General features: G+C 36.6%; 4 protein-coding genes and 2 long non-coding RNA genes across 7 annotated transcripts; all 6 read left to right on the forward strand.

Annotated features, from left to right (window-relative positions):
- Positions 1–3,439: 3,439 nt before the first annotated feature.
- LOC105217873 (uncharacterized) lies at positions 3,440–4,158 on the forward strand. Its single transcript, XR_852020.3, has 2 exons — positions 3,440–3,516; positions 3,645–4,158. It is a non-coding gene; the product is annotated as an uncharacterized LOC105217873 (long non-coding RNA).
- A 3,452-nt stretch (positions 4,159–7,610) lies between these two features.
- On the forward strand, positions 7,611–8,396 carry LOC105217872 (procyclic form-specific polypeptide B1-alpha-like). The gene is made up of 2 exons (XM_011193107.3): positions 7,611–7,762; positions 7,870–8,396. Exons 1-2 carry the CDS (start codon positions 7,723–7,725, stop codon positions 8,205–8,207), a joined length of 378 nt encoding a protein of 125 aa, XP_011191409.1. The 5' UTR covers positions 7,611–7,722; the 3' UTR covers positions 8,208–8,396.
- A 4,490-nt stretch (positions 8,397–12,886) lies between these two features.
- On the forward strand, positions 12,887–13,337 carry LOC128922178 (uncharacterized). The gene is made up of 2 exons (XR_008471442.1): positions 12,887–13,019; positions 13,103–13,337. It is a non-coding gene; the product is annotated as an uncharacterized LOC128922178 (long non-coding RNA).
- Positions 13,338–22,631: 9,294 nt separating this feature from the next.
- On the forward strand, positions 22,632–23,536 carry LOC105217871 (uncharacterized). The gene is made up of 2 exons (XM_011193106.3): positions 22,632–22,794; positions 22,952–23,536. The coding sequence occupies exons 1-2, from the start codon at positions 22,749–22,751 to the stop codon at positions 23,404–23,406; spliced, it is 501 nt and encodes a 166-aa protein (XP_011191408.1). The 5' UTR covers positions 22,632–22,748; the 3' UTR covers positions 23,407–23,536.
- A 1,794-nt stretch (positions 23,537–25,330) lies between these two features.
- LOC105217870 (protein starmaker) lies at positions 25,331–27,044 on the forward strand. The gene is made up of 2 exons (XM_054231311.1): positions 25,331–25,476; positions 25,748–27,044. Exons 1-2 carry the CDS (start codon positions 25,437–25,439, stop codon positions 26,848–26,850), a joined length of 1,143 nt encoding a protein of 380 aa, XP_054087286.1. The 5' UTR covers positions 25,331–25,436; the 3' UTR covers positions 26,851–27,044.
- Positions 27,045–27,688: 644 nt separating this feature from the next.
- LOC105217869 (dentin sialophosphoprotein-like) lies at positions 27,689–57,199 on the forward strand. Of its 2 annotated transcripts, XM_054231310.1 has the most exons (3): positions 27,689–28,041; positions 28,269–28,432; positions 56,879–57,199. In XM_054231310.1, exons 1-3 carry the CDS (start codon positions 28,002–28,004, stop codon positions 56,918–56,920), a joined length of 246 nt encoding a protein of 81 aa, XP_054087285.1. In that variant the 5' UTR covers positions 27,689–28,001; the 3' UTR covers positions 56,921–57,199. The 2 variants fall into 2 exon arrangements, with proteins under 2 accessions (XP_054087285.1, XP_011191404.1); XM_011193102.3 differs by lacking the exon at positions 56,879–57,199 and having other exon boundaries at positions 28,269–30,474.
- Positions 57,200–72,089: the final 14,890 nt, after the last annotated feature.

Below are 72,089 nucleotides of genomic sequence, written 5' to 3' on the forward strand. Positions count from 1 at the left end.
AAAGAAGAATATAATAACGAAAATCATCATATATTGTATATGAGGACCGTGAGAATTCCTGAATCGATTTCACCATCAAACCATAACGGGAATAGGGGCAACTTGGCAGCCTGTTAGTAGGCACACAAACTGTACATTCGGCATTGAAATTACTCCTAAAATGCAAATCAACAAAACACCAGTTTGCAAAATCGCCAAAAATAGCGCTATAGCGAAGATTCTCCAGATATGCAAGTTGATAATTTGGGAAGTACGGCGCATAAAAAATCGCTTATTTATACATACAATAAGATTTTTTTTTTGCAATAAGATCAAACTGCGATTGTAGAAGCAGTTGCTAGATATTGGAATTGGTAAGGTCACAGTTGACACCTCGATGGATTAATAACACTTTAAACATATTTCTGTCTCTTTCCGGACATAAAACAACAATAGTATACCCATAATACGACCAATATTCGCAAAAAAACAAAGATGTCGTCGATGTCAATACGACAATTTAGAATTTCGTTACAGGAGAGCTGACACAGATACAAATTAGGATGACGTAGCCAACTATCCCAAAGAATTTTTATAATCATTGGAATTGCCTGGATTATCACCACTTAATTTTACATTTAAAAGTGGAATCAGTTGTCATCATGCTGTATAACATAAATCAACCTCGACTTTGTAATGAACTTTGTATCGTCATCGAAGCCAAGATTGATTGTATATCTTAATCACAAAACGTGTGGCCGGGTCTGCTAGTTAATTTATATTTCTTCTGTGCGTACGTAGAATGTCACTGAACTCATTCTAAACGGCTGAACCGATTTGTATGTCATTTTTTGTCTGTCATCAGGTGGATTTGAGAATTTGTTTTATTCACAATTCGGCCCAATTTAAGTAGTTTATTTAGTTTGAAAGAATCCGACACCGAATTATCAGTAAATTATGCCTTATGTTTTATAAGCGCGTTCTACTTCCAAATGGTTCATTAACGTCAGGGTTCCCTGAACAATTGAAAGACATTGGGGAAGATAGAGGATGCACAATATTTGAATCCTAATTTCTGAATTTTTGTAACGTGCTGACTACCAAAGATTAATTAATAAAAAGTATCCATCCTGATTTGTGACGTGAACGAGCTATTTTAGCCACTAAGACAAGCAGCTCACGAAGGTTTTAGACCAGTATCCTCTGGGTAGCCAACAAACAGCCGTTTGGAGGCGAGCTAAAATGAGAAGGCGAACCCGCATCTGCGTTTGTGCGTAGGGTTTGGAACCCACATAAATGCGAAGTACCAATGAAAATCCGATTAAAGCCTCGGATGAGAAACCCTCCCTTTGATGACGACCCCGGTAAACGTCCAAGAAGTGCCATGGACAGGACAAGAACGGAAGTAGGTGGGTCCCTGTGTCATCTACTAAAGCGGCCATATAAAGGAGTGCAAATCACCCCGGTGGATAATTGTCTAGCAACAATCCGCATAAAAGCGAGGTTCTTCAACATATTGCTTATTTGCGCCCACTCTCCAATGGAAGAGAAGGACGATGTGACTAAAGATACTTTCTATGAGCGCTTAGAAAGCACATATGTAAGAGCGCTGCCCCGCCACGATATCACAATAGTGCTTGGCGATTTCAACGCTAGGGTAGGTAAAGAAGGTACCTTTGGCACAACAGTCGGAAAATTCAGCATGACGAAACATCGCTAAACGTCCTGAGGCTGATCAACTTTGCTGGGGTCCGAAATATGTTTATCTGTAGTACCAGATTCCGGCACTAGAAAATTTGTCAAGCAACATTGATGTCTCCTGATCGAAACACGCTCAACCAAATCTATCAGTATTTCAACCTAATTGCTCAGTTTTAAGTTGCCAACTTTGTTCAATACTGCTAACGAGTCGACCGTGTCAATTTGGACGTCTACTTCTGAAATTACTAGGATCATAAAAGAGTTAGATCCGAAGAAGGCTTCAGGACATACTATTACTCCAAAAACGTTAATTGAATTACCGAATATTGCTATAATAGTGCTCTCCTTGCTCTTTAATGCAATTGGGTTGCTGGTACTATCCAATTTGGTGGAAAAAGTCGCAGATCATCATGATAGATAAACCTGGGAAACACATAACACAGCCGTATTCTTCCAGACCAATAAGTCTCTTACCCTGTCTTTCCAAAATATTCGAAAAATCTGTCAAAAATTTCTCCTTTCCTCCACGAAAATAATACAATACCAACCCACCAAATCGGGTATCGTGCTGAACATGGCACTGTAGAGCAAGTAAATAGAATTGCTAACGAAATCAGGAAGGCATTCGAGCACAGAGAGTACTGTTCAGCTATTTTTCCAGATGTAGCTCAGGCGTTCGATAAGGTCTGGCATGAAGGCCTTTTATGGAAACTTAAAAACGCTTTACCTTACGAATTGCATACAACTTTGGAGTCATATTTAAGAAACAGGAAGTTTACTGTTAAAGTAGTAGATTTCATATCAGAAGAACGAGCAATAAGAGCTGGTGTACCTCAGGGCAGTGTATAATAGCGTAACCCATCAAAGCATCAAGAGTATTAAAGGAGTACTTCATTTTTTCGAAGAATGGCTAGCCGTATGACGTATAAATATTAATGAACAAAAATGCAATTATGTTACATTTTCGCTAAGATTCTAAATATGTCGGACAGTTAAAACACTTAAAAAAAAATTCTAAGCTTAGCCTAGACAACAAAGTCTTGTTATACAATGCAATCATGAAATCGATTTGGATGTATGGTATTCAACTGTGAGGTAGGACCAACATTGATATAATTCAGAGATTCCAATTCAGACGTCATTCGAAGTTTGCGATATTGTATAATTTTACGCCTTTCAAATTAATACTATAAATAAGTGAAAAGCCGTATAACCCTTATGTGCTTCGACTTAGTTTTTGTGATGCAACGACTCATCGGCTACTAAATGCAACTACACGCTTGCCGCCGTTTAATTCTTCAACAATGCATTTCACTTGCAAAGTACTGTTGAATTGACACTGGTATACAAAGTTTTCGAATGTAGTAAATCGCAATGGGAAGCAAGTCATAGTTAATGAGCAGAGGTTCAGAATACAGACGGTAGCAAACCAACAGCCAAACTTTTATACCGTAATTTTCTCTTCAGACCATTCGATTCCGATTTTATAGCCTTTTTCTTATAAATAAAAATTTGCATTTTTTTTACATTTTACTTTATTACGGTATATCCGTGTTTGGAAAAATAAATATAAAAGACCACACAGTTGGGTTAAGCCTTCGATGTTAAATGGAAATAAATTTTTCCAAGACTGCTCAGTACCAATAATTTATATGAAGTTAAAAAATAAAATAATTGCTCGGATTAAAAATCGAATTAGATTTTGTAGACTAGTTATGCTGAGCAATCTATATAAGGCACTACACATGGCATATCATCTAACAGACATCCTCTGTTCGTTGTAGTGAAGGTTGAATATGAGGCCGAAGTCCATCTATATAACTGTCTTGATTGTGGGTAGGTTGTTAAAGTAGTAGCAGAAATCGATGCTGGAAGTCTACAAATTAGTATTTCTTAAACTGTGGAGTAATTTTTAGGTGAATATTTAATATACATTAAATTTAATTTTTAATTTTTCTTTACAGCGTGTCTGCTTGCCTCTGAAATGCCAAGAGTTGATGGATTTTTTTTGACTCTCGCTTTGACAAGATATGCAATAAGAGGAATCGGGCAAATGATTGAATGTGCAGCAGCAAGCTTTGGTGGCTTTGGTTGTGGGCCAAGGCCTAAACCTCAACCCCGACCCACACCTCAAAAATCACTTTGTGTCCTATTCGGACCACAGATGAGTCTTAATTGTATTTGTAACCCGAAATTAATATGCTAGGCGAAAGAAAAAGAAAACAATAAGTAATAATAGTAATACGGATATCCCGGCGGAAAAAGAGCGATATAACAGATTCCACGAGTAAGGATAAGGAGATGTATAGTTCGGCATCAAATAAGGAACGCAAAAAACCAAACTTCTGCCGACATATATGAATACTTCGACATATATCCATGAAGTAAAGAGGAGAAATAAATGAATTGAAATAATGGGGATTTAAATAAAAGTTTCAGAAAAAAATGTTTTTTTCCCTTTTTCTGTTCAAACCCAAATTCAAATTGACTTGTATCTATATTGTGAGCAGGATATCAAAGATCGAAGTGCTACCAGTACTGTTTAACCAACAATTAAGCCGTTGTGCTGAGTTCTAGATCTTATCTTATCTGAACTTAGAGAAGTATTCTTTCCAGAAGTTAGGAATAAATAGTTGTTAGCCTTTCGCAATTACCTAATATTAATATGGGATGGGTTTTGTTTGTAGTGAAAATATTTCTCTAAAGCGTTGCAATGCGTAGACCTATGGTTCTATTATCCATCTCCACCATAAATTTCTAGATATTTTCTCTTTTTAGTGAATTATTTACATGTGATTTGACGGATATCTTCTGTGTTTTATCTATCTGTAAGGCCTTTTGGTCATTTTCTCCTCTTACTTAAAAGATAAAGATATCGACAGCACTTAACCTTGCTTCGGTATCTGAAATAATGGTTGCATAGACAATCTTCCACCGAATCTACAAAGTAAATAAACTTTTATGGAAGGAATCATGGCATAGTCTTTATGATAATTAACTTCATTAACAAATACTTTGTCTGTGTGCGGAAGTAATGATAGTTCTGTGGAGATAAACACTTCGACAGACGCCACCGATGAAAATAAAGAGACGAGTAATGCAAGCAAAAATCTTTATATCAAAACGATACAAGACATAAATGTTGTAAAAGGAAAACAATAATCTATATCTATACTACTATTATAAAGAGGAAAGATTTGTATGTATGTTTGTAATGAATAAACTCAAAAATTACAGTGCCGATTTCAAAAATTCTTTCACCATTGAAAAGCTACATTCTCTCCGAGTAACATAGGTTATATTTATTGCTGGAATCTCAATTTTCTGGAAATAGCTCCCAGGTGAGGGTATTAAAAAGACTCCGTGATGATCTTGATCTGAACTGAAAATCGTCTTGGAAGTCATTCTCTTCGCATCGTAATCGCGTGCCAAAATTTCGAGTAAAGAGCGCTCGCAGCTGCTGGCTGAACAAAATTTCAAAACCTCCCAAGTACGCGCTTGAGATTGAGTACGGAGCCCGTGCACACGCTTGAAGAACAAAATATTAGAAATATACAAGATCGCACTAGGGCTTCGAACTCTGAGCGTTCCCAACGTCTTCATAATCAGAGAGAAAGACAAAGGACACCAAGACTAGAGGTCGTAATCAAGTTTTAGCTCATTACAAATAAAATATAATTTCATGTTCGAATTTTCCGCATTTTACTTTTTTTAAATGTACCCACGCAAAAAACGGTAAAGTACAAACATATGTATGGGAGAGTGTGTATGTGTATGTAAAAAATTACAACTTTTGGAATGTTCGTTTAAACCCGTGCGAAGCCGGAGTGGTATTTCAATAAAAAAATATTGTATTTTCTTATTATACGCTCGCAATATGTTACGAAGAGATTTTTATAGTTCTGTTCACATATGCATGTGAGTCATAAAACTGAAGGACTGAGATATAGAGTTATATATCAAAATTATCAATATGACGAGACAAGTTGAAATCCAAATGTCTATCTGTCCGTGCGTGGAACGGATAACTTTAGTTAAAATTAAAATATCTTGATGAAACACAGGTTCCTTGGAACTGTGGCCACACAAAATGGCGAAAGCCTATAAAATGCCATAAGTAAGGCATAAATAAAGTTATGAATGTTGGATTTGGTACAGAGATCACACTAGGTAGGGGCATATTTGATTTTAATTTTTTTAATAAGTAGTTTTTTTTTGTATATGCCTCGCAAACCAATAGGATATATGTATAAAACAAACTTTCTAGAAGTAGGACTATAAATTTTCAAGGACCCTGATATCGAACAGGAAGAACTCAGGGCCCAAGAGTAATTTCAGCATCACCCAAAATATCGGTAAATCTCTCAGATATTTTATTGTATTGACTGAAATCGGTTCAAGAATTACCTGTACTGCCAGCTGAATGGAGGTCGATTGAGCGGACATAATGTAACACTGGCAACTTGTTCTGCGAAGATCTACAAGTTGTTTTGATTAAAGTCCAATATTGGTTAATAAAGACGTAAAAGCTGAAATCCTAACTATTTTATAAACGTTTTTTTTTTTTAACTTACAAAAAACTTAATTCATCGTAAGGCCTTTCGATGTACAATAATTTGGGTATATTTCTAACCCTGAAACACACAAAATGTAATTAGTCGAGTGAAAATAATAGATTTACTAAATGTAAGCTACAAAATGTTCTTCTTTGACCTTGAGCCTTATTAATAGTTTGTCAAAAGTATTGGAAATTTGCAAACGTATAGGAACATTAGAAAGAATCACTGGCATCTATAGTAAAGTACAACTTCACCTTTCCACTGAAAATAGTGGCTTCAAGAGTGTTGCACAAATGTTTTACACAATTTCGGGGAACTTTAATTTCGAAGCAAAATTATGCAAGGGTCAACCAATCTTCAGCGCCATCAAATTTAGAAACTCTATAGGATAGTTGACAAATTCATCAGGGTCAACAGCAGTGTCAATCGATTTAAATATAATTTGTATTCGCTCACGTATTCATGCATTATTAGTACAATTATGTCACATATTTGGACGGATACTTTGTATTAATTTATCTTTGGTAGTCGGCATGTTTCACAAATTCCCTGGCAATTCGTTGTGTATCTTCAAATAGTTGTCGCAAAGTTATTCAATTGTTCAGGGAACCCTGACACTAATGAACCATTTTGAAGTTGAACGCACATACAGTTACACAGCTAAAAATACATATATATATCAAACCAGATCTTGATCCTTTATCACCTTAAATTGAATTGTTCAACTGGAAATTTCCTCAACTGAATTGGATCCATATGTCAATATACCAAAAGGCATGAAAAATCTGTCAGGAAAAGATGTCACCGCTACGTCATATAGTAAAGCAGACTGTTGACAATGCTATCTCTAGTTCCCATGAGACACATATCTATGGCTATATTGTAATATGCTTCTGAATATTAAAATTCAGACGTCATTCGAAGTTTGCGGTACTGTATAATTTTACACCTTTTAAATTAATACTATAAAATGGTAAAAAGCCTTATTACGCTTATGTGCTTCGACTTAGTTTTTGTGATGACACGACTCATCGGCTACTAAATGCAACTACACGCTTGACGCCGCTTAATTCTTCAACAAAGCATTTCACTTGCAAATTAATGTTGAATTGACACTGGTACACAAAGTTTGTGAATGTAGAAAACCGCAATGGGAAGCAACTCATAGTTACTGAGCAGAGGGTTCAAAATACAGACGGTAGCAAATCTACTTATTTTCTTTATTATGGTATATCCGTGCTTGGAAAAATAAACATAAAAGACCACACAGTTGGGTTAAGCCTTCGATGTTAAATGGAAATAAATTTTTCCTAGACTGCTCAGTACCAATAATTTATATCAAGTTAAAAAAAATAAAATAATTGCTCGGATTAAAAATCGAATTAGATTTTGTAGACTAGTTATGCTGAGCAATCTATATAAGGCGCTACACATGACATATCATCTAACAGAAATCCTCTGTTCGTTGTAGTGAAGGTTGAATATGAGGCCGAAGTCCATCTATATAACTGTCTTGATTGTGGGTAAGTTGTTAAAGTACTAGCATAAATCGATGCTGGAAGTCTACATAAACTGTGGACTAATTTGAATAGTTGAAAAATAAATTAAATTGGAAATTTTATCTTTACAGTGTTTCTGCTTGCCTCTGAAATGCCAAGAGTTGATGGATTTTTTTTTACTCTCGGTTTGGCAAATTTTGCAATAAGAGGAATTGGGCAATTCATTGAATGTGCAGCAGCAAGCTTTGGTGGCTTTGGTTGCGGGCCAAGGCCTAAACCTCAACCTCGACCTCCACCTCGACCTCCACCTTGTCCTGTACCTATACCTCAACCACCTCCTCAAACTACACCTCGTCCTCCAACTACACCCCAACCTCGACCTCAACCTACACCTCAAAATCCACCTTGTGTCCTATTCGGACCACAGGTGAGCCTTAATTGTATTTGTAACCCGAAATTCCTATGCTAGCCGAAAGAAAAAGAAAACAATAAGTAATAAGTGTAACACGGATATCCTGGCGGAAAAGAGCGATAGTAAGGATAAGGAGATGGATAGTTCGGCATCAAATAAGGAACGCAGAAAACCAAACTTCAGGCAATATGAATACTTCGATATATGTCCATGAGGTAAAGAGGAGAAATAAATGAATTGAAATAATGGGGATTTAAATATAAATCTCAGAAAAAAATGTGTTTTTTTCTTTTTCTGTTCAAACCCAAATTAAAATTGTCATGTATCAATATTGTGAGCAGGATATCAAAGATCGAAGTGCTATCCGCTGAGTAACGCACGAACTGCAAGGAAGCGTCTGTCAAAGACCTACAAGTAAGCCATTGTGTTGGGTCCTATGTTATAGATCCATCTTAGAAGAGTATTCATAACATAAGTTATGAAAAAGAAGTAAGGAAAGGCTAAGTTCGGGTGCAACCGAACATTTTATACTCTCGCAATTTATAGATGGAGTTTTATTAAGATAACACATTTTGACCATATAATCATCATAAATAGTATATTAGGCCAGAAGTAATTCCTGGAATTCAAAATTTCGTTATATGGGAAGTAAGCGTGGTTTCCGCATGTTATTAAAATCGATCTTGTAGTTTCTGGGATATGGTTTTTGACCTATAAGTGGACGAAGCCAGGCCCATTACCCATTTTTTTTTAAATATCTCAGTGCAACTTTCTTCTGCCATATCTTCTGTAAAATTTAATGTTTCTGGTGTTTTCTGTTAGTGAGTTAACGCACTTTTAGTAATTTTCAACATAACCTTTGTATGGTAGGTGGGAGTGGTTATTATCCGATTTCAACTATTTTAATGATGTGTGTGATGGAGTACGTAAAGGAAAAGACTGCATAAAGTTTGGTTTATATAGCTTTATTGGTTTGTGAGATAGGTATGTATAAAAATCTATTTAGGGGCGGGCCCACGCCCACTTCCCCAAAAAAATTACATCCAAATATGCCCCTACCTAGCGCGACCCCTTGTGCCAATTTTGTTTTTGGTTTTCGCCATTTTGTGTGCGTGGTAGTGGCCCGACTTTTATCAAATTTATACCAACCGTCTCATGGTGCCAAGGAATATGTGTATCAAGTTACCGCTTGCACAGGCAGACGGACAGACATCCGGATTTCAAATCTACTCGCCACCCTGATACCTTTGGTATGTATATATAACCCTATATCTAATTTGTTTTGCTTTAGGTCTTGCAAGCAACTGTTATGTGAACAAAACTTCAATACTCTCTCTAGAACCTTTGTTGGGAGAGTATAATAGTTTTTAGCCTTTCGCAATTAAATAACTCATTTTTATAGTTTTGTTCACAAATATTTGTAAGTCATACAACTAAACGAGTTAGATATAGGGTTATGTATGTCAAAATTAGCCGGATGACGATTTGAAATCCGAATGTCTGTCTGTCCGTCTGTGGAACGGATAAATTGAGTAAAATCTAAAATATCTTGACAAAATTTGGTACACTTGTTCCTTGGAAATGTGGCCCCACAAACCGAAAGCCTATACGGTGTCATAACTGAGCCATAAATAGAGTTATGAAAGTAGTATTTGGTACAGAGGATCACACAAGGTAGGAGCATATTTAGATGTAATCTTTTAGAAAAGTGGGCGTGGCCCAGCCCCCAAACATTCTGCAGTCATATATATTACGCACCCCACAACACACCATTAAAATAGGTAGAATCGGATAACAACCACGCCCACCTCCCATACAAAGTTTATGTTGAAATTTACTAAAAGCGCGTTAACTCACTAACTTAAAACATTAGAAACATTAAATTTTACAGAGCAAATGGCTGAAGGAAACTGCACTCAGATTTTAAAATAATGGTAGATGGGCGTGGCATGGACCAAAAACCATATCTTAGAAACTACTTTACACATATACTGTGTTTGAGGTGTGGCATCACTTCTGTAAAAATTGTATCTTCAAATCCCCAGATATCGAACATGAATAACTTAGTATCTAAGGGCAATTTAACGTCATCGGAAATATCTCTTTGATATTTTAATGTAATTCAGAGGAAATATATTGCTTCTAATAGTGTGTCTCTGCACCAAAAGTGGTTAAAATCGGGTCATAACTTCCCCCAGCTCCCATATACCTACTTATAGGGTTTTCAAAAATACGATGGGTTAATATGTGAAATGTCTTAGCCAAATTAAGTGAGCACATAATCTTGGATATCGTATGTTGGTGCTGGAAATGAGTGAAATCGGTTCAGTAATTACCTCAGCCCTCATATAATGATGATATTCGTTATTCTATTGGACTTTATGCCAAGTCAAACTGTGTGTTATCAATAAATTTCGACTTTATAATTTGTTCGGTTGCACCATTTCTTAATCTTTTTTATTCAAAATTGAAACTGAATTGTACCTAACTTATAAGCAAGCGCGTAAGGACCGATGTGCTGTTAGCTGATCGTTTACGCGAACACAATATAACACTGGTTACTTGTGTAAGTTGACGACACCAAAAACTCCGTCATGATTGGGAAGGATCTCTCCGAGCCGTTCGATACCAAACGAGGCTTCAGACAAGGTGACGCGCTATTGTGTGACTTCTTTAACTTGATGCTGGAAAAACGAGCTGCAGAACTAAATAGAGAAAGTACAATCTTCTATAAGAGTGTACAGTTACTGGCGTATGCGGATGATATTGATATCATAGGAAGCAACAACCGCGCCGTTTGTTCTGCTTTTTCCAGACTAGATAAAGAAGCGAAGCGTATGGGTCTGGAGATGAATGAGGACAAGACGAAATATCTCCTGTCATCAAACAAACAGTCAGCGCATTTCCGTCTTGGCCCCCACGTCACTGTTGACAGTCATAACTTCGAAGTCGTAGATAATTTCGTGTACCTGGGAACCAGCATCAACAACACCAACAATGTCAGCTTCGAAATCCAGCGCAGAATCACTCTTGCCAACAGGTGCTACTTTGGACTGAGTAGGCAATTGAACAGTAAAGTCCTCTCTCGACGAACCAAATTCAAACTCTACAGGTCGCTTATCATTCCCGTCCTGCTTTATGGTGCAGAAGCGTAGACGATTTCATTATCAGATGAGACGACACTAGGAGTTTTCGAGAGGAAAATTTTGCGCAAGATTTATGATCCTCAGAACATGGACAACGGCGAATACCGGGGACGATGGAACAATGTGCTGTATGATTTATACGACGACATTGACATAATTCAGCGAATAAAAAGACAGCGGCTGCGCTGGCTAGGTCATGTTGTCCGAATGGACGAAAACACTCCAGCGCTGAAAGTGTTAGATGCAGGAAGGCGAAGGCCTCCACTGCGTTGGAGGGACCAGGTGGAGAGCGACCTGGTTACCCTTGGAATCTCCAACTGGCGCCGATCTGCGAGGGAAAGAGAGGAATGGCGCGCTATCAACGATGCGGTTATAACCGGCTAAACGGTTCCAACGCATATCCTATCACGTAAGGGTAAAAAAGCCATATAAATTAATAAAGGTCGAGATTAAAGCCTTCTTGCATCTAGTAGGTCTTCAGAGTTGTCCAGCAAGCGTTTGAATATAGATATTTGGTATCACGAAATCGGTTCGTTGTAAGCGTCACTAAGGTTAAGCAAACTGGAGTTGTCGTACAAATAAAAAAAAGTGGCCCGATTTTGTATGTGTACCGCTATGTTGTGCAGGTGCAAGTGAGATCCGTGGGCAACTCCACCTTTGAATTTAGTGAATAATTAAATTAGTCAAATAAAAAACCAAAATTTTGATTTTGCATTCTCCTCTAAAACTGAAATGAACTTTTATTAAGAAGTTAAAAGTTTTTAGAAGTTGTTTTAATTAAAGTCCAATATTAATACTTATAAGCGAATTATAAAGCATCACTGGCATCCATAGTAAATTACAACTTCAATGAGAAATTTTCCACTGAAAATAGTGGCGTCAAGAGTGTTGCCCAAATGTTTTACATAATTTCGGGGTACTCTAATTTCGACGCAAAATTATACAATCGTCATAAAATTTACATTTAGAATTTAGAATAGTTGACCACTTCATCGGGATTAATTTAATTTTAATTTAATGATTTGAATATACTTTTTATTAATATTTTGAAATTGATTGCGTCAATATTTAAGTTCTTAGTGTCACAAATCTGGATGGATATCTCTTATATAAAAACCTTATTACGTTTATGTGTTTCGACTTAGTTTTTGTGATGACACGACTCATCGGCTACTAAATGCAACTACACGCTTGACGCCGCGTAATTCTTCAACAATGCATTTCACTTGCAAATTACTGTTGAATTGACACTGGTACACAAAGTTTGTGAATGTAGAAAACCGCAATGGGAAGCAAGTCATATTTAATGAGCACCAACAGCCAAACTTGTATACCGTAATCTTCTCTGCAGACCCTTCGATTCCAATTTTATACCCTTTTTCTTATTTATAAATAAAAATTTGTAATTTTTTTAGCATTTTACTTTATTAGTAGATACTTGTTTGAAAAAAGAAATATGTAAGACCACGCAGTTGGGTTAAGCCTTCGATGTTAAATGGAAATAAATTTTTCCTAGACTACTCAGTGCCAATAATTTATATCAAGTTAAAAAAGAAAATAAGTGCTCGGTTTAAAAATAGAATTAAATTTTGTAGACTAGTTATGCTGAGCAATCTATATAAGGCGCTGCACATGACATATCATCTAACAGACATCCTCTGTTCGTTGTAGTGAAGGTTGAATATGAGGCCGAAGTCCATCTATATAACTGTCTTGATTGTGGGTAGGTTGTTAGTATTTCTTAAATTGTGGACCATGTAGGTGAATATTTGAACAATAAATTAAATAGCTAATTTTTCTTTACAGCGTTTCTGCTTGCCTCTGAAATGCCAAGAGTTGATGGATTTTTTTTGACTCTCGCTTTGACAAGATATGCAGTAAGAGGAATCGGGCAAATCATTGATTGTACAGCAAAAAGCTTTGGTGGCTTTGGTTGCGGGTCAAAACCCAAACCTCCACCTACACCTGAAAAACCACCTGTTGTTCTATACAAACCAGAGTTGCACATTAATTGCAATTCTAAGTCGAAGAACAAATGCTAGCCGAAAGAAAAAGAAAACATAACATAAACATAAGTACTAATAAAGGGTGATTTTTTAAGAGCTTGATAACTTTTTTAAAAAAAAAAACGCATAAAATTTGCAAAATCTCATCGGTTCTTTATTTGAAACGTTAGATTGGTTCATGACATTTACTTTTTGAAGATAATTTCATTTAAATGTTGACCGCGGCTGCGTCTTAGGTGGTCCATTCGGAAAGTCCAATTTTGGGCAACTTTTTCGAGCATTTCGGCCGGAATAGCCCGAATTTCTTCGGAAATGTTGTCTTCCAAAGCTGGAATAGTTGCTGGCTTATTTCTGTAGACTTTAGACTTGACGTAGCCCCACAAAAAATAGTCTAAAGGCGTTAAATCGCATGATCTTGGTGGCCAACTTACGGGTCCATTTCTTGAGATGAATTGTTCTCCGAAGTTTTCCCTCAAAATGGCCATAGAATCGCGAGCTGTGTGGCATGTAGCGCCATCTTGTTGAAACCACATGTCAACCAAGTTCAGTTCTTCCATTTTTGGCAACAAAAAGTTTGTTAGCATCGAACGATAGCGATCGCCATTCACCGTAACGTTGCGTCCAACAGCATCTTTGAAAAAATACGGTCCAATGATTCCACCAGCGTACAAACCACACCAAACAGTGCATTTTTCGGGATGCATGGGCAGTTCTTGAACGGCTTCTGGTTGCTCTTCACCCCAAATGCGGCAATTTTGCTTATTTACGTAGCCATTCAACCAGAAATGAGCCTCATCGCTGAACAAAATTTGTCGATAAACACATTTCGAACCGAACACTGATTTTGGTAATAAAATTCGATGATTTGCAAGCGTTGCTCGTTAGTAAGTCTATTCATGATGAAATGTCAAAGCATACTGAGCATCTTTCTCTTTGGCACCATGTCTGAAATCCCACGTGATCTGTCAAATACTAATGCATGAAAATCCTAACCTCAAAAAAATCACCCGTTAGTAATATGGATATGTCGGCAGAAAAGAGAGAGATATAACAGATAAGTTGGATAATTTAGCATCAAATAAGGTAAGGAGAAAACCAAATTTCTGTCGACATGAAACTTCGACATATGACGATGAGGTAAAGAGGAGAAATAAATAAATTGAAATAATGGAGATTTAATTACAAGTCTCTTAAAAAACGTGGCGTTTTCCCTTTTTCTGTTCAAACGCAAATTCAAATTGACATGTAGCTATATTGTGAGCAGGATATCTAAGATCGAAATGTTACCAGCTTAGTAAAGCACGAGCTGCAAGGAATCGTCTTTCGAAGACTACAATTAAGCCTTTGTGTTGAGTCGCATAGGGAAAGTGATATTATTTTCATGTTATTTGTTTTTTTGTTTTCTTACGTGAAAGAAGAAGAAATCGACAACCGAATCCGGTAAGGAGTTCAATATAAACGTAATAGAGAAACTTCCACCAAATCTGAATAGTAAATAAACATTCATAGAAGTAATCATCACATATTCTTCTAAATAATGAACGCAAAAGAAAGTGCAGACATTTTCAGACAGTAAATTAGATTATTACCCACAATTTCCGCCCTACAATGTAAATACCAAGAAGACAGTTCTTCAAAAACGTTTCTCTATACTAACTTTGCTTCTAATACTCGGCCTTGATGACATTATTTCAGTTAAGAAAAAGTTCAGGAAATAGAATCGCAAACTGCCTGGAACTTGAAGATCCTTTTATTATATCAAATAAAATGAGTAACATGATAGAGAGAATGACTTACAAGATTAAAAGTGTATAGGGTTTGTAAGCAGGTTCTACAAATAATATTTTTTCATGTAAAGATAGCTTAGAGTTTACTTCTCCATGTATTAGTAGGTAGACTAGGTTATGTCCCGAAAGGTTAATAACCGGATTTTTTCTATGTGACAATATTTGTCAATGTTGAATGTTTTTAACTTTAATTAGTAGAATTGATATTGTTTACTGTAGCTGGCAGAGTTGACCGTGGGCAGAAAATTCGTATTTCTATCTTGAGTAGTGTAAACTACATATAATAAAGTTAAACAGTTATTGATTTATCTACGTCAGTCAAGAAGAAGAAGTTATTGATTTATGCGCATATAAAGGATAGACCTATGATCTATATTCTGATATTCTTTATATAGGTATAGAGCCGAGTTAATACCACACGACTACGATATTTATTTAATGCAGACTAGTCCAAATTTTTACCGTCTCTTTGGAATTTTTAGGTTTGAGAATAATAATATTCGAGCGAGGTCGTCAAAACAATATTGAAATCGATTGACTCAGTTCTATACATGGACTCGTGAACTAATTAGATGGTTTTGCGAATAGCGATTATAGCTCTATTCGTCATAGCTATGAAGTACTGCACGAGTTTATGTATAGGGTTCTACGTGCTTAAGTCGAGCGATAAGCTGGTTGAAATAAATTGATTATGAGTGTGTCAGCTCTGAGACATTACGTGATGTTCCCTGCTATTAATGCTGCGGAAGGGAAACGATAACTTTATTGGAATGCTTCTTCCATTCTTCAATAACCACTTCTACTGAGGCCGTTAGGCTGTTAACTTGCGATATTGAGTTCTACTAAATTTTGGTATTGCACGACTGGTGGTGAGTACCGCAATCAATAGGAGGATAAGTGGTTGGTTAGTTTGAAGTAAAGGTTGATTCAGTAATAAAGAAGTGTTTAAATAGAACACTGAATGATTACTTCTTGATGTTATTTATTTCAGTTCAACTAATTGCCAGCAATATGTTAATAATTAATGGAAATCCAACAACGGACCCTGATCCATATCCACTTTTCATAAATCAACCTATGTTAATCTCATTTAATGGAAATAAAAGTAAAAGCCTTAAGGTTGCAAATACTTTGACAAATGGTACCCCTACGGAGAAGAATGTAAACAGAAGTAATGCTAGTTCTGGAGAGACAAATACTTCAACAGACGGCACCTCGACGGAGAAGAATGCAAACAGAAGTAAAGCAAGTTCTGGAGAGACAAATACTTCGACAGACGACACCTCGATGGAGTAAAATGGATACGGAATTAATGCAAGTTCTGAGGAGACACATACCTCGACGGAGAAGAATGGAAGTGGAAGTATTGCTAGTTCAGGGGAGACAGATATTTCGACAAACGGTACTTTGACAGAAAATAATGGAAGTGGAAGTAATGCAAGTTCTGGGGAGAAAAAAAATTCGACTAGCGGCACCTCAACGGAAAATTATAGAATACAAGATTACGACATTAGTTTACTGTTAGAATTTTGGGCTTTAAATTTCCGGCAGCATGACGTCATAAAGACCCGAAACACGTGATCAATCAAACGAAAGAAAAACTGCCGAATTGCAGGGTAGTACAAAACACTTAAACAAAGCTAAAAGGTGGAAGTGAGCGATAGTGTTTTATTATTATTTAAAAATCTAAGTGAAAAATATATTAACTTGAATGTTTAAACTTTCGTTTTCCATTTGAGAATTCTTCATGTTGCCTATTCCCGGGAGACACGTGTGGTGGAAGCCTCTTGGAAAGGATTCACTAGCCAAAAGACTGGTAAGTGTTCAACGAGCGGCTCTCGTAAGTATGAGTGGCGCGCTCGGAACGACACCAACCTTGGCACTTAACGCCTTAATGCATATAGCATATAGCCGTGGATATAGCTGGACAGTGCTTAGCCGCGAAAGCGGCCGTTAGACTTTGGGATTCCGAGTTTACAAACGAGTGCGTGCCTGGGCACTTAAGTATCCTCACACACTTCAGCTTCATCCCGAGGTCATTGGATCATCTACATGCCGCCTAGCTTAGCCCTGGCAACAACTTCTCTGCTCTTATTCCCTCAAGGAACGTATGGGCGGGAAGGAGGGGAGGCGCGGGAATTGTAAGGCTGATGAACTTGCAAGGTCAGGAACGACGGACTCACTATTAGAAACATGGAATCATATAGGAGCCCCATTGTCCTATTGCGGTTTGCTAATGGACAGATGGGCTTCGGCTTAACTGGGTAGGGGCTGGTCAGTTACCAACACATGCTTAGTCGCAAGATCCTAATGGCCTAAGGTAAACCGCGGTAGGTCTACCGAACTTTTCGCCTTCAGTAAACCTTACCTCTCCTTAGTCGTAGGGGTTCTTACTGGCCATTGCCCCTTTGGGATCCACGCGGTAAGGTTAAAAATCTTACCGGATGCTAGCTCAAGAACGAGATTACTTGGATCTCACTTTTTAGAACAGGCTCGCGAAATAGCGAATATAGAAGTTAAAAAACTCTGCAGATTTGTAGTAGGTCCAGGGCGCTTTGTCGACTCCTAATTGTTAATCTAGGGGGGTTCCATACTTCACAAAGGACTATATTTTAAAGTCTACGTGTGTTTCCCTCTGGGAAACAGCCTTACAACCTAACCTAACCTAACCTAAAATAGTCATACTGTTTGTCAGCAATATTTCGAAATTTAATGAAATGACCACCAAAGCTTCAGATTCAATTGCTGCAATAATAGACCAAACACTAACAACATCTGTAGTATACGATGTGTTGACAGACAAACAATTCTCAATAAATGGGCAGATAGCTGATAATGAAAATAACAATTTTGTTGCAGATATTGTTGCAGATATGGCCACTAGGGAAAGCGATTCTAGTTCATTTGATTAATCTAACATTTCTAAAAATTTGGTATTTCTAGTATGAGTGTTTCTGATGATTCTAGCATTTCTAGTATCTCTGGTTTGAGTGATTCCATCTTCTGTTTTTTCTAGTATTTCTCGTATGAGTGTTTCTCGTGATTCTAGTACATATCGCTAGTTTGATTCTAGTGATAACAATTCATCTTCTAATAGTTAGAGCGAAAGCGAAAAATAAGCAGGCTAAGGACGATAATTCTGTAAATTATTTCCCTCCACAAGACGTTTTCTTGGTGGACGTATCTGCTAATTGTGGTTATTACAATGTACTGTGATAAGTGATATATGGTGGAACTAATTCAACTTTGCTTCAAGTAATAAAAGTTTAATAAAGGATCACCAATAATACTTTTCTCAAATATATAATTTAGCACTTGTGGGCTTAGTATATTAATTTTGTTATATATAAGTAAATTAAATATATGTACTTCTCATTGATTGCTTTGTTTGAGAATTGCATTTAACTTCAGGATGTCAAGATCGGTAAAATCTATATTTTCGAAAATATCCATGTACGAGGGCTGCTATATATATAATGAAAATTGGAATATTTATCAACGAAAATGGTTTTATTGTTTTTCAAAATATTCTCCATCAAGATTTATACACTTTTGCATGCGCTCAAACCAATTTTCGAAGCACTTTTTTTGAGCGATTGTCAAATTGTGCGGGATCCAACGAGAACAAACCTTTTTTACGGCCAGGTGTTCATGCAATATCGAATGTATGCTGGTGGGAGAAATGCATAGGCATGCCTCTATCTGAAGGGATATTAGAGAACGGTCTTACGTTATCAGTTCACGTACGGCATCGATGTTTTCTGGCACAACGGCTGTTTTTGGACGACCTTCACGGAATTCGTCTTTGAGCGAGCGTCGGCCACGATTGAATTCGTTGTACCAGTTTTTCACAGTGCTATAGGATGGTGCTTCATAGCCATACAAAGATTTTAGTTTATCGATGCACTCTTGTCGCGATAATCCACGTCGAAAGTTGTGAAAAATGATCGCACGAAAATGTTCACGAGTTAATTCCATTTTTTGGCCGAGATGAATTTTTTAATTCCCTGTAAATAAATCAATTCACGATTAAATGACAAAACGTTCTGAGTGGTGTTATGCTAAAAAATGTCAAACTTTCCAATGGGAATGTCAGATTGCACCTGGCAACACTTAGTGTTGCCTGGGCCAGAAATATATATAGCAGCCCTCGTAATTGTAGGTATAGCTCTCTATAAATCTTGTAATTTTCACTGAGCCTGTGTTACACCCAATAGCGCAAGGATTTGTTTTTTCTCTTTGTGCAGAAGATGGAGAAGTCGACAACATAATGTTCGTTAGATCCATCATCTCATCACCTGAACCGACGCACATAGGAGCATTTACCCTCAAAAACCGGACAAAATTATTTTAAGTGATTTTATGGATGAAAATGCATGATTGAATATAATAATGCAATATATTAAAATAAAACAAGTAAGGAATGGCTAATTTCGGGTGCAACCGAACATTTTATATTGAATATATATTTAAATAAAATGATAAAATAACATAACAAAAAAAGAAGTACTCCTCCGTGTGTGTTGTTACAAAGCCTCTTCTGATTCATCAGAATGTTCAGGCAACCCTGTTTCAATGTCGACGTGGACCTCTGGTTCCTGTGACTCGAAGAGCTTTATAGTTTCACTCAAGAAGGGTTGGCTTTTGCTTCGTTGACATTTTCGCTGGCAACTTAAAAATGGATCAGATGTGAGAAGAAGCCTGTTTAAAACATCTTGGTTGCACTGAACCCGTGAAAATTGTCTTGCAAAGTCTTGTCGATATAGACGATAATGCTTGTTTCGAGCCTCCGCTGCCTCTTCTGATAGCTGACCGATAGGTAAGATAGCGTGTTTTATGATTGTTGGGCCATGTGCAAGTATTTTATGAAGAGTGGGCGTCATTGGATGCCAGGAGTAGTTCTCCACGTACATTTTTGCTGTATCTTTGCAAAAGATTCGAAATTTCATTACATCAATTTTATGGCCAGATGACATTGCTTCTAGAATGACCTTAAGTTTGATTATGAAATCTTTTTTTATTCCTGTAATTTCAGCAGCTAAATCTGGATCGCTGAAGAATCTTCGAGATGTGTTACCCGAATTAGAATTTCCAGTCCTTTCCCTGTATACTTTTTGGATTCTTTCCTTATTTTCTTTCACAAGTTTTTTCTCTTCTGTGGTTCGGACTTGCCATTTCTTCAAAGGAAGTTTATAAGCAAAGTGTAATATGGTTTCAAATAAACGGATTCTAGCGTGGAGAATTGACAAACCAAATTTTAATGACTTGGGATCTTCCTCACTAGTACTTTCAAAGTTATTGAAACTTTTTAACGTTTTCCCATATATGTAACATCTCATGGTAGAAGTGGTATCGGTAGCCGCATTGCAAACTTTTGCGTCAACCATTGTTGGAAGCAATGTATGTCGCACGAAAATATTTCGTATTGAATTGGGTATTTTGGTCACCAGCAATCGTTTTGCCTGATTCTCTACGTATAATATCTCTTCTTTTGTGACGTTGACAGTTTCATGCAGAAATCGAATTCGAATTGGCCGGCAGAAACGAATAGATGAATGTGTAGGATTTTGCCACAGAACTTTTTTGGTGTCACCTATATGTGATTGCAACCTCAAGGGAACCAATGAACTCTGAAATATGTTGGAGTCGTCATCGTCAGGAGAGCTAAAGAGCGAGTAATTTTGTTGATATACAACTTGATGTGACCCATCGCAACCCCATTTAGAAATAAGTTCAAGATTCTCTAATTCGGCTACCGTGCAGTTTTGAGGAACCTCCTCAATATAAAGACATAGCCTTATAGTAGTGTTGTCGAGTAAATCTTGGAGCACAACTTCAGCACATCTCTCTGTAACTCGTATTGAATCTTGTTTTGGATAACAGCTTTTCTTTGCTTCCCTAATAAGCGTATAACAAGGATAAATACCCTTGTTTGATTCGTGTAATAACTCCCACTGTTTTCTTGTAAAATCACCTTTAACAAAGATTTGTAAGGCTTCAGCAGGTGTGTACTTTTTTATTTCTGGCTTCTGAGCTTCTATTATTTTTTTGTATTTTATGGCTCTTGTGTGTGTAGAAGTTACGTCTATTATAAGTTTAGACGCAGCAGCATTACCTGACATCCTTTGACTAACGCTAGCTGCGTAAGTAAGCTCCTGGACAGGTATCTGCTCGCGAAGGTCTTTAGTTTTCCGGCGTTTACTACGATCAGACAACTCTTGGAATTGTATGCTTGGGCGCCCAGAGTTAGTATTCGGCGTCCAGTTGTGTACTAAAATGGAAGCGTTAAGCCATTCTTCGTATTTTTTGACAAATCTTTCTTCAGTATAACTGGACAATACCCATTTCTTTTTTAAATCGCATATGAAATACTTTAAATCATTACTTAAAGTTTGAAATTCGCCGAAAAACGAAATAATAGAACAAATTCCTAACGTAGTTCTTGCACATTTTCAATTCCAGTAATTTTGGGTACTACTCGAAAAATGTATACCCTCTTCCCACCCATCTAAACTAATTTGGCAGGATTTCAGTATTCAATTAAAAAAATAATAATAAAGCAGTACTAATTTTTTGCAACTGATCAACTTTTTTCAACGCGTTTTTTTACAGGGGAAAATGTTTAAGCTGATATGTTAAGTAGAAACCCTGTAGTTTACTAAGAAAAAAAATAAAAGCTCAACTTTGCCCAACACTATAACAAAAACACTAATTTCTAAAAAATTAAAAAAAAAAAATTAGTTTTTTTAATGATTCCTTGTTTTTTTCGAAAAAAACATAATAGTACATTAACTAAATTAATTTTTATATTATTAATATTAAATACATACCATGCTGTCCTGAATCCATAACAAATATTTTCAAGAATTCCGTTCACGCATAAAAAAACCACTTACAATCTCAAGAACAATGGAGTGTTTCGCGAATAATCATGTGCATTCTGAACGAAGTCTAGGTTTCGACTACTTGTGTGGCAATATAGCGGCCTGAAGGTCATTCATTTAATCGGTTCATTGTAGATCGGTTATTTAGGTACCAAAAAAAAATCAATTTTGAGTACCATCGTTGAATTATGTAATTTTCAATTTTGTCCGGTTTTTGAGGGTTAATGCTCCTATGTGCGATGATGGATAACGCTTTGTCTCATTCATAATTTAACATATCAAAGCTAAGGTTGAAAATTAAATATTGAAAATTAATATCATTTCTTAATTTAAAATGAATGCTCTGATATTATTGTAACCAGAACAGTTGAGCGAGGAAAAAAATTATCTAGGCTATGTAAGCTGTAATATAGGAAAAAAAGATACACCCATGATGTACGAACATATATTCCGATATTGTTTATAAACTTTAAAACGATAAACGATAACTTTATTGGAATGTTGCTGCTTGACATTAATTAATGCTTTAGGGCCCCCTTCAAGTTCTGAAGTTCTGTTACATCACGTCCCATTGTAAAATATTTTTTATGATACAACACGCTCACCATTTATGACTGAGTATTGTTAAGGTTACATATTAATCGTAAGATTACAGATTTGCAAAGCTTTGGAATCGAGCAAAATGAATTAAACACTTCTAGGTTCCTTCAATAATCACTTCTACTGAAGTCATTAGGCTGTGAACTTGCGATATTGAGTTCTACTAAATTTTGTAATGCAGATGTTACCAGGCACCACTTTTTGGTATTGGACGACTGGCGGTGAGTACTGTTATGAACTATTGCCCCAAAGAGCAACTGATAGGGTGAATGAGTGCTTTGAGAAGTGGATCCAAGGAATATGTAATCAATGCAATATTACCCAAAATTACCTGATTACTAAAATACTTATTTAAGATAATTTTTAATTTATTTTCAGTTTTATTACTTGTCGGAAATGTGCCAACAGTTAGTGGAAAAGTAATACCGAACCCAGGGGGCGGAAATGTTGAATCAACAACATTTGCATTGGGAGATGTCTTGGCGAATAAACTACACTTATTTGCATTGATTGCAAAACCAGAAAAGGAAACTGATAATCATAAAATAACGGAGAAGAAGACTTCTATTGAGACTTTTCATTCGGTAATAGATGTGAACACTAAATCACCTGAGAAGATATCGAATAGCATTTCTGATTTTTCTGGTGTTTCAAGTACTTCTAGTTTAAGTGATTCTCTTGATTCCAGTTCATCTTCTGGTATTTCTAGTACTTCTAGTTTAAGTGATTCTCTGGATTCGGAATACGAGTATTGTGTAAATTATTTCTTTCCACAATACGATTTCTTGGCAGACGAACTTGCTAATTTTGATTATTACAATGCACCGTTATAAGTTATATTAGTACCATACATAAATTTGCTTCAAGTAAAAGGAATTATAGTGAATTATAGAGAAATTTATTTACGAAGGGGTCACCGATAATATTTTTCTCAAATATATAATTTAGCACTTGTGCACTTGATGTAATAATTGTATTATATATAAGTCCTTTTAGGCCAAGACCGTTGAGTATAATGCTTAGCATCCGCTCTACTACTACTCTACTACTTGTATATTGTTAGTTTAGGACAGTGGTCGGCACGAGAGGAATTGTGACTGTATAGGTGAGCACGAAATAATGAATACCCAGTGAGAACTCTGTAGCCTAACATTTTAAGAATGTTTTTAATTTTTTCATAAAACATGAATTTTTGTGCTCATTTATAGTTATTTTATTATTTAAACAAATATATTAGAACACAAAAGCATTAACTTTTCTGTCTTTAAATAGCTTAAAACCATAAATATATTACATAACATAAAACGACATTCATAAAAGTAGGCATTTCGCGCAGGGCACTTATGCAAAGTGCCATAGCCATGCGCGATGTTTACTCGTTGCTGGTTCGACAACGACTGAATGATAGAGCGTAAGCGTACGTGTGACTTGAGTCGGCACAATTGTGGTATGGAGTGCCGACCACTGGTTTAGGATCACTTGGGATCTCAAGGGCAAACAAATTTGTTTTTTAGCTATTATTCGTTTAGGATCATTTGCGGTCTCAAGGGAAAATAATCCTTTACATTGCATACTTTAAATACAAAGGTCACTAATCTATATATCGTTAAAACGCCGTTTTAACGATATTTTTAAACAAAATGTGGTGTTAATTTTTAATTGAAAATGAAATCACCTAAAGAATTATTTCAAGAAGGTACTTTCTTGTCGTTTTTTGTTCATAATTAATCAGAAAATCATAAAATAAACTTTAGGACAAAGAAAAGTGTTATTTAAGATTAATTTCGCGTAAAATATATCGGCAATCGAGTCGCAAATTGCCTAGAACTTCAAGATCCTTTTATACACACTTAAATAAAATCAGCAGCCTGATCGAGAGAATGATTTAGAAGATTGCAATGATATATACTTTATAAAGTTGGTTCTCGAAATAATGCTAACTCCCGTAAAACGAAGCTAGCTGAGAGATGACTTCGCCTTATACTATGAGTAGAGAGACTAATATAATATCTCGATTTATATACCGAACTATATGTCTATAGCAAATTCTTGTCAATGTTGAGGTTAAGATTTCGTTAATGAAAATTAATATAATGTAATCTAAATTTTAACTAGCAGAGTTTTGAGCGGAAAAAGAAAATCATTATTATTATCTAGCGTAATATAAACTGTAATATAGACAAGCAGGTGAAATGTGTATTCACATAGAATATACAGATCTATGTACTATAATGTGACAGTGTTTATAAAGACATAAAACAGATTTAATATTACATAACTACGATGTTTGTTTAATAAAAAACTGGTCCAACTTCTTTTCGATGGGCACTTTGGACTCAGTTACTGTAAATGGATCTAAGAAGAATTAAGTAAAAGGTACTGGGAATATCTGTTATTTCTTTTTGTCATATCTATCATAACCGTACGAGTTAAAGTGCTTGGTTCCACGAGCTTATGTCGAATGAAAAGCTGGATCTTATATGACCTCAAAAATTTGTTCTAAATAAAAGATTACGTCGTGTTCCCTGCTTTTAATGAAAGGGATTAAATGAAACTTTATTGGAATGTTGCTGCTTGGCATAAATTAATGCTTTAGAGGTCCCCCTTCAACCAGAAACGTTGAAAGTTTCTTCATGTTACATCATGCCTCATTGTAAAAAAAATGTTATGATATTACACGCGCACATTTTACGACTGTGTATTGTTAAGATGACACAGTTTTGAAAAGCTTTAGAATAAAACAAAGTGAATTAAACACTTATAGGCTCCTTCAATAATCACATCCACTGAGACCGTTAGACTGTTAACTTGCGATATCTCGCTAATTTTGAGTTCTACTAAAATTCTAAATTTTGCAAAGAAGATGTTACCGGGTCCTATATATTTGTATTTTACGACTGGTGGTGAGTATAGCTAGTAACTAATAGGATGTATGAGTTCCTTAAGAAATAATACTGATTAGTTTGAAGTAAAATATAGTGACAGCGAGTTTCACAAAGTTGCCAAACTTTTATCGAGCCTTTGTATCTCGGTTTCACGTCCAGATAAAGTCCGTTTATCAACACCAGTTCATGTGTATCCAAGGAATATGTAATCAATGCAAAGCCCAATACTACCTGATTACTAAAATACTAAAAATAAATTAAGATAAATTGTAAATTTATTTCTTTTCAGTTATATTACTTGTCAGAAATGTGCCAACAGTTAGTGGAAAGGCAGTACCGGATCCATCGAGCGGAATGGTAATAAATCAACCACAAACAACATTTGTATTGGGAGATGATTTGGCAAAGAAACTACTTTCACTTTTATATAATAAAAAAGGGAAAGACAGCAGCTCCGCGGTTTTCGTAAATATGCCTATGAATTCTTCCAAAAAGAATAATACAAAAAATGGTTCGGAAGCAGAAAAAAAAGAGACAGATAATTCTGAAACTACAGAGAAGAAGACTTCTGGAGAGACGTCTCATTCGGTAATAGATGGAAATTCTTCGGAAAATAAAAGTCATTCGGTAATAGATGGAAATTCTTCGGAAAATAAAAGTGAGGCAAAAAGTGGTTCGGCAGCAGAAAAAAAAGAAACGGATAATTCTGAAACTACAGAGAAGAAGACTTCTGGGGAGACGTCTCATTCGGTAATAGATGGAAATTCTTCGGAAAATAAAAGTCATTCGGTAATAGATGGAAATTCTTCGGAAAATAAAAGTGAGGCAAAAAGTGGTTCGGCAGCAGAAAAAAAAGAAACGGATAATTCTGAAACTACAGAGAAGAAAACTTCTGGGGAGACGTCTGATTCGGTAATAGATGAAAATTCTTCGGAAAATAAAAGTGATACAAATAATGGTTCAGAGGTAGAAAAAAAAGAGACAGATAATTCTGAAAGTACAGAGAAAAAGGCTTCTGAAGAGACTTCTCATTCAGTAACAGGTGGGAATTCTTCGGAAAATAAAAGTGAGACAAAAGAGCGTTCAGAAGCAGTAAAAACAGAGACAGATAATTCTGAAACTACAGAGAGGAAGACTACTGGGGAGACGTCTCATTCGATAACAGATGAGGATACTTCGGAATATTGTACGTCTTCTGAGGAGTCGTGTTACTCGGTATCAGTTGAGTCAAAAAGTGGTTCGGCATCAGAAAAGGATAAAAGTACGAAGAAGTCGTCGAGTTATGAAAGTTATTGGGAATATTATACTGCTAGTTCTAGTCATCGTCGTACTCATATTGACTATAGTGATTGGGATCTTTATCCAGATTATGGATGGTGGTTCTTAGGTTAAATTAAAGTTGAGGTATTATCATCATATTAGTATGGCTTTGATTTTTGTTTAAAGATTAATTATTCGCGAAAGCTCTGATATAACACTTTGTCCAAAAAAAATCATAATTTTAACTGAAAACATATTAGCATTATTTAAACATACATACATATGTATCTACAATAAATAAATAAAATATATTAAGAAACTTTAAACTGTTGTTTAGTGCATTTTATCGATGTTTCTTCTCAAAGCAATGAAATGTAATATCTCAGACATTTCCCAATGGAAGCTGGGAGATGGATCTGTTGTTTTCGTCGACGTTGTGGCATAAATTTAAAGCAAAACTGAACAGAACCTTTAAAGAAAAATCTGCGAATATCTATGTTAAGCACATTCGAGCATAAACCGAACTTTGAAAGTAATTAAAGTGGCCTGCAGTGTATTTGCGGTTAACTAGGTGGCTAATAGTACTGATAATTACCACATTATTACGATGGTGAATATCTGCGGCTTAGCCTGCTGACCATAACTTGTCCTTACGATCATCTACAATGACCGGATTCGAAGAAGTCCAACGAATTAACTTAATGCTTACATCTAGAACAATGCATCCACCGCGACCGTCTTGCACACTAACCTGTACTCTTCAAAGGGAAATGAGTGCATAAATCTTAGATATTTTGATGTCGGTTTGGTTAGTGTACTATTAAGATCAATGTAAAAATCTCACGTGTTGTAAACGTCCCACTTTAAGTTAAACGGTATGCGACTACACGTTTCTTGACCTAACAATAAACGAGTATTACTTATGAAAAGATATTGTTGAAATTAAACAGATTTATACATTTGGTGAGATTAAGTATAACCTCAGTCTTATTGAGGCCGCCAGACTGTTAACGTGGCAGCAAACTTAATTACAATTTCGATCTCTGTGACCTAGTGAAATATTAAAGCTGAGCTCATTGGAGTAAACTTAAAGCTGGTTCCTGTATACACATGTTCAAAGACTCGCTGGATTTTGTAGATTTGTTTGCTACTTAATAAGTTGTGGTAAAACATCCATATAAGATCCCTGCGTGTCATTATTTAAAACACTATTTGCTTGCTATAATTGGGTACTGCTGTAAAATCAATTGCTATAGTGGATTCTATTAGATTTAGCAAACAAGATGTTACCACGCTCAACATATTTATATTGCACGATTGGTGGTGAGTACGAGCAAGTTAGTTTAATATAGCGGAACTAGTTTGATAAGAGTGTGCATCTATCAACGGGTGTTCCAAGTATGCGTTACCGTAGCTATGTTTACAATGAAATGAGTCCAATATAATTGTGCTTTTATTTGAGCTACCAGACAAACACAGAAGATATTGAAGATTTCTCCTGATAACAACTACGCATTTATTAGTAAATTTTTCTATTTTGAACATTTCAGTTCTACTCCTTGTCAGCAATATGTCGAGAGTTAGTGGAAAGTCTATCGCAGAATCAACAAATAAACCGCCGGATCCAATGAGCGAGAGCAGAAACCAAGCTACAATAGGATATAAACTAACTTCAAATACAAATGCTGGAAAGATGTCTGCCGATGGCAATAGCGTAAATAATGTTAATAATGTAGATTCTATCGTATTTAATGATTTTACTATTAATGATTCTAGAGGTTTTATTAGTCGAGATAGGAGATTTACTGGTAGTGATCCTTTTAAATCGAGTGGGTTTATTCGTAGCAATTGGAGGGATTTTGTTGGGAGAGATACTTTTGAATCAAGGGGGTTTTTTGATAGAGATTCTTCAGAATTTAACGGTTTTACTAGTAGCGATTCTTTCTTTGGTAGAGATTCTGAACCAAGGAGTTTTATTGGCAGAGATTCTTCTGAATCTAAGAATTTAGGACGTAGGGATCCTTCTGAATCTGGTGGTTTAACTGATAATAATTCATCTGAATCCAAGAATTTTACTGGTAGTGATTATTATAATTCTAAGGATTTAACTGGTAGTAATTCTTCTGTCTTTAGTAACGTTCTTGGGCTTTATTATTCTGTTTCTAAGGATTCCACTGGTAGTGATTCTTTCGAATCAAAAAATTTAACTGGTAGTGGTTATTCAGAATCTAAGGATATTACTGATAGTAATTCTTCTGCCTCGATATTTTATACTAGTAGTAATTATACTGAACCTAAGGATTCTTCTGGTATCATTTACTCTGAATCTAAGGATTTTTCTCGTGGATACTCTTCTGAATCCAAGAATTTTACTATTAGTATTTCATCTAAATCCACAAATTTTACTGGTAATAATCCATCTGAATCCAGTAATTTTACTAGTAGCGATTATTCAGAATCTAAGGATATTACTGATAGTGATTCTTCGCCCTCTACAATTTTTACTGGTATTTATTATCCTGAATATAAAGCTTCCACTGATAGTGATTCTTCTGCCTCGATATTTTATACTAGTAGTAATTATACTGAACCTAAGGATTCTTCTGGTAGTGATTATTCTGAATCTAAGGATTTTTCTAGTGGATACTCTTCTGAATCCAAGAATTTTAATATCAGTATTTCATCTAAGTCCAATTTTACTGGTAATAATTCATCTAAATCTAGGAATTTTACTAGTAGAGATTATACAGAATATGATGATATTACTGATAGTGATTCTTCTGCGTCTAGATTTTTTACTGGTATTTATTATCCTGATTTTAGTGATTCTTCTGCCTCTATGTTTTATACTAGTAGTTATTATTCTGAATCTAAGGATTCCAGTGGTAGTGATTATTCTGAATCTAATTACTTTTCTGGTACAGATTCTTCTGAATTGAATAATTTTACTGGTAATAATTCATCTGAATCCAGGAATTCTACTGGTAATAATTCATTTGAATCCAGTAATTTTACTAGTAGCGATTATTCAGAATCTAGGGATATTACTGATAGTGATTCTTCGGCCTCTACAATTTTTACTGGTAATTATTATTCTGAATATAGCGATTCCACTGATAGTGATTCTTCTGTCGCTTTGTTTTATACTAGTAGTTATTATACTGAATCTAAGGATTCCTCTGGTAGTGATTATTATGAATCTAAGGATTCCACTGGTAGTGATTATTCTGAATCTAATTACTTTTCTGGTACAGATTCTTCTGAATCCAAGAATTTTACTGGTAATAATTCATCTGAATCCAGGAATTCTACTGGTAATAATTCATTTGAATCCAGTAATTTTACTAGTAGTGATTATTCTGAATCTAGGGATTCCACTGATAGTGATTCTTCTGCGTCTAGATTTTTTGCTGGTATTTATTATCCTGATTTTAGTGATTCTTCTGCCTCTATGTTTTACACTAGTAGTTATTATCCTGAATCTAGGGATTCCACTGATAGTGATTCTTTGTCCTCTATTTTTTATACCAGTAGTTAATTTAATTTTAATTATTCCGAGAACTCTTCTAAATCTAGTGATTCTATTGACAGTGTTTCTACTGAAGTAAACTATAAAATGGTGTACAAGTATAATACTTTGTGCTACTTAATTTAAATAAATATATAGATTTGGTAAGACTAACGATAAGTTTTAATTAAAAATTTGTAAAGAGAAAAGAACAATAAAGAAAATAATAAGAGACATAGATGAGAAAATATAGAGATGAACTTGCTAACATATACCTGGTCTATACTGCATTTGGATTGCCTTGTGTATACTTTTGATCAGATGTGTTGCTGTTCTTCAGCCGGAAGTATTAAAATACTCCCTTAATGCAGTTAGTATGGTAGGTCGAATTGAATTTAGTTTAACTCATTTCGGTGCTGTTTTTTCGGGTTGAAATGTACGAGTTCCTAACGTTGAGTTTGAATAACTCGGTATAGTAGTTGTAACCTATTCAAAGGTCCGTAAGTACTGAGAAAGTTCGCATGATCTGACCATCAGTTGAACAAGTAGAATGTTGTTTTGAAACCAGGAATCAAAAATCTTCGATATAAAAAAAATAAAACCAACATTGCTCTCCACTTGTGAAGCAATTGCTCTAACTTAACCTAACTAAGAAGCGCCTCTAAATTAAAAAATAACTCAAGTTCATCTTTATCATCTCGTGCAGCACGTTCAGACTATTCTTCATTCCGATGGGTGCAATGAACGTTGCGATGTTCTGCGAAAACAAAGCAGCCGCATAATTTGACCTCATGTGTTTGCTGGCAAATCGTGGCTGAAATGAATAGTGACTACAAGGCTGACGATGTCGTCATCGTCTATTCTAATATCCAATTGTTGCATATCGTCTGCGTTCCACACGTAGCCATACGCCGGGTATCCACCACTAAGTAGAACTTATCAGCTAAATTCAACAATAACAGCGCAGTGACCAAGAGGCTGCTGACGCGTCCTCTGAGCCAAACCAAGCAATTGTTAGCCTCATCACGTTGTAGAAGCGTCGCATACTCGTTAAGGCGACAGATGCTCCTGCGAGAGGCGGCGCCAGTCTGTACACGATTGACAACATATCCTTATTGCCCTCTGCACACACACACATACATATATATTTACGCAAAGCTCGTCATGTACTTGCCGCTTATCGTGCTTGATGTATGTATTTAAAGCCTTCAGACGAGCCGTTTTAGCAGTCGACTACACAATTTTCTAGCCGGGTTATGGCCGTTCATGACTGGGTGTCTGGCGCCAAGTTGTCGCGCCAGTTTTAATAATTGGCGCTGGGAGCTGTGTCCGTTTGCCGCAACGCTGAGACACGTAAACGTCATACTGTGTTAAATATATAACTTGGAAATGCTTGTTTTGATTTTCTTACTCACTTCAGATAAATCTGTCTTTTTTTTGTTGAACTATTCCTTTGTTTTAAACCACAGGCACATTGAACTTCAAGATACTTGGTTTGATAAAGCAATCAGTGCAATTCAACTAAGAATAGACAAGGGGAAATCTCAATTGCAATCAAGAATTGGGACTGCATACAATAGAAAAGGGCTTCAAATCATTACTTTGTTTTAGAAAATGAAACCTGTAGAAAAACAGAGATCCGAAAGGTTGTACATATTGCTCACAAGTCCACTCGAAATGGCGGAGATCTATTTCAGTTTCTCACAAAATAACATTTTGAGAGCACCTATTTTATGCTTTAATTTCTATCAGTATTTGTAATCCAAATATTCCGTTATTGACCGATCATCTCTCCAATAAAGCTCGTCTACCCTTTCGCTACAACAAGCTCATCGTTCTCAAAAAGTGTATATTAAAACAAGTAAGGAAAGGCTAAGTTCGGGTGAACCTAACATTTTATATTCTCGCAATTTATTGAAGAAATTTTATTAAGATAACGCACAAATTTACCCATAAATTCGGCATAAAGTTTAATAGAATAACGAAAATCGTCCTATATAGTGTATGAGGGCTGAGGTAATTCCTGAACCGATTTCATTAATTTTCACCAGTACACTATATTCAAAACTACACACTCACTTAATTTTGCAAAGATATCTCACATATTAACCAATACATATATGCAGATTAAAGCCCATCGTATTTTTGAAAAACCTATGATTAGGTATATGGGAGTTAGGAGATGTTATTATCCGATTTTAATAATTTTTGGAACAGAGACACACTATTAGAAGAAAACAATTTCCTCTGAATTACATTATATTATCTGAGAGATTTGTCCTTATTTTCGGTTAAAATTTAACCTTAGAGGCGGAGTTCAATATGTTCGATAACAGGGGCCTTGAAAAGTTATAGTCCGTTTTCGACAATTTTTTCTCAAGTGAAGTCAGAGATGATATGCACTATTTGTGTAAAGTTTTATTCCGCTATCTTCATTGGTTCCTCATGTATACGTTATAAAGTGAAGGAATCAGATGGAATTCAAAATTGAGTTATATGGGAAGTTGTCGTGGTTATGAACCGATTTCATCTATTTTTCACATTTGTCATCAGAGTGTCAAGAAAGTATAATATACCGAATTTCATTGAAATCGGTCGAGTAGTTCCTGAGATTAGGATTTTGACCCATAAGTGGGCGATGCCACGTCCATTTTTAATTTTGTAAAAAAATCTGAGTGCTGCTTCCTTCTGCTATTTCTTCTGTAAAATTTAGTGTTTCTGATGTTTCTCGTTAGTGTGTTAACCCACTTTTAGGCATTTTCAACCTAACCTTTGTATGGGACATGGGCGTGGTTATTATCCGATTTCTTTCATTTTTGGACTGTATAAGAAAACGGATAAAAGAAACGAGTGAGTTATATACAAAAAACCTATTTGAGGGCGGGGTCACGCCCACTTTTCCAAAAAAATTACATCCAAATGTGACCCTCCCTAATACGATCCTATGTTATAAATTTTATTTTCATAACTTTATTTATGGCTTAGTTATGACACTTTATAGGTTTTTAGTTTTCGCTATTTTGTGGGCGTGGCAATGTTCCGATTTTGCCCATTTTCGAAAGCAACCTCCTCAGGGTGCCAAGAAATACGTGTTCCAAGTTTCGTTAAGAAATCTCAATTTTTACTCAAGTTATCCGTTGCACGGACAGACGGACGGACGGACAGACAGACATTCGGATTTTGAGTCGTCTCGTCACCCTGATCATTTTGATATATATAACCCTATATCTAACTCGTTTAGTTTTATGACTTACAAACAACCGTTATGTGAACAAAACTATAATACTCTCTTAGCAACTTTTGTTGCGACTGTTAATGCTGGCGCCTAGTATTACTGGTAGATGTGCAACTGAGCAAAATAGAGAAACAGTAAACTGGATCTGTTAACTATGAAGTTTATCCCGAGATTTTGAGAAGTCAATTAGCCTAAGATCGTGCTAGGTCACCAGTACTTTGTGTACATCGAGTCTTATAATCCTTCCTTGGGCAACATGGCATTGAAGATATCATAGCCTACCACTAGAAGAATGAAACTGTGACGAGGTAAGTTAACTTTGCATTAATTTAAAATCGTATAGTCAAGAAACCGTCGGGATTGAATGAAATTGTCAGGCTCTAAAGTTGATCTATAATTAAGCATTATACAATGGATATATAATATTAAAAGTTTTAGTCTATACATTCTACAAAAAAAGAAAAAATGTCATTCATTAGAAGATATATTAAAAGATATATATCTTCAAATTAACAGTAATGACTACAAAAATTTACCAAATGTGTCGTCTATAAGGTATTTGTTATAACTTAGTATATTTCATGTGTTAGAAACTTATCATAGAAATCATGTAAAAAGTGGTTCCGGGCTTATTAAGTCACCGGTTTGGTACATTCCATCTCTCGATGCAGAATACAATTTTTGAGTTTATTCGTCTACCTTACCTTTTTGGTCTTGCTCTCTTGCTCTTTCGAACGCAATGCGCACTGCTTACTGTTTTCACTCTTGATTGTTGCATGGTTAATGGCAGAGCTCAATGCACATACTGCCCTGCCTTTGAAAACATAATACATCTTCACCCATAGTGCCTGCTGTCTGGTAGAGTTGCCTGACCTGTCAAAGGAGTGGAACTATGACATTTCCATGCAGAATATTAGTATATTTGCAGATTTAGTAGTCAGAGTCTAAAGCAATTTGTGTAATATGCAGGCTTTTGCTGTTAAATTCATAAACAATAACAACAATACACTCTATAAATATGTACACACACAAATAAACAAGCAGTGCTTTACAATCTACCTTGTTGCCAGCTGCATACACCTCTCTCTCCACAGTGTTGACTTATAACCGACCAGCTGTCTGATTCATCGACAAATTGTGTGGCTTAGACAGGTCTCATTTAGTAAGTATGCCCAATATAAGTGGCTACATCGTATAAGCAGAAGCGTATATCTTGCTGGAGGGGTACCATTACCACTATTCATACAAATCACAATAAAGTAGCCCAATGCATTCCAGACTATACATGTAAATCATTGTCAAAGAGGCAATTGCTTTTTGCTCCTTTCACTAGTTGCGGAAACTTCATATATCATTTTCTGTTTAGTTGTGGGTATGAGATCAGCAAACTGTACTTAAGTTGCTTTTAATCGAGTATAAATTTTCTCATTACAGTCTGACATAGCCTTAACAGTTAATGCTCAGAGTGAGTAACGAAAGGAAAAGTGGTAGTAAGTTAGTTATCTTATGGCTGGTAGACAACTTCAATGGTATATTAATTAGAGTTGCGTTTTACCACACCTTACTTCGTTGGCTCTAAGAAGGCGAAGTAGAAATATAGCGGGGATTTATAAATATCAGCTGTTAATGTGGGATCCTCGTGATCTTCGCGATGAAAACTAACTTAACCTCTTTTACCACGCCGTAGGATGGATAATAGGATTTATAATATGGATAATCGGCATCTCTTTCATCAAATGTAATGGCGCCTAATAACGTACAAAAGATTATAGTTTACAATTTTTAAATCAAATGTTTCTTGGCACCATAAGAAAGTTGGTATTGTAGATGGACGAAATCGGACCATTGCCACGCCCACAAAATGGCGATAATAGAAAACTTATAAAGTGCTTTAACTAAACAGTTATTAAAGTAAACAGAAGATCCCACGCAAGGCGCAAATTTAGATGTAACTTATTTGCGAAAATGTGCGTGGCTCCTATAAAGGCTTATGTCTCTAAAAATAATAAAGCTAAAGCATGTCTAGGAACTAGTACACCGATTTCCTTGATATTGAGTACATATATCCTTGATATTCATAATAGAGTTGAACTTCCCTAACTCGAATCACTATTATCCTAAAAAAAACTTCGAGTTATGGAAGATAATTTGTATGAAATTATCAATTCAAGAGTTTGAGTTATGGAGGACTTCGAGTTATGGAAGTTCAACTTTACTTGCTTAACATGATTTCGAACATGATAACCTCAGTGATTGTGGCTAATTTTGAAATGGCGCGGGAAGGTTCGTTGTCTAGATCTTGTTCGGAAACAAATTCACTAAGTAGTTTGACTGAAAATCTAAGAGTGTTGATACTTTCCATACATATATTACCATATATGTTTTGTGTGAGATGTCGGAGATCGTAAGTGGGCTTTGCTCTAGACGTCAGCATAATCGATTTGTTATTCTTCATTTCATAAATTATAGATTGAAGAGTAAATTTATGGTTCTGTAGACATAACCTCATTTTATGAATGATTTACAGAAAGCAACTAGCTGCATACATACTTTAACCGTCCACAGTTAGTCCGTCTCTGAGCCTCATGTGAAAGATTAAAATGCTTCGACCATAACCTGCTCTTCAAAACTTGCGTAAATCCAGAGAGCAAATTGGAGATAGTTTAGCGATGCCTAAATGAGTCGTTTAAAAAAGATTTATTTAAACCAAAAATGTCCTACAAGGCATGCATGGATGTGCACTGTTGCGGCATGCTTACCATTTAACTTGCGACTCGCCAACACGTTGACGTTGTGTTGGAATTTATAGCTGCAAAAGTGCGCACCAGCATAACATTCTCACAGCAACAACACTTTCGCGCCATGTCCACACTCCAATACTTTAGTCTGCCCTTTGAACCCTCGAAATTGTTAGTGCAACTTGCATTTGCATTTCTATGAAAACCTCGCAGGCTTTTATATAGTGTGTAGATGTGCATACATATGTATTTATATGGGTGTTTGTGTGTGTGCGTTTGTAATTTTTATTGCACACTTGAGGGCGACACTTATTGTTAGGTGTACAAGCGCTGTCAAGATTTATTTATGGCATTTAGACGAAACGTTTTTCAATTGTTGTTGCACTGCGCTTAGAAAGCAATGATTAATGTTTAGTGGGCTGAAAAACATAAAATGAAATATAAAATTGGAATGTGCAAGCAGTTTAACGGATGTCGCATTGCATTTCAAGAAAGGGAGTATTTTGTGGAATTTTAGTGTAGATACATACAAAAACATTTAAGGCTTTAATGTGGATAACAGAGGAATTTAAACTTAATATAGTAAATAACAGTGCTCTCCTTCCTCTTTAATGCTATTCTCAGTTTCGGGTACTATCCAATTTCATGGAAAAAGTCGCAGATCATCATGATAGACAAACCAGGTAAAGACTTGACACAGTCGTCTTCATACAGACCAATATTTGAAAAGGTGTTACTATCAAAGATGTCTCCTTCCTCCATGAAAATAATGTAATACCAACGTACCAATTCGGTTTTCGTGCAAAACATGGCACTGAAGAACACGTAAATAGAATTACTAACGAAATCAGAAGGGCGTTCGAGTATAGAGAGTACTGTTCTGCTATATTTCTAGATGTGGCTCAGGCGTTCGATAAAGTGTGGCATGACGGGCTTTTATATAAGATTAAAAAAAGCTTGCCACTCGAAATGCATAAAACCTTGGAGTTTTATTTTAAAAATTGAAAGTTTACTGTCAAAGTAGGAGACTTCATATCTGAAGAACGACCAATAAGAGCTGGTGTACCGCAGGGCAGTCCAACAGCTAGTAATATTTTGACATAAACTTTTGCGGATGACACAGCTTTAGTGAGCCGAAACAAATGCCCAATTATAGCATCAAGAGTATTAGAAGAGCATTTGATTTTTGTCGAAGAATGGCTAGCCAACTGGCGTATAAATGTAAATGAACATGCCCGGTTGTTAAAATGAACAATATTTTAGTACCCCAAGCGACTGAAGTAACATATCTTGGTATTCACTTGGATAGAAGACTCACGTGGAGAAAACACATATCGAGCAAAATACTCTGCATGAAGATAAGAGCTGCAAACTTAAATTGGCTTCTAAACAAAAATTCAAAACTTAGCCTAGACAACAAAGTTCTGTTATTCAATGCAATCATAAAGCCGATTTGGATGTACGGCATTCAACTGTGGGGTACGACCTGTGCTACTAATATCGATATAATTCAGAGATTCCAATCAAAAATGCTTAGAACAATCACGTGTTCGCCATGGTACATGCGTAATGAAAATATCCATAAAGATCTTGGTATTCTCATGGTAAAGAAAGAAGTAGAGAACAGCAGAAACAAATATTTAGCCACTCCGAGATCACCCAAACCCATGGGCTAATGCTTTAGTACATTCTTGTGATCAATCACGTCTAAAAAGAAGAGATATTCCAGCACACTGAAGAGCAACGTTTCACAAAAACTACTCAATCACTTAGTTGAGCTTGTCTAGTTTTAATTAGAATTAAGATTTTATAACTTATTGTTAGGCTTCAAAGAGCAGATTCAATAAATAAACAAATATTGAAAAATAAAATATAGTAAGGTATAGTATAGTAAAAAATATAGTAAAGCCTACCTAAAAAAGTTAGTACAAATTGTGAAGTTTGAGGAATTTGCGCTCTGAAGACACTCTTAATATCACTTATAGACCTAGACTCCAAATTTTGTCGGTACGGGAGTCGGTTGAAAATGAGAACAATATTTATGTTTTTAGACTATCTCAGACCACTTCCAGTTAAAGAATCAAAACGTTTATCAATTCCTTCTTGGATTTAGGCAAATATATAAATAGTCACCTATCATATTCATTCACGAAGAACTCACTAGAAGTATATTTTGAAGATTATCAAAAATATAATGTCCATATTATTATATACCATTACTAGTTAGTAGATGTTTGAACAACTCAAGGTGAAAATTTAAAGAGATTGGCGGGTCAGAGTCTTGAAATTTCATAATTTCATAACCATGCTTATACTTTTCTAAATAAATCGCAGTATTCTTATTTAGACCAATTTTCGTCAAGCTGCCCTAGATCTTTTAGATCCCTCAAACGTTGCTTAAAATAGTGGGTTATAGAGGAACACCTCTGGTACTGGAACATCTGCAACAGTAAGCGGCAGAAAGCCGTATTTTCCACGGTTCGCAAAGTTCCAATTTAAAGAAAGTGGGTAGCTAGACTAGATTAGGTTATTGGACAGATCCCTATGACAAACCCCTTGTATAGCTTACCACATCAGCTAGGAATGAAAAAACTTTGAATTTTCATCCATTCGATCGAAATGTTAAATTGCGTCTAACTAGGAATTACTTGAAAGCACTATGGCTCTAATTATAGTTTAACCAACCAATGAAGTTGGCTAATAGCGAAACAGATTTATCTGGGACTGTTATAACAATATCAAAAATAACTTGATCTGTAGGCGAACTCTTTTCAAGAAAATCCCCATTGTAGAGGATATCTTCTTAGTTTGAGTTGTCATGTTCTTAGTTCAGAACCTGTCTTAGAATTCTCAAACTATAAAACAAAAGTACTCTCCTTATTACTGTTATATATTTCCGAAAGAAACTTTTCGACAAAAAAACTGTTTAAACTTAATTTTTGACTTTAAATTTCAAAGCAATATTTATCATAAAATGACCACATTCGAGTCTCTCATATACCAATGATAACATGTGGAGTTTAGAAGAGCTTTTGAAGGACTCAACTTGTATAAAAACGTGTTCGGCTTTAAAATTCGTATCTTATGTATACAAAAACGTAGAGGAAGACCAAAATAGGTCCACAAGAGAAAGTTTAATATAAGTTTCAGCTTGACATGGACGAAGTAGACCACTGTAGAAGACTCACATTTTCTCTGAAGACAAACGATTCTGATTTTCATTCTACTTTCTATACGTTGATCCTGTCAGCTATTAGTTTATATTATAACTTAAACATAAAACAGTTAAAAACTATAAACTTACGCCATTTAGAAACTGTACACTCGACCTTTCCTCCAACTCCTTAGAATTTGTTTACAAAAACTTGTCTGCACCAATGAAAAACAATAAATTATTAACAGCTGTAGCTCCGCATCATTTCACTTCCTCTCTTGCGCTGACCCTTTCTTGTTATTTGCTTTTGGCTATTTCTACTGCTTCTAGCGCTTTTTGCTGGCTTTACTAGCTCAATATTTGGTTGCCGATATTATTTGCAATTTGCCAAAAGGTTTTTGCAAGCGCATTTTTTCACGTATTTATGTATAAATTTGTATTTGCACCGAACTTTGCTGATTTCAAACGAAAAACGAAAACTTTATGTACACAAACAATCAATGGCATCAAAAGAGCAAGGAATGCGCTGAAAGCTAAAAGGAAAACATAAATAAATATCGAAGAAAAGTAAAGAAAAGCGCTAGCATGCACTGCTTTCCTCAGTTCTCGTCCACTTCCGTTGTACCGTTTACCAATACTGTTACGCCGTGATGTTGGCAGTTTTCTACAAACGTTAAACATTTCTGACCCGAAATTCTTACGTCTGCTACAGATTTTTGCATTATTTACAATTGTAGGTGTTGGTATGTATGTATGTAAATCTAGTTTTGTGTTGTGCAACCTTTTCTCGACGGCACTCCTTCAATTGCTGCCAATATTGCATCCGGTAAATTTTCTCACCATTTGACAAATAAATAAATTGAACAATAAATTTTACTAACAGTTTTTCGCACGTGAGCGAATGGTCAATATACGAGCGCACAGCATGTTGCTATGCCGATTGGAACTGCAGCGCATATAACCCTACTCTACATGTATACAGCTGAACAAGTGGAACAGTACACTTGAGCAACCGAAACGGTGTAGCTGTAAAAGTGTTTAGACTTTAGCGAGAGCGAAATAGATGGGAATTCTTAAACAATATTTATTGTGCTGTTGCCGGAATTGTTGTTGTGAAAAATTGGCAAAGTTATGCAAATTGCTAAATGTTTGCAGCGTAGACTATGCCACATTTTTATTATTTTTTTGCGCGTTGCCTGACACCACAAATTACTGTATTGTCATAAAACAGTGCTTTCCTCGCAGTGTGAGAGCATGTACATTTATTTTTTTCTGCAAAACAATAAGAAATGCGTTACACCTATCTAAAATCATAAAAATTAGAACTGGAGAGGCAGCGAGATAAATAATCGTAAATTCCAATCACTCGCGCTTTGCAATTGCTTTGGAGAATACTCAGGCATGAGTGCGTTTTGCTTGAGTGCTTTCTCCCTTCCGAAATGTAAAATATTTATATTTGTTGGGTTATATTGCCTATTTTTTGCATGCCTTGACGCGTTTGAGTAATAAATTTAAGAAGAGGCGCAAACTTAATAATGAAATCTAGAATAAGCTACTATAAATTCTTTATGAGTTTCAATATATACATATAAATACAGTGGGGGAGAGAGTGATGGCTCTAAATTTATTTTATACATCTATATTTTGAGCCATTGATGCTGGAAAACAATTTAAAAGATAAGCGTAGATAGAATTTACTGTAAACCCGTTTGTGATACTCTTTAAAGACTATGAAAAGTTAGGTTAGTTGCATTGTGAATCCTTCATAGATGCATACTTTTTAACATCAACAAATATTCCAACAAATTTGAACCGGAATATATCGTAGATATCACTTCAAAAAGAGAAATAAAGTCATATTCAGTGAGAGCAATGGCTTAGTGAAGAGTTTACTTTGTGATTCCTTCGGTCTAATTGCCTTGGCAACTTCTACGTGAAGTTCCATTAGCAATGAATTCAGTCATATACTTCTGTAGTAGAATTGCTAATTTTTTTAGTTATTAATATTCCATTAAATTTTAATCCGACCGTATAAATCCAGATTGCTTTAGTATATGCATCCGCCTCACATATCACATACCAGTGACTTTGATCAAGCACAATGCAGATCTAGCTGTGATCGCAAGACAAACGACTATGGTATATGACGACAAGTTCAGACAAAAATCCGTAAAGGCTATAAGGTTAGATCAGTGGTCATACTGAAAAGTTGGCATGCTAATAACTTTTTAGTCTGACCACTGAATACGTCCAAAATTATAGCATTCCTCAGTCTCCCCGACGGGACGTTGCTACCTGACAAGTTCAAAAGGTATGAGGCGCGTGATATATATATCTTTCTCTGCAATTTCTTTGATTGTGTAAGAAATTGTTTGTTATTTACCAGTCATATGTTCAATAGATCTATGAGGACTTAAAAGTTAGTAAGATGCTACCAGATAATGAGAGAGCCGATGAGGAGGAACGAATCGGACCACCATAACCGAAAATCTCACTCCAAAGTGAAGCTTTATGCTCAATGCTGAGCATAATCGTTCGAAACTCTATTGATGACAAATTGGCTGAAGAAATAAGTTCTAGGTGTTAATCACAAGTGTTCTCGTATCCATATGCATGTATATATTTATATATATATTGATAGATGTACAGTTCTTAATAATTCACTTCGGGCTACTGATCAAAAAAGGTTCGGAAAAACACATCAAGTTCATGCAGAATCTCGAAATGACTATCAGGTTTAAGAATTAGTGGGACAACTTTTGTATCAGAGTAGTGGAGCTGTACAAAAGTATGTACATCATTATTCAGTAAAAGAGTCGTTGCTATCTGACGAGCAAAAAGTATGAGGGACCTAGGCATACCTTAGCAGTATCTAATCTTATCATCCACAAATGTATGTAATTCTGATTTTCTTAATTTTTGCTTACCTCTTTATTTGGGAAACCATGAATTCAAAGCGTCTAAAAAACTGTCTGATATTGGTTTAAAATATATTATATCATTTGTCCTCTGATATTTAACGAAAACCCAAATATTTTCAATAAAGTTTTGGTCAGGACTGAGCGAAGAACTTGATTTCCTTCATTTAAAACTTTTGTTTGTGATGAAATGGAGCATTGTCCTGTTGTAAAATGTAGTAAATAGTTGGAAAAAGTAAATTAGTACCAAATCTCCAGAACTTAAGTAAGGAAAACTTCTCCAAAAAATCATCATGTCACCTCCGACTCTGTTTAGCGCCTAAACTGCATATTTCCTATTTTCACGTGGTAACTGCATAAAGCGTTTACTAAAGAAGACCTGGAACGAAAATTCAGGCTTATCTGTCCACACCAGGCTTTAGAATGCTATTTACAGGAAATGAGAGGCATAGCGGTTTTTTGGTTTCGGAAATATTGACCACTTTATGCTCAACGCAGGTATTTATGTTAACTTTTTTTAAGGTCCTGAACAGTGTGACATCATTGAGTATTCATGCGGTATGCTAATTCGATGGTGATGCAATATTAAGAGGACTAATTGTGGGATTTTGTATGACAGTTACTACTAACCTTCTGCATTATCCTTGAGTTATCACAGGTTTCTGTCCAGTTCTCTTTAAATTATCCTTGCAATATTTCGTCTTATTCTTTTTAATAACATTACAAACAGTATTCCATCAAATTCTTTACATTTTAACTAACTCCGAAGCCGAAACACCAGTCTTCGGCATTTTATTTACCCATTTTTATATTTTAAGGCTGAGTTAGGTTGTTATGAATGCAATAGAATCCAATTACTAATCTTGCTCAAACCAAATTCAAGGATAAAGGCTAAATCGCCGTGTGTAAATACTTTTGACTACTGCGAGTCTTCAGTTCATTTGCATATTTCTCGGCCATATTTCTAGCTATTCTATCCAAACTGACTTCATTCCCTCAATAATAGATCAAGGTTTACAACAACATAGCATTTTGTTACCTTGCGATAACAACAACAACGAACAAAAGCTTTTTCTGTGAAACTTGTAAAAAACGTCCGATGTGTAAATAATTTTGACTACCTCTGTATATTGTGATTCAATAAAAGGCGGGCAATAAATATTGCTCTGCTCTTTTCTCTACAATTAATTTGGTGTCGTAAGAACTTGTTAGTCAATATTTAGCGTAGTACCAGACATATGAGAGATCTCTTAGAACTTTAAATTAGATTAGTTGTCAGAAGGTAATGAGAGAACCGATGAGTGTTGAACGAATAGGAACACCGTTAGCGTAAATCTCACTTAGACTTTAAAAGGAGGCGAAAAATTAAGATTTTTTACAAATATGTACCTGTTCAGGCTACTATAGTGAGTAACAAAAACTGCTAGAATAAAATTCAGTTCTTTGTACAGAAGATTATATTATTCATACATTTCTCCATAACAGCTTCCGAGAAAATAAAAACGTCACCTCAAAAATTGCATTTTTCTTCTATTGTCCTGTCCGCTTTTATTATTTTACGTTTATTTGTGCGTTATTGCGCATTTCGCTTTCAATTTTTCATTATTTTGTGGCGAAAGTATAATAACAGTAAACACTAAATGAGTGTAAAATGAATTCCCAACGGCACAGCTATGACAACCCAAACAACTCCATTCATACCACAATCGTCATAAAATTTATTATTCACTTGTTGGGCTGACAAAAGCTTCACTTCGACGTCATCTACGCCTCTAAACAAGTAGCTCATTTCCATAGCGAATAAATTTTTTATTGCATCTTGTAAAAGGTTTACACAACAGTTGTGTGAATTATTTATGCTAATCGTAAATAAAAACCGAAAAGTTTCGGTGCTACAAATCTTTATTGTTGCGTCAACGTTTGGAGTGTGAGTTTTTTATGATGTAGACGACGTACGTTTGATAGCAGATACTGACTCACTCCATTGATTCGTCGATTTGAACTGTTCATAACAGTTGACGTAAGACGTCCATCCATTGTTCTAAGACTCTGATCGAAAATTGGAACTCTGTTCAGAGTGAAAGGCATCTTCATCTTTAAATAAGATGTTAGCTCGTCAGGATTTTGATGCTATGACTATTATATTATTGATATTTATTTAGTTGCTAAACTTAGTAGGTCATTGAAATGTCAAGTCCTTTCTCCATAAACAAAACTAACACTATAAAATATTTTCTTTTTACACGGCCTAGGATTGAAGTCTTGTGGAAACTACATCTAGGAAACGTCTTCCGTACTCTTCAGTTTTCAAAGTATCCAATGACTAATATTCCGTTGTGATGGTGAGGTGAAAGTAATGGAGAACTCGACATTAGGAATCAGCTTGGAGAAACTCTTTGAATGATCGGGAGAGCTTTCGAGTAATATGAACTTTAACACTGTATGGACTGCAGGGAGTGCTATGACTGGTTCGTGTAGGAGTTATTATTTAAACTATTCAGTTCGAAAGGTAACCATAGAATCTGGAGATGAGGAGGACTTACATACCAACCTTTGGCATTACTTAAATGTCGCTGTACGAATTCTACTTATTATATAAGAAGTAACTCCTGTTAGTCTCTTCAGCGTGGTGGATCACTTATCGACACGCGGAATTACTAACGACACCAAAATCGCTTCAGATTTGATTTTCGAACCAATCAAGGTGTTCTTTTCCATTGGCTTTGAGTGACTCAACCTAATACAAATGCTTTCCATGCCTAAAAGCTTTTACGCTAAGTTAAACAGTTTCTCTTTAATTACTTTCTAAATGCTTACTGCACTTATCAGTTAATTTAATTACTTTATGAGCCCACGTTCTTCAAGACGATTACGACCGCTTACATACGATTTGTGGCAAAATAAAAACCCCACAAAGGCACATAGCAATACACTTATTAGTCATATTTTATATTGAATTTCGCTTTCACCATAATTGCTTCGCCTCACGAAATCTCAATAATTGTATGCCAATAACAATTACAAAAGTTTTCTCATTACATTTGCGACGATGCCGGCAGCTGCCATAGCAAACTTCTTAAAACGAAATTAATCCCATTCAAAGAATTTGTGGAAAAAAGTTATTACATAATACGTATAATCATGTGTATCGTCGCTCATATGGTGGGGACATAAAGAAAACTTTGAGATATGTCTTATATGCTTACATCACACTTCGTAAAAAGTTTGATTCATGCGAGTGTGAGCATGAGTGAGAGTAGGGAGGCATGTAGACATAATAATGTCTTCGATAAACGACCAAGATTTATTTTTCTCCCACTCAGCTGACAGTGTAGCTCACGGTATTATGAAGATGGTTGGATAAATTGTGGAATTTTGATTTGATAAAGACAAGTAACAGAGAAGAAGTTCTTATTGGATTCCTATAAGTGGTAGTTTAATAAGGTATATTATGACATATTTTCAAATGTCGAATGCGAGAGTACCAACGACAGACAGAATTATTGCCTGGAGTAATAGATCGTACTGGCAAAAGGGTTAATAAATTTCCTGATTGTATAGGTTTTTGCTTAACGCGAATTCATGCGGTCAAAAAGTATTTTTCGGTGTGCCTTATTGCTTTCCGAAGTAGTTCTGAATTTCATAGTTAAACACATCCTGATTTAAATTAGTTTCAATGAAATGTTTTGGGTCCGTATTCGAACCTACCAAAATGTTTCGAAATTAGTAAAGTTTAATCGAAGTAGTACACCACTTTTCATAGTTCAAGGATATGTTATAATGGGTTCATATCATATCTGCGGCTGAGTCCACATCAGGCTATTAAGGCTACTGAACTGGCACGAATTAAGGATAGTATAGGAAGTAGTATGATTAAGTATTCTCCGTATTTATCGTATTTTTCGTCGAAGATTAACCACTTGCCAGGTTATGGCAAACTATAAAATACCCCCATTATAAACTATTTGGTACCACTATACGGCTGTTCGTTATATATATACTCATATTTGTTTCAAAAATAGATCAGAATTCATCAACATATCTGACGAGATACGACTGTTTTGAGATAAAAATCGGTGTTGGCTCAGGTATTTACCCAGTCGGCACTTTAATCCACGACCACTGATGGCGACCTCCACAGATTTACCAACATCAAGTTTCTTTACATTTTATCATCAACTTAGCCTGATCTTTATACTTTTACAGATCTCGTTATGTTCATTTGGCAATAAAACTTTGATTTTTTTAAGGAATGAAATTCGCTTACGAGTTTCCCTTTTAAATTGCATACATTCATCCATGCTGTCAACTACGGTCTGTCGATTCAAAACAAAATTAAATTGTGGATCGAAATCAGCCTGGCCATACGTAGCAATCTCCCACAGAACTTCGGTTTAGGCAAGTCAACGAAACCTTCTTGGAGACTTAAATTTAATAAGTAGTATAATCGAAGTTTTTTCGCTTTTAGCCCTGGCTAATTTCTAGGGCTTTAGTAACTGCCAACTTAAAGCTTATTGCCTCGTCCCGTATAGCCCGAGGCAAAAGTATGCACTAGTTGAAAAAACTCGTTTAGTCTTTCCCAAATGCAATCACACCAAGTACTCCAAAGGGCTGCTGAGGTGTCTCTTTCAAACTATTTAAGATATACTCGTACTCATATAAGTATATATTATGTCTTCACATTCTTGTCTTTCGTCCTGTACACTACTTCCCCCGTCACCCTCACCACAGTCTTCTCCAGTTACGCTCAAGTGTCATCAATACACTGATGTTGCAGCAACTCTGGTAGAATCACGTCCGCTGACAATGTAAATTGAAGCAAATGCGTGAGTGCGCGTGCCAACACTGAGAAATGCATATCCTGCAGCGACAGGATACTACAATTCAACGATAGTGGTGCTGAGCGTAAGCTGCTACTCGAAGATTAATAAGTATGCGACAGATGCTGAGGAACGTTGCCGCTATTGTTGTTGTCGCTGGCTCGACGGTGGCATTATTCAGAGTGACTGTCACTTTTGTTGTAGTTGTTAGTTGTTTTTGTTGTTACGTGCATATCAAAGCTATCGCAGATTGCCGAGCATTTAATGTGCTTCTTCAAAGTAAACGACAGCGCATGGCAAAGGACTCACAGGATACACTGTAATGTCTGACAAAGGATTATAAGCAGCGTTTTTGGTGAAGTTGTGCAGCGGTACGAGGGGGGAAGTGAGTGTGGCTGGCGCTACGTTTTATACTAAATAGGAGTTCATAAGTAGAAACAAAGTATTTTGAAAAGGAAGCCAATCAATTCTAATTTGTGTTTATTAAAGTAAAATGTTGAGGAAAGCATAAGGAGGGACGAGGAGAGCCAAAGAGGATAAACTCAGCGAACTGCAGTAATTAAATATTTTTATTAAGCTGCTAATTTTATGCAGAAAGATGAGTTCATTCAGTTAAAGAGTCGTTTATGAGGAAGGTTGGGTAACTTTTATAATTAGTACGAAGCTATACTCTCAGTAAAGTGTTGAAATCGGCTCAGATCTGGCAGCTCCATAGTTTGCCTAAAAGTTTAAGAATATGCTGGACCTTAAGTCAGATTGTGGTATTTTCTATCAAGCACGAGCTTGAGTTAACTCGGCGCATCACAAAGATCCAGTGCCGAACTTCAATAACAGGAGCCTCTATATATTAGGTTCGCAAATATCCCTTCCGCTTTGCTCTTTATTCAATGCTTTATATATGTGTTACAGTGATCGGATTTAGTTCAAATATGCGCCATTTCATTCGATAATCTGTTTCCATCTAGATGGCAACTTCATAATACCCCCCTCGTAGAAGCCCCCTCCTTATTTATGAATAACACGAACAGCTACTTTTCATAAGCTTCTTTTAAGTTCAACTTTACACCACCAAGAGCGTTCCTCATTGAATAGTTGGTAATCACTTGGCGCTATGTCCGGGCTATATGGTGGATGCGATGAAACCTGCCATCCGAGCTCCCGTAGCTTCTGACGAGTCATCAACGAAGTGTGTGGTCTGGCGTTGTCATGGTTGAACACAACACCATTCCTGTTGGCCAATTCTGGACGCTTCTGGTCGATTGCCTGCTTTAAACGGCCCAGTTGTTCGCAGTAGATGGTAGAATTAAGCGTCTGGCCAAATGGGAGCAGCTCATAGTGGATGATTTCCTTCCAATTCCACCAAACACACAGAAAAACCTTCCTGTTCGTCAATCAAGCCGTGGTCACTGTTTGGGTCGATTCACAGATATCGCAGGCGTTGATTAGATCCAGAAGGTTTTTTTGCGTCAAATCATGCGGAAGCTAATCATCAAGTTTTTGTGTGTATCCAGCCCTCTGCAGATGGTTTAAAATGGTTTGGTGACTAACTCCCATCTCCTGGGCGAAGTAACGAGATGCCACATGCCGGTCTAGCTCGATGTTTTCCATGATTTGATCGGTATTCGTCTTCACAGGTCTTCCGTCGGCTATGATTCTTCCAAATATCGGCCCTTAAAACAAATGAGGATTTTAGACGGCATTTTTGTAACATTACATTTTAAATGATATCTTTGGATTTTACTTAATTACAAGTATAACAGAGAAATAGCGTTCTTCATATATTATAGCCATGAGTCTCTATGCTAATAGGGGTCAAACTCCGAAATTCTGCCGATGGGTGGCACATTTATCGCTTAATTTCACTTATCAAAGTACTTGTAGGCTTTCTTTAGTGAGAGCTACCTTGGCTAGAGCTATCTTTGCAGCTTGCTAAATATTTGTGTAATAAATTTAATGGACCGTCAGTATTATTATAATTTAAATATAATATGTTAAATGTAAAATTACTTGCAAAAACCCGTCATCAAAATAGAAACTAATTCTATTCCACTTCTTATTGCATTTTTGCCACCAAATCACTTCTATGTCGTTGTAATATGAAAGCTCAATCACCACACATTAATTGCACAATTCACTTGTGCTAAATTAAAACTTATTTAATTGTGGGAAAAAGTAACTTTTTGACTCTAATTTTGAGGACAAATTTCCCGTTGGTAAAAATAATTAATTTTCACTTAGTTTGACAGTAAAGTATTATATAAACTAATATAATAATCTGTGCTGAAGCCAAAACTTACGCGTTTACTCACATAAAAGCTCTACTATTACATACACATACAGTTATGAGAGCACGAGAGTCTGTGCTTAGTGGATGGTAACTACAAATTTTTGATGAATAATTTCTGGCCGCTTCACTTTGTTGTTGAACTTTGATCGCTGGCTTTAGTTGTATGGTACGTATAATAATGGTTCACACTGTATGCATGAGTTCATATGAGTGTGCAATATATGTATGTACAACACTCTGACCGCAATTTAATTAAGTTATAATGACAACCACAAATTGTGGTGCTTAGGAGTCACTCAAAAAGAAGAGCTACAACAAAAATATAAAGTATGTTTGGATATACATATTAATGCATGTCTATAAAAATACGTCCCTGGATATTTATTTGTATATTAGTAGAATGTCACTTATCCGATATCTTAATCAAAGGAACTAAAAGGTCAGTTGAAAAGAAGTCTTGTAGGTGCCTGCAAAGTTAGAAATCGATAGAGAGAGTTGGATGTAAACAGATTCTAATAAAAATTATGCTTGGGTGACGCTAATTTTGTCTCCTCAAAATTTCGCATGTAAGTATATTTAATCTCAGTTATTACAGCTGACATACCTCTCCAGCAATTCAGTAGCAAGTTGAAGCCTGTGAGCAAGACCTTGAAATATTAATTTTCGAAAGTTTTCAAAGAGTACGGAAACAAAGGTATGAAAATCTTTGCGAAGAAGACGAAGTTTTTGATTGTCCGAATCGTGGTCGTTGAAATCGATTAAGCTCTCTCAAACAGCTACTTGTGTAATATTATTCTAAAAGTATTGACATTTCACATGGGTTTTCATGAAGAACATTCCTTTCTGTACTTTTCAAATTCCAATTATTAGGAAAAACTGTGATCGCGATCATATAACATTAAGATTTTGATATCAGATATGATATCCGACTGACATTTCCCTTAAATGTGCTTATTTAACCAGGGTTTCTAGTTCAGTTTTTTGTTTAAGTTAATAGATCATCTAAATATTCTAGCACCTCACTATGGTTCTCAGAACAAATCTCTTATAATCTTATTAGGAGACAAATATATTCTATGACTCGCTATTTATGGGTCTTTTGTTGAACAGAAAACAGACGTGGATGTAATGTCAAGTACAGCAGTAAGCGACTCAGCTCAAAACACGAGTACAAAAACACGAGTGATTAAAAATAAAAAGTAAAGTAATTTGAATCATTTTTGGTTGGTTGGTTTAAATGGGAGCTTAAGAGCCTGATCGCACGCCTGACCTGCAGTTCATGAGTCAACATTAGTTCCCATGTGTTCAATTATTTATCTTAAAGAAGTGGCCCCTTGGAAAGTTGGCTTCGAAAGCTTTCTAATTTTTGGGGTCTCAGAGTAAAGTTGACAGCAGAGTAGGTTATAACAATAAAATTTCCATAGGCTGTAGAAGCGATGCAAAGAGAATGTTCTCTCATACATACATACATCTTCGGTGTCCAGTCAGAATTTCAGCAACATAAGTATAATAATATAGCTGAAAAATATATATTTCCGAGTTCCCTGAAGAGAGCTTTAATACTAAGCATTAAAAAAATATATAATATAAAAACCGCCATTAACATTAATACTTGATGAATAAAACCACCAGTTGAACAACATCGGTCTTGCTGACTAACAAAGGGACGTGTAAAACAAAGTGGAGCAGAGAGGGAGCTTTGGGTAAGCTGATAAGACGAAAGTTCGCGCGGCGACTGCTGCATATATCAAAATGTGGCTGACACGTGTCAGACAGCGCCAGCGAAATGCTCAGCCGAAGCAACAACAATAATGACAGCGTTGCAACATGCAGCCAAGCAACGACTTTGAGAATTGTTGAAAAATCACCGCAAAATTCCATGGCAGTTGATGTTGCAAAAAAAAAAAATAATAACATGAACAAGTAAATCAGTTATGCAAATTCCAGCCTCCTCCCCGACCACCGCAACTTTCCGCATATATCTAGGGTATGTTGCTGTGCTTTTGTCTGTGTGTTTCTTTTAAATATATACTTTTCACTCTTCTCGCTCGTTTTCCCGCAGTTTATCATATATATTTGTTATCTTTTCGCTGTATGCAAGTGAAAGTCTGCAAAAAACTTTGCTGTAAGCAGACATCAATAAGCTCAAAAGTATGTTACACTTTGCGAAAGTGAACAAAAAAACGAAGTGCGCATAGTCTGGAAATGTGAGAAAGCACTTGAAATTTTCACAATTTAAATTCCATTGAAGAGATATGTAATACCGGCAAGAAATCAATATGCATTTGCATATACACATACATATATAAACATATTAATGCAATAATATTAAATTTTTCATTTCTTTTTCGCTGGCAGAGACGTTCGAGTTTTATTAAAGCGCAGGCATTTGAGTAATCGATTTTCGGCTTATATTAAACTGAATTCAATAGAAATAATATAAGATATAACAACATGTAAAAACCACTTTATCTTTCGTAAGACACTATAGGATACGGGTCGCCATGGGACCATATGGATTCATATCGATTATTTTCAATAAGAGCGCTAAATTTTAAATAAAACAAAAACATTTTGGGATATCAATGGAATTCTTTATTTTTGCAAAAGTATATTCGATGCCATTATGTATGGAACTCGATTTCTTTTGCATGGGGCCATGAAGTCCAGACGCTGAAACCATTTTTCGACGGGTTTCAAGCATAAATCGGCCTATACGCTGTCATTTCACGGTCGATATTCGTACGAAGTTCATCAATAGTCGCTGGCTTGTTGGCGTAGCCCCACAGAAACTAGTCTAACGGCGTCGAATTGCATGACCGAGGCGGCCAAGTGACTGGACCATTTCGTGGGATAACACATTCACTAAACATGGTTTTCAATAAATCAATTGTAACATGCGGTGTGTGGCTTGTGGCGCCGTCCTGTTGTAACCACATATTGTCCAAGTCCATATCATCCAATTCGTGACAAAAATATTCGGTTACCATAGAGCGGTAGCGATTTCCATTCACAGTAACGTGCCAGATTTGATCATCACGGAAGAAGTACGACCCAATGACGCCGCCGGTGATGGTGACTAATGAAGTACGTGTAGATTGCTGCCTGACCAATAACGCATTTCATATTTGGTTATGGACGTAACCATTCAGCTAGAAATGAGCCTCATCGCAACGTAGCACGTAGCGCTCTTAAAGTTGAGGCCACTGACTCCGAATTTGGGTGGTAAATTTGAATCATTTCGACTCGTTGTTTCATCGTATATCTTTCCATGATGAAATGGCAAACTTTGCTGAAAAATAGGAATCGATGTCCCTATCGGTCTACTTTTGTAGCTTTTTGTTTTTCACTCTATCTCCCATCAGCTCATTTCGAGTATGAAAATATAACGTCATACTAGCGGGTAATGCCAAATATTGGAAAATAAAAAATATACGCGTTTTAAACATTCAGCTTTCTCATTTCCAAACAAGAGGGCTTTCAAAGCCATATCCACCTGATACATCCACATTTTATTCTTAGAATATTCTATTTTGAAATGTTGCATACAAAATTTCTTATTTTAAGCTGATACAAACTGATTTTTGACTGAAAATCTAAATTATGTATGCGTCGATTTCAAGTGAGGTTCAAGAAATGGATGAATAAAAGCTGAGAGAAATCTGTAAAATAAACGATTGTGATTAAAGATGGAAGTATTGTTTTTTTTTTTGAGTACCTTTATAAAAAAATATTAAGCAATTAATGGACATACCCTTAAAGAAATGTATAAGGCACCACAAGTAAATAACTCGATTTGGATAAATCTCGAATTACGAACATATACATATATTTCGAAAGTTTCATTAATATATTTGTATATGTATTTAATATTCTAACCAACTACTTAGTTAATCATTTAAACTAAATTACAGATATATTCAACCCATTTACATCCACTAACACGCACATTCGCTAACATAGTACTGGGGGGAACCCCTCAATAAGTACCTGCTGATGCCAAAAATATTTGCGTTTTTGTATAAATTACACACACACTTAACAATGCACAGCTGCGTTCGCTTTTTATCAAACTCATTTGCACCTCATTTAGCCACTCGATTACCCACCCACATTACCCTTCACCTTCTCCTCAACAGTCGGTTGTGCTGTAGAAAGGCATGTTCGGTAATTGTTTTTGCATTCTCTCTGCCTCAACACTTTTCGTTTGTTTTCGAAAGTAAGTAACTTTCTTCTTCCGTTTCTTCATATTTTCTTCAATCTTCTTCTTCCTGTGACTCCTTAATCATATTTCATATTTAATTGCCTGCGAAGCGAAAATATTGCAGCGATATTTTCATTTCTTCCAAATTACACCACGTGTATTGGCCACACGAAATATTCCGTTACTCGCTGCCACAATTGCAGACAGCTGCTGCAAGGAGATGTTATTGCAGTTGTTGTTTGACGCTGACGAAATAAATTGTTGGCATTAATAAAATTAGCTTAAATATTTACAAGCGTTGTTGTTGCTGGTGTTTGTGCTCTTTTGTTGAGGGGAGACAAAGGAGTAGTGTTCTTCTGCGAACAAGAAAATATGGGTGGAGTACATAAAGAAAAATAAATTTTCACTTTACTCAAAAGTTTGTCGTTGAAACTGCTCAGCTTCACTTACGCCGCGACTCATTTAAGTATTCTCAGTGAAAAAGTTGAAGACAGTATGTGAGAAGCGACAAAAAATGTGTACCTGTAATACATCTATATCTATATTTTGATTAATTAATCTACAACTAAAGAAAATGAAATAGATCAGCTTATTCAAGAACCCAAGAGATATAAATATAAATTCATAATCATTAACTATTTTCCACATTTTTAGAAGAGAGATACGTTACGGCAGAATAAAGGTGTTGCCTCATGCTTCTCACAAGTCAGGCTATTCATGAACCGATCTCTATGTCAATATCCCACAGGTTAATTTAGTCAAAAGTCGAAGAAGATAAACACAGTGACCGATGTTATGAATGCAGCTTTGAAGGGGAGAGAGAATAAGACAAAACGTATTCCAAGAAAAGAGAGGAAATAGAGGATTTGGAAATACGAAGGCCTAAGTATTTTAGTTCTTTGATTTTAATACTGATGCCGATTAAACATAAGAAGAATCAAATTCGCAACAAAGTTGCTAAGAGAGTATAATAGTTTTGTTCACATTACGGTTGTTTGTAACACCCAAAACTAAACGAGTTAGATATAGGGTTATATCTACCTGTGATCAGGGTGAAGAGTGGAGTTCAAATCCGGATGTCTCGGCCCGTCTGTGCAAGCTGTAACTTGAGTAAAAATTAAGATTTCGAAGATGTGCAAAATCGGACCACGCCCACAAAATGGCGAAAACCGAAAACATAAAGTGGCATACTAAGCCATAAATTAAGCTATTGCTAAAATTTGGTATGAAGGATCGCACTATGAATGGGCATATGTGGAGGTAATTTTTTTGGGGAAGTGGGCGTGGTCCCTCCTCGTACTAAGTTTTTTGTACATATCTTGTAAACTACCAAAGCTGTATCAAGGAAACTTTCTATAGGCGTTTATTTTAGGTACTACCTTATACAGTCCATGGAGGAAATCGGATTGTAACCACGCCCACCTCCATACAAAGGTTATGTTGAAAACTTCTAAAAGTGCTTTAAATCAGATAGTAAAAACACCAGAAACCTTAAATTTCATTATAAAGGTGGTACAAAAGAACTGCACTCAAAATGGTTTACAAAATTTTAAATGGGCGTGGTTCCTCTCACTTATGGGTCAAAAACCAAATCTCCGAAATTATTCGAACAATTTCAATGAAATTCGGTTCATAATATCTTCCTAGCTTCCGTATGATATGTTGTGAAAATAGTTCAAATAGTAAAATTGAAGTCGATCTGAATCGTTTACTTTACAATATATAAAGTAAGCACTAGTGAAGATATGGAAACAGAACTTTGGAAACATACTGCATTTAAAGAGTGGCATCGCCCTTTTAAAAAACGCCGAAATCGGTCCATAAGTTTTCAAGACCCTATATATCGAATATGAGGACCTCAGTGCTTCTAACAATTTTTTTTACCGAAAATACAGTTAAGTCTCTCTGATATTTTGAAGAAATATGTCTCCGTGCCAAAAATGGGGTCATACCTTCTCCTAGCTCCCATACACCTAATATTAGGGTTTCTTTCAATGGACTTTATACCACATATACTTATGCCGAATATGTGAGTCAAATTGTTTGTTATATAATAAAATTAAATAAATAAATTGCGAGAGAATAAAATGTTCGGTGACACCCGAACTAAGCCCTTCCTTACTTGTTTTAAATATTGGTTTTATTTCAATATACAATGTTGAACCTCCAAATATAGTTTAGACACTTGGAAAACGTCCAAAACTCCTATCCCTTTATAACACTATGTATCTATGAAATCCATAAAAAGGGAGACCCCACAATCTGCGCCAATTACCGTGATATAAGTATCCTCAATATCGCATATAAGGTCCAGTCGAGCGTACTGTGTATCAACGAACTGATTGGACTTTAATGTGGGGCTTTAGACCTTAAAAATCCACCATGGGTGAGATAATCACCATGCGCCAAATAGCGACTTAAATTATCTGATATTCATGTAAATATTTGAAATAAATATGCTATTTCAAAGGCTCTTTAAATGTCAAGTAATAGGTTTAGTTGGTTCTTGGTTTTACGTGTATGGATACAGAGCAATCGAAGAATGTTCCCGTAGAAATTATACAGGTGGTCGAAGTTTAAATATTTTATGTATGGTCTAGAGAAACTAGTATTATATATGTAATGTAGTAGGATGAGTGGTAAGGCGATATTGTGAGAAGATGTAGTGAACAATCATCAAGGAATGAATACAGTAGTATAGTTGGTAATTATGTGGCTTAAGAGACCTCTTTGTGTGTATATTTATTTTGAGATTTTGAACCACTACACCTCTTCTTACTCGTTACGAAATTTGGTATGAGTAAGGTGAGTTTTTTTACAAGGAAACAAAATAAATTTCATGGTTTGTAAGGGTTAAAATTATTTCAATAAATTCGGAATTTCTTCCTAACTTTCAATTTTTTTTTTTAAATTTAGTTTTCTGTTTTTACTATTTTTAATGCATTACAATTTCAACCCGCTCTTATTATTGCCATTGTTATTCAATTTCATTAAAATACGTTTTATTTTAATTTTCCAATCACGTTGCAATCGTCAATTAAATATTTGTAGTAAAACAAATAATAAAAGCCAAACAATTCATCAACACAGCCGCCGCGCAATTTTTAATTATTTATTTTCACCAACCGCACCCCCGGTTGGGTGTGGCCAATAAGCCAACTGTCAATTTGACAGCAGCAACACATTCCACTTTTGTTCTTGTTCTTGTTTTGCACATACACCCGGCATTAATGCGCCGAAATAATTCATATAAAAGTCACATAAAGCAAATAAGTTTATTTGTCTGACAATTGCAGGTCGCACGCAGCAGCAACAAACATGAGCTCAACATGTGGTGAGGGTGGACCGAGCGGCTGACCCGGCTCACAAAAAGGTTGCACATAATTAAGGTATATATGAGTACATGCGTAGCTATAAAGAGCAGTAATGTGGGCTTCAAAAGAAATATAATAATCAGCAGAAACGGCAACAACAACAAGTGAAAAACAACGCAGTCACTTATCTATCAACAAAGTCAGTCGTGCGTGTGTACCCGGCTATAGACGTAGAGAATACATAATGAGTTGTTATTTGTTGGGCTCATATATTACTGCTACTTTTTAAGTTAAGTTTCGTTTTAATAAAAGAAATTTTGGAAAAATAATTCCAAAAAAAAAATTTGGGACTTTTTGAGAAATTAATTGAAATCACTCACAGCCGTACAAATCAATTGAAAGCCGGCAAAGAGATGCCTCAAATATAGTTGAGTGAATATATAGGATTACAATATATGTATGTATGTATGGTTGAAACTTAATATTCACGATGGAGTTTAGTATTCCTTTTGATTACAAATATTGACCCGACGAAACTTCCGTTGGCGTTTAATGGTATATTAGAGATTTAAACAGAAGTGTAGTGAAGATATGTATTCTACTTGGTTCCATGACCCAAGCTGTTATTTTGATATCCTCACGACAGTCTATGGTAACACTCAGTCTGTTTCAATCCTAAAAAAGCCTATCATAAAATCTTTTAACACAATCAATTCAAATCCACTTGAGGACGTGGAAAATTGATATTACTTTTTATTTCGTGAAGAATTCTGCAAAATGCATACCTAAGACTTCATAAATATACCATAATTTTGCCACTCCTAAAACAGAAATTTGTTTCTTACTTAATATAACCTCTTTATTTTATTATGTTTTGAATTTTATTGATAAAATACTCTCTAGACTATGGAGGATGTGGCTAAGTGTAGCAGTTCACGCAAGTGAGGAAAGTTTCTGACTGCCATCCTTTGGGAAGCCCGCAGACAATTGTATGGACGCGAGCTAACGTGAGAAGGCGCTCCGCGGTTGTGCGTATGGTTTGGAACCACCACATTAAAAAAAACCTCCTAGAACCCCGGATGAGAATCCGAACTTTTGAAGATGACCCCAGCAAACGTTTTAAGGATCACGATTTGTAGGCATGCAGCTGGAATGTCCGGACCCTTAATTGGGAAGGTGCCTCTGCTCAGCTTGTTAACGTCCTCGTAAAACTAAAGGCAGACATCGCCGCCATCCAAGAAGTACGATTGTCGGGACAAGGATGGAGAAATGTGGGTCCTTGTGAAAGCGAAGTTCTTCAACATATGCCTGGTTTACGCCCACGCCCCGACTGAAGATGAAGGCGCTGTGACCAAAGATGCATACCTCAAGTATTCACGACATGCGTGCGTTCCGAGGACTAAATATCAACTCTGCAATTCTCCTTAAACAATCTCTTACATGTATCTACCTAGCGAAACATCTAATTCCCATTGCTGTTATTGTTGCTTTACAACGTGAATATTCGATTTACACTTTAGTTGTTGCGCTTAAATCGAGTTTAATTTGCCAGTCTCCCACTCTTCACTCGCTATTTCTAGTTTTAATTATTTCCAATGTTGTTGCTGTTGTTGTTTTAATGCCATTGTGCTCTGTTGCGAAACATCAAAAACACAATCGAAATGTAATTATGCGCTAAAGCACAGCAGGTGGTCCACAACTCGCATATAAATTTGCCAAAATTTCAAGTGGTTGTTGCATACTTCTAGGCGGTGTGACGTATGTAACACTCGCTAAGCGCTATTGTCTGCTGTTTGCCTTGTGTTTTCAGTTTGTATATGTGTGTGTGCGTGTGTAGGCGTGTCTGCTGCAATTATGCATAGACTTTACTTTGTTGTAAAGGTAAACTCACTTTGGCATTAATTAAAAATAATTTGATTAAACGCAGATTTTCATTTAGCAGACGGCGAAATTTTGAACTGGTAAGGGGTTATTGTCGAAATAGAGTAAAGGTGGTGGTATACATGAGTTTGGGGTTAAGTGTTAAATGTTACCTTTTTAGAAGATGTAAGTTTTTATTGAGTTTCGGTGGTGAGCTTTGTTGAAGCGATTCCTTAATCAAATATAAAAGTTATAGCCTAGGTGTCTTTGTAAAATTTATTAACTGTACGCACAATAAACAAAATCGACTAATTTTCAGATAGCCAAAAAGTAAGATTTGTCAAATTATAAAAGGGAACGTACTGGATACATCGTCCTAGAAAATTTGGTTATACGAAAGGTCTACTCACTCGACAGCTTTGCTGTATCACAAATCAAAGAAACCGATTCCAAAAGTGCAGGAGTTTTTTGGAGTTGCTGACTCATCCCCACTTATCCTTTGGTTCCGGACGCTAGTGAGATTTTCTGTACTCGGATCTTAAGAGGGTGGTAGCTGGAATATAATTTTGGCAATGTAGAGTTGATCGCTGAAACTGAGGCCTAGTTTTAAATAAATCGTAATTGATCGCTTTCGACACCAACTATACTAACTAAAAACTAAATATTGTGTAGTTCACACTGAGCGCTACAAAGTGAAGCTTTGTGGATCAGGATCATCTTGGCGATTTTTTGTGTGTTGCCACAAATTAGATGCTTTTAGCCATGCGATTACTTCGTCAGTTTTCCAATTTCGGAGTAATTTCAAGTCCGAATGTATCCTACTGCCTACTAACAGGTGCCAAGTTGCCCCTATTCCCGTTATTTATTATATAAGGCAAAATCGACTTTTTACTGGATATTGGCACAAATCTATATTTTCCGGAAGATTGAGTTATAAGTAAAAATAGTATGTTCTTCTTCTTCATCGAAGCTAGTCTCCATAATCGAAATACTTACCTTTACAAAGTTGCCGGATTTCTAATCCCAATGGATCGCTAGGCCATCTCCATGCTTACGTTTTATAATGAAAGACGACTATGAGGAAAACTATTTTCTGCTGTATTTGGGTAAAAGGATTCGGAATCGAGGCATATCTATTTTTGTAAACGTATTATATATCTGAGTGACAGTCTCTTCAGAGTAGTTTGAGTTTGTAATAAATATCATGAGATGAATCTCGGGTTCAAAGCAACACTTAAACCTAATTTGTCCACTGTCCGTAAGAGACAGCACAAGTCGGTCAAATATTAATCGGAGAAACAACAATTAATCCCTGGAGAGAAGATTGTATAATTATCTAAATTACAAAAGAGCTAACCACAACAAGGCTTCAAAAATTCTATGATGGTTTAAAGTTCAGGAATCCATCATCAGTAATCTGAGAACTCAGTTGGAAATGCGAGCATCGCTTTAATAATATTAGAAACTTTTTGTCTGCTGCTACCAAATAGCTGAGAAATTATGTATCGATCATCAATATATTCAAAGGTAGCAAAACTTATATCAAATTGGTAATAACGGGTGATTTTTTTGAGGTTAGGATTTTCATGCATTAGTATTTGACAGATCACGTGGGATTTCAGACATGGTGTCAAAGAGAAAGATGCTCAGTATGCTTTGACATTTCATCATGAATAGACTTACTAACGAGCAACGCTTGCAAATCATTGAATTTTATTACCAAAATCAGTGTTCGGTTCGAAATGTGTTTATCGACAAATTTTGTTCAGCGATGAGGCTCATTTCTGGTTGAATGGCTACGTAAATAAGCAAAATTGCCGCATTTGGGGTGAAGAGCAACCAGAAGCCGTTCAAGAACTGCCCATGCATCCCGAAAAATGCACTGTTTGGTGTGGTTTGTACGCTGGTGGAATCATTGGACCGTATTTTTTCAAAGATGCTGTTGGACGCAACGTTACGGTGAATGGCGATCGCTATCGTTCGATGCTAACAAACTTTTTGTTGCCAAAAATGGAAGAACTGAACTTGGTTGACATGTGGTTTCAACAAGATGGCGCTACATGCCACACAGCTCGCGATTCTATGGCCATTTTGAGGGAAAACTTCGGAGAACAATTCATCTCAAGAAATGGACCCGTAAGTTGGCCACCAAGATCATGCGATTTAACGCCTTTAGACTATTTTTTGTGGGGCTACGTCAAGTCTAAAGTCTACAGAAATAAGCCAGCAACTATTCCAGCTTTGGAAGACAACATTTCCGAAGAAATTCGGGCTATTCCGGCCGAAATGCTCGAAAAAGTTGCCCAAAATTGGACTTTCCGAATGGACCACCTAAGACGCAGCCGCGGTCAACATTTAAATGAAATTATCTTCAAAAAGTAAATGTCATGAACCAATCTAACGTTTCAAATAAAGAACCGATGAGATTTCGCAAATTTTATGCGTTTTTTTTTTTTTTAAAAGTTATCAAGCTCTTAAAAAATCACCCTTTATTAAAGCACAGTCAGCAAAAAATAAAAACTCGTCAAAAATATATAAAAATGTATAGTACCTGTTAAATACATCTTAAATAGTAGTTGGAAATCATCTCTTCTTTTTGCCACACATGTGCCACACATTTCTTTGGCAACTTGTCGATGCCTTAACTACACACACATCCGGTTTGTTGGCTTCCGCTTGCTTTGCTTAATTTTTGCTACTTTTCTTCACTGCTGCCACACACACAAATGCGCACATAAATCCAGAAAAAATTTAGACCAACATCACTCCCCGCAACACATTTTCACGTACGAATTAATTACGGCGTTTGTACGTGTTTGGCATATTTTTAGGCGCTAACACACATTGTGCCTCATTTTCTGTCATACACACACACATGTGTACATGCAGCGCTGTCATCACATGTTTCGCAGTTACTTTTTGATGTTTGTTGCCTAAGAAAAACTGCAAAATACTAAAGTTACCAAAGTTTTTGTACACAATTTCACTGCGTTGCGGCTGTGCTGAAGTTGTCAAAAATTGACAGCTTGTTCATTTTTCGCCAAGATACCCGTGTTTCTTTTGTTTCAACATTTGTTGCACATATGCTGCGCTCGCTTCGCATAAGTTTTGTCACATGAAAAAGTTTGCGCTTGAATAGGTCTAAATAAATTGTATGCAAGTGGCGGCGGCATATGAGCACGCGCCCATCAAGCTAACACTTGCTTTACCTACACTCGGAGAAAATATAGTAAATTCAAAATGACATAAGCTCGATAACAGAATGATTTTTACATAGTACGTTACTAAGTCCTGCTAACTCTGTTTCATCAGACGTAGGAGTGTGTTACTTATACTTTTAGAAGAACAACTTGTATATAAGTAAAGTTTAACAGGTGAGACTGTGTGAGCCGGTCGACCGACGCGGCAAATAATTACACAAGTTATGTTCTGCAAATATACTTTATTAGCCCGGGACTTGTGTCTCGGCTTAGGATCAACTTAAATCTGAGCTAGCCCAAAACCTAACTTAACCACTAAACCCTAATAAAGCATGTCCAGTAGTCGACGCTGCCGGCTTTGACGTCTGCGTCGTGCTGCTCTGCTTCATAAAATTGATGATAGTGCAAGCAACGATCGCTGGTCAATTGTTTATGCAATCGGCTATTGACACTGTTTATGCTGTTTATGTAATCTGATATTTGCTTTAGTGGCGGTCGTTGCCCACACACAATCTGCTGATGAGGCAAGATGTTGTATTGGCCTCACCACATTCGTACCCAACTGGAAATTGGGCATTATGTGTTAACTACTCCCCCCTTCGAAACACGATCGTCCTCGTTCGTTGCCATATCTTTCACTACCAGGTTAATCTCGTGTAATGCTCGTGTTTTCTTCTTGTACTGCCAGAGGAAAGCGAGGCCACTGATCAACGCAGCTACTCCCAGACCCAGGATGAAAGCAAGTGTCCGGCTCGTGACGGTCGTTCGTTCTTCCTTAATTTCGTCAATGGTTTGTAGATTTTGATTGTTGAGGCGGTGAAGGTAAGGCAAACTCAAAATGGTCTCATGGCCAGTGATGTTCAGCAGGGGTGAAGCAGCAATACCTGGAGCCTTTTCCAGCCTGCTCATTCTGTTAACGTACTTAGTGCCGTTCAGGAACACATGATCCTCGAAAGTGACAAGATACGTGCCACTTACATTTTTCTCAGGTGTTTCATCAATGGCGATTCTGGTTGGGCTGTCGTTAATGATTATGACTCCATCGTCAACTATGGTGCTAGCGTTAAGGTGACTCGGTTGCGTGTTACAATGTGCTGTGCCACCGGTGTGAAGTTGCAGAGCGCATGTTGTGTTTGTAGTTAATCTGCAGAACGTTGAAGTTGTTGTTGCTTCACAGTTGTTGACCGCCAAAATTCCGCTCTTGCACTCGACCACTGTGTTTTCGTTGATTTGCAGCACGACGCCGTTGTGTACCACTGGAAAAATCAAAACTTTCCTACACCAAAACTTAACTCTAGGATATTTGATTATAAAATTAATTACATCATTGTGCTGAATAACTTTAACGGTTGACACTTCCATTAGTTCAGTGATTGCTATATCTGTGATTGGCCCAACCAATATGGATTTCAAACCCTCGTCATCAATGATTACTGGATTTACTACCTTTATTTTCGCAAGGGTTATTGCGAGCATTATATTCTGAATTTCCGTGATCATAATCCTATTTCGAGTGAGTAAAATTTCAAAAAGGTGCGCCGTATCGATTTTTTCTTTCTTCGCCTCTTTGAGGAGTTCATTCACTGTACTAGTTAGTGCGTTAATCTGTTCCTGTGTCCTTGTGTTAATCACTACCTGTCTATTGTTGGATTCTACTAGTTGGGCTTCTGTCATTCTAATTTGGTGGAAATCGTCAGCGTCTGGGGTACCTGTGATAAATTTAAGGGCTGAACCCAGAAAGTCTAGGCTTCTTGCCATTCTATGGTGTTCGCTTATAGCGGCTAGTAATGTTCTAACATGTCTATTGTCAATCTCTAGCAACTTTCGCATGTGCGATTGCGGGAACAGGTCCGTCATGTTGGCAGTTTCGTCTGTCATGCGCATAAACTCGGTCAAATTAGTTGAGTGCCTCAGGTAATTGTATTCGTTCCATACTAGTGCGTCGCCGTCCACTACCGGTATGTAATGCGAGTGTGAGTAATCCGTTAACTTGGCTGCCGCTATCCCGAAAGTGAGAAGTATTGTGATTGAAAACCTAAAGAAGCAATATAAGGTGATTAGAAATTAATTCGTCATTTTTTAAGGCTAAGTACTTTATCTAAGGTTGTCCTTATGGACTATCCTTCCATTTATTAGGACTGTTGTCCCTAGATCTGCCTCTACTCTCCTCTCCTCACACAGGGGGGTTAACTTGTTCCCTAACCTTCTATTAGTTTTTACCATTACTTTTTCCCCCACTTCAAAGACCCTATTCTGCCTTGACGGGTTATTTCTATCGAGCTGAGCCTGTTGTGCTTGTTCAATTTTACCTTTCACTTCCTTTCGGAATTCTTCGGTTGAGGCGTATATTACCTCAATAGGCTCTTTATTTGTGACCGAGTGTATTGTTCGGTTATATTCAATGGTAGCTTGAGTGATCAGGTCCATTGTATCGCTTATTCTTCTTTCAAGTTTAAGGCACCTAGCAATTTCTACCAAGGTACTGTGAAACTTCTCTACCTGTCCGTTGGAAGAACTGTGGAGAGGGGGAGCGTTTACGATATCAATCCCATATTGGTTCTTCAACAGAGTCACAATGGTGTCCGAGTTGAAGGACGCCTCATTATCACAATAAATAGTTTTTGTTCCTGGGAAGAAATTAATCAACTGAAGGATGGGTATTTTTACATCCGTTATTGTCCGCGACGGTATCGGTTGAACTACTGCAAATTTAGAGAATTTATCAACACAAGTTAAAAAATGCTTCTTGTCTGTGGAGAAAATATCTATGTGCAGCATTTCACCTGCGTACGATGGAATCGGCGTAACGCCGAGTTCCTGCCTTCTAGGGTGTCGATCGTATTTGGCTTTCGTGCATATTTTGCAGTTTGTGACAATTTCGTTTGCCAATTTGGACATTTTCGGAAAATAATAGTCACAGAGGATCTGTTTCACATTTTCCTGCGCAGCTCTATGAGCACGATTGTGTTCAGTAGTGACTATTTCCCTTTGTTCATCCTTGTTCGTAATATCCGACACCATGTTTTTGCAGTACCAGAATTTGGTAGATGGGAAGCATCTTACCAATTCGTGCTGTATGCTGGCTAGCGCCGGTAGCTCGCAGTGAATCGCGTTCACCACGAGGGGGTTAATAACCTCCTTTACTTCGTCAATGAGGCTGTTTCTATCTATGAAGTGAATAACGTGGCGGGTTTTTCCGCCAAAGAGTATAAAATTTCGTTTCAGAGGGAAACGCGACTCCTCCAAAACTATTTGATTCCTGAAGCAGTTTATGGGTTTTTCTGTTGCTTCGACCGTGTAGGTCAGTGACAATTCACTGTGAATTGTCGCTGCGTCAGATTTGAGTTCGCTCTCCAACGCATTTATGTTCTGCCGTGAGAGAGCATCTGTGACAGAGTTTTCCTTACCAGGTTTATAGTGAATTTTAGCGTTATGCTCGTCTATGAATGCCTTCCACCGTTTTATTTTTGCATTCGGATTCTTATCAGAAACCGCAAACGTTAGAGGCTGGTGGTCTGTATAGATGTTGATGTCCCTAGTTCCGTAGAGATAATTTTGAAGTTTCCCTAAAGCCCATACTATGGCCACAATTCTCTTTCATTTGTTGCATAATGTATTTCCCTATCTTTCAGCGTTCTTGAAATCATTGTAATTGGTTTACCATTCTGCGAGAGGACTGCGCCAATACCGTTAGCGGAGGCGTCTGTCGTTAGGTCAAATGGTTTTTTAAAATCTGGATACATTAAGATTACATCCTCAGATGCTAGGATGTTTCTTAATCTTTCGAAGGCATTGCGTTGCGCCTCACTAAAATCAATGGGTACCCTTCTAGACTTGTGTTTACTTACTAAGCCATTTTCACCTTTTAGGATCTCAGTTAAAGGTCTTGCTATGGAGGCGAAATCTTTTATGAAACACCTGTAATAGCTTGCTAGCCCTAGAAAGGATCTAAGGCTGAACAAATCCTTAGGTTCAGGATATTCCTGAACGGCCTTGACCTTTGAGGGGTCAGTTTTTGCCCCACCTCTTGTTACTATGAAACCGAGATATTCCACACTTGTTTTAAAAAAATGTGTTTTTTCTCGTGACACTTTCATGTTGGCCTCACATAGTTTTTCCAAAACCCAATTTATATGTTTGACATGTTCCGATTCATTTTCGGAAAAAATTATGACGTCATCGACGTAAACATAGCATGATTTGCCAATTTGTTCGCGTAAGACGTCGTCGATCGCCCGCTGGAAGATGCTTCCAGCATTCTTCAAACCGAATGGCAATCGACAAAACTCATATTTCCCACCGTTAACGGAAAAAGACGTTTTCTCGCGATCCTGCTCGGCGAGGATAATCTGATGGTAACCTGATTTTAAATCTAAAGTCGTAAAGTACTTAGCTTTCCCTAAATTTGCCAGAATCATTGAAATATTCGGCATTGGGTACTTATCGGCAATAGTGCGCTCGTTGAGCTTCCTAAAATCAATAACCAGACGTTTGTTTTTGTTGCCTAACTCGTCGTAACCTTTTTTATCCACGACCCAGGTTGGGTTGTTGTAAGGGGACCTTGACGGTCTAATGATTTTATTGCGTAGCAATTCTTTTATTTCCTTTTCGACAAAATCTGCCACTCCCATTGGGTGAGGATACAACTTCGAATAAACAGGCTCGTTATCTTTGGTTCGGATCGTGGCCACAATCGAAGTGTTAAATGGCAATGGCCTTTTCAGGATCATTTTTTTAAATTCTGCCTTCACTGAACTTGGTACCTGTATGTCGTTGACATTTGTAAAGTTAACGTTGCTGCACTTATGATATTGCAGATCTTCTGACATGGTACCATAACTTATTTTGCCTCCGTCTAGGTCAATAGTCGCGCCCACCTGCGTTAGCAGGTCAAGGCCTATGATTCCGTCGAACAGTGTTAGATTATCCAACACAAAGAATGGGGATGTTACCCCGAAAATATTTATCAGGCATTTCTCTTTGATTTTATTGGACCCATGGATAGAGTTCACATTAAACGGGGAGTCTACCGGCTTTACGCCTTTAAGCTCCTTTACGGGCCTGACATAATTTTTTGCCGCCCCCGTGTCAATTAAGAACCTTAGTGTTTTCCCAGCCAACGTCCGCTCAAGGAACGGTAGCCGGGAGTGGCCTCTAAAAAATTAATAGAGTCACTTTCGTAGTCAACTTCATTTTCATTGTCTACCTCTGCTACTGCAGCTGCGGCAGCAACCTCATACGCTTGAAAATCCTGATCAACATCCGAATGATTCAAATTGTTGATCCTTTGACGCCTAAAATCTGTCATACGCTCTGAATTATTCTGTCTCTTATTTCCCTGAACGGGAGCATTGTGAATACCGGCAACTTGTGCCTGTTGGTATTCCGTTGGGTGCCTAAATTTAAACGAACTAGGATCGACGTCCATAGGTTCGGGGCCTCTACCACGAAAATCCCTATCATTTTCGCGTTGCCTAAATGATGAAGCCTTTCCTGCATTATTTCTGCCCTGACTCTTGAAGTAATGTGGATTTTTTGCGTGATTGGCATCGCTGCCACTATTCTGTGCATAATTATTTTGTCGCCGAGTTTGGGGTTTTTGACTCCCTGACTTTTGAGCTCTCTCTTCGGCATTTTTAGCGTAAGTTGCCGCGAACATGTATCTATCGTGACTCGACTCGGCCTCGCGAGCTAGTGCCAAGGCACTTGGTAAATCCTTTGGTCTAGCTGGGAATACAGCCTGGTATAGAGGTCTTTTTAAACCCGATACGAACGTGTTTAGGGCCTCACATCTAAATTTTTCATTTAGGACAGCTGCAGCAGCTGTATCATATGTCATAAGCGTTTTATTTATTATGAGGGTCAGTTTCTTTTCTATCTCATCATAGTATTGTGACAAGCTCAAATCGCCCTGACGCAAGGTATCTAACTCTTGTTAGAGAATGCGCACTGGAGTTTTGTCAGCGTAGGTGAAATCCAATCGTGCCACAATGGCCTTAAAATTTAAAACTGTGTTAAATGAGGCCAGTAAATTATTCGCTGAACCCCTAATCTTATTCCGAATAATACCCACTGCCTCGTAATGCTTTACGCTGCCTTCATAAGGTTCGAATAATTCGTAGGCGGCCATCGCTGCTTGCCTCCACGAGATATATTCCTCTTGTTTACCATCAAACTCTGGCAATGACTTGACGAGGTCTAACGTCTGACTACACGATTTTCCCTGCACTATCGCAATTTTCTGGTAGCTTTCTACTTCAGGGGTCGTGATCTTCAATGCACTCATCTCGTTCCTAACTTCACTAATTTTTTCATCAATAACCTGTTTCCATTGAGCGGCCTGTGCCGCCAATGCGGCTTCTAACACCGCTTGTACCTGTCTTGCCTCCATACCGGTCTCTGTTTCCACAACGTCTGCCACACGTAACCTGCTAGTATGGTTTATCAATTCCTGCACTGAGTTATCGTAAAGCGTAAGGGGGGTGGCTCATTAGACCCTGAACAAACTAACACACACAAGTATTTTTTCACTCAAACGCGGCGCAATCGTTAACGGCCACCAAAAACAACAATAAAAAAAGATCACTTCACTCTTTATATAATGCTGCTTTTATTAATTTAACAAATGATGACGATTGGCTGTGCCATTCACTTACATGATTTTTCAATAAATAATTCCGTTGCTCTGTGGCTGGTTTGTTGATTGTTGATCGCTAATTTTCCTCTTCTTGCCCCACGTTGGGCGCCAGTAAAGTTTAACAGGTGAGACTGTGTGAGCCGGTCGACCGACGCGGCAAATAATTACACAAGTTATGTTCTGCAAATATACTTTATTAGCCCGGGACTTGTGTCTCGGCTTAGGATCAACTTAAATCTGAGCTAGCCCAAAACCTAACTTAACCACTAAACCCTAATAACGCATGTCCAGTAGTCGACGCTGCCGGCTTTGACGTCTGCGTCGTGCTGCTCTGCTTCATAAAATTGATGATAGTGCAAGCAACGATCGCTGGTCAATTGTTTATGCAATCGGCTATTGACACTGTTTATGCTGTTTATGTAATCTGATATTTGCTTTAGTGGCGGTCATTGCCCACACACAATCTGCTGATGAGGCAAGATGTTGTATTGGCCTCACCACATTCGTACCCAACTGGAAATTGGGCATTATGTGTTAACTTATATCGAACACCGGAGAGGTTGATCACAATATTCCATAAAAAATACTCTAGAGAGGAGAAGCTGGACAAGAGAATGGTTCAGATATAGTACGATACTAGGTCCTACTAATTCTATTTCATCAGACGTAGGAGTGTGTTACTTACATATACTTTTAGAAGCATAATAGACAATATTACATAAAAAATAATCTAGAGCTGTCCATTTCCAGCTCAGAGGTGTCCATTCTTCTGCACTTTATCAAATATTGAAATAACGGGTGATTTTTTTGAGGTTAGGATTTTCATGCATTAGTATTTGACAGATCACGTGGGATTTCAGACATGGTGTCAAAGAGAAAGATGCTCAGTATGCTTTGACATTTCATCATGAATAGACTTACTAACGAGCAACGCTTGCAAATCATTGAATTTTATTACCAAAATCAGTGTTCGGTTCGAAATGTGTTTCGCGCTTTACGTCCGATTTATGGTCTACATAATCGACCAAGTGAGCAAACAATTAATGCGATTGTGACCAAGTTTCGCACTCAGTTTACTTTATTGGACATTAAACCAACCACACGAATGCGTACAGTGCGTACAGAAGAGAATATTGCGTCTGTTTCTGAGAGTGTGGCTGAAGACCGTGAAATGTCGATTCGTCGCCGTTCGCAGCAATTGGGTTTGTGTTATTCGACCACATGGAAGATTTTACGCAAAGATCTTGGTGTAAAACCGTATAAAATACAGCTCGTGCAAGAACTGAAGCCGAACGATCTGCCACAACGTCGAATTTTCAGTGAATGGGCCCTAGAAAAGTTGGCAGAAAATCCGCTTTTTTATCGACAAATTTTGTTCAGCGATGAGGCTCATTTCTGGTTGAATGGCTACGTAAATAAGCAAAATTGCCGCATTTGGGGTGAAGAGCAACCAGAAGCCGTTCAAGAACTGCCCATGCATCCCGAAAAATGCACTGTTTGGTGTGGTTTGTACGCTGGTGGAATCATTGGACCGTATTTTTTCAAAGATGCTGTTGGACGCAACGTTACGGTGAATGGCGATCGCTATCGTTCGATGCTAACAAACTTTTTGTTGCCAAAAATGGAAGAACTGAACTTGGTTGACATGTGGTTTCAACAAGATGGCGCTACATGCCACACAGCTCGCGATTCTATGGCCATTTTGAGGGAAAACTTCGGAGAACAATTCATCTCAAGAAATGGACCCGTAAGTTGGCCACCAAGATCATGCGATTTAACGCCTTTAGACTATTTTTTGTGGGGCTACGTCAAGTCTAAAGTCTACAGAAATAAGCCAGCAACTATTCCAGCTTTGGAAGACAACATTTCCGAAGAAATTCGGGCTATTCCGGCCGAAATGCTCGAAAAAGTTGCCCAAAATTGGACTTTCCGAATGGACCACCTAAGACGCAGCCGCGGTCAACATTTAAATGAAATTATCTTCAAAAAGTAAATGTCATGAACCAATCTAACGTTTCAAATAAAGAACCGATGAGATTTTGCAAATTTTATGCGTTTTTTTTTTTAAAAAGTTATCAAGCTCTTAAAAAATCACCCTTTACATATAGGTATTAGGAATTTTAAAATAGATTGCCGAGTATCTATGTAAAAAGTTGGGCCTCTATCTATAAAATTTACGATCACAACTCTTTATTGATTAGGTGTCTATATCGATATATCATTTGTGGCAATATTTTCAAAGAAAACTCAATATATTTTGTCAGTACTTCGACTTCTGGATCAAGCATACCCGTTTCTATATATACATACAGTAGGTTGTTGACGACAGCGACCAGGATTACCGATCGTTCGAAACAAAAATGGTTTTTGATGTCGGGCTACTCTCTCGCTTTCTTTTCCGCTTCAAATTTTTCTTTTTCTTTCTTCCTATTTTCCTTCCTCTCCCTCTCTCTATTTTCTCTGTCTCTATCTCAAATAATAAAATATTAATTTTGGTATTGTTCGATACACGAGGACTAAGTGACAAAATTTTCGTCAGTACGAAGTTAACGTCTGTGTACATCATGATTCTATTGTGTAATAGCATGTAGGTCTGAAGAAAACTTAATTACTATAGGAGTACTCATATAATAATAATAAATATAATCGCAGTGTTGGCTTCTTAAGTAGTATTGGTGATCATTCGAGGTTTCAATAGAGAAAACCTGTTACTGCCAAAGTTATATATGGTACAAAGATATATGTGTTTTATAGAATTCCATAAACTCTTTCATAATTTAAGGAATCGCGCCCATATTTTCCATTAAAACCTACAATACATTAATCTAAAATTTTGAAAAATTGTATTTCTACATTTTTCAACACTGAAAGTGAAGTGTCTAGCAGCCTCTATATCTGTTTTAAAAAGAACACTGAAGCTCGTTAAGTTGTTTTATTAAATTTCTCTCGAAGGAATATTTTTTTATAATATCATTAAAATAGTTACAGAACTAATACCAGAACATGATCTCAAGTTATAAAGAACTAAATTTGAGATTTTACTCGGCTACTGAAGTCGTTCCGATGCTTAATGGAGTATGTTAAATATATTTACTGCCATGTCTAAATTGTCTTTTAGGTTCATTAGAAGTTATGTTATGTAGTTCTATTGAGTGTTTCAAGGTATTCTTGAAAAGTTACGTATTTTTCAAAGGTTGGGTAGTCAAATTTTGTAAACCTATGAGGATATTTCTTTCAGTGCATTAAATTATAATTACTCTTCTATGGCTTAGCAAAGTTTTCCATCTTCTTGCGCCTAAAAATTCACAATGCAACAGCTGTCTTTTTTATGTCACGCGACATAAATATATACACATATTCATAGATATAAAAACCTTCATAAATTTTAAAATATGCGGAAAAGTTTTCGCAACAAAAAAAAATTATTAAAGAAATCTTGTGCTTTATGCAAATATAAGCGTTAGTTGATGAGTTAGGAGAATATATTTATTCTTAA

This window comes from Zeugodacus cucurbitae, chromosome 5 (assembly GCF_028554725.1).
Source record: "Zeugodacus cucurbitae isolate PBARC_wt_2022May chromosome 5, idZeuCucr1.2, whole genome shotgun sequence".
In the NCBI taxonomy this organism is placed as follows: domain Eukaryota; kingdom Metazoa; phylum Arthropoda; class Insecta; order Diptera; family Tephritidae; genus Zeugodacus; species Zeugodacus cucurbitae.

Coding starts and splice junctions, on each gene's coding strand:
- LOC105217872 (XM_011193107.3), top strand. CDS start 7,723: ATGAGGCCGAAGTCCATCTATATAACTGTCTTGATTGTGG. Junction 7,763..7,869: donor TATAACTGTCTTGATTGTGG/GTAAGTTGTTAA, acceptor TTATCTTTACAG/TGTTTCTGCTTGCCTCTGAA.
- LOC105217871 (XM_011193106.3), top strand. CDS start 22,749: ATGCAGATGTTACCAGGCACCACTTTTTGGTATTGGACGACTGGCG. Junction 22,795..22,951: donor TTGGTATTGGACGACTGGCG/GTGAGTACTGTT, acceptor ATTTATTTTCAG/TTTTATTACTTGTCGGAAAT.
- LOC105217870 (XM_054231311.1), top strand. CDS start 25,437: ATGTTACCGGGTCCTATATATTTGTATTTTACGACTGGTG. Junction 25,477..25,747: donor TTTGTATTTTACGACTGGTG/GTGAGTATAGCT, acceptor ATTTCTTTTCAG/TTATATTACTTGTCAGAAAT.
- LOC105217869 (XM_011193102.3), top strand. CDS start 28,002: ATGTTACCACGCTCAACATATTTATATTGCACGATTGGTG. Junction 28,042..28,268: donor TTTATATTGCACGATTGGTG/GTGAGTACGAGC, acceptor TGAACATTTCAG/TTCTACTCCTTGTCAGCAAT.